Source organism: Macaca thibetana, chromosome 1 (assembly GCF_024542745.1).
Source record: "Macaca thibetana thibetana isolate TM-01 chromosome 1, ASM2454274v1, whole genome shotgun sequence".
Lineage (NCBI taxonomy): Eukaryota > Metazoa > Chordata > Mammalia > Primates > Cercopithecidae > Macaca > Macaca thibetana.
The window spans coordinates 192,626,001-192,695,610 of record NC_065578.1 but is presented as its reverse complement, the minus strand read 5'-3'; the positions used below and the strand labels follow the sequence as shown (position 1 = coordinate 192,695,610).

The window sequence follows — 69,610 nt, the reverse complement described above, 5'->3', positions numbered from 1 at the left end:
ACTATATCTTTTATAATTGTAGCCTATATCAACAGCTAGTATTAGAGGCTATCCTGATTTGCATATGTCAAATAAATGTGGTGTTTAAAAAAACAACAAAACAATTGGGTTTCTATCTGGGATATTCATATTTGTAAATCCAACTTTTTGTTCTGGTTTAAAATGTGAGCATAAGTCTTTTCAGTTGCAACAGTAACTACTGTAATGATGCTGTTTGATGATTCTTTACATCAAATTAACTTGAAAATATTGATACATGATGTAAGTACCCTTAGAAATTCAGTCTGATTTATTCAAAGAAGTTTGACTACAGAACATTTGATTTTGTTCTGGAAATTTTATAAAGGCATTTTGCCAAAAGCATTAAATATTTGATTTTACTTGTTAAGATTTGTAGGAACTCCTTTAAATTTATTATAAAAAATAACAGCTACAGCAACACATTTTCCCCTTTCATTAAGGTAGTGAAAAAAAGAACTTTAAGAGCTTTTCCATAAAAATGCTCTAAAATATTCCATTAAAATTAAAAGGCAACTGCCATATCACACGTGGTCAGATTTAACTATTCGAAGTTATTTTAGGTATATCAGCCCCCAAAGACCAAACTACCTGAGAGTCCAGCTGTGTTCAAAGTAGATAGGGACCTACAGAACTCAACCTCTACAGTGGGGTAGGGCTGGCACAAAGAGTTGTTAGATCAGAGAAGAAAAGAAGAATTCTGAGATCAATATTAGCATTCGACTCCCTGAAAAGCCTCACTTGATTACAGGATTATGTTAAGGAAACAGTCATCCTGTGATGTTCAGGGAGAAATCTATGATAGAGCAAGGAGCTTAGAACAAAAGCCCAATTCCAATAGTACTAGCCATGAGATCCCATGCCAGCAATGGTGAATTGAGAATCTTACTATCAAGTAATTTTCTAGGTTGTGGGAAATAATTGCATTTCAGTTGAAATCTTAAAGTCTCATAATTACAAAAAGTATCTTTAAAACACTACAACCATATGCATATTTGTTGTTAACTATTATACTCCTTCTGGTATGGTTCTTCTTGCCTAGTTTTGTTTTATAACAATATTTATGCATTTTAAATATGGTTTAAACATCAGTGGCCACAAAGATATGTAGCTCCATGCATAAGTAACTTATTAATATATCTCTTAGGGTGGTCCGTTATACATATATTTAATTAGCTTTGGAATCAGATTGTTAAATATTTGTTTTAATGTTCCAAATATCAACAAATAAAAGTCCCCTATATTTTTCAAGAATTTATTATTGATTTTGAACTTAAATCTTAATCTTTTACCAGTATCCTTGTTAGGGTCACCTAGAACCCCAACAAACTGACATAATGTACTTTCACCTGAGTGTCAGATGCTGATGTCTTTGGAATCTTATTTTTTTGGTAGAAAAGAGAGTTATCAAAAAAAAAAAAAAAAGTAAGCTAATGACCACAATTTTTTTAAAAATATGGACACAATAAGACAGTAACTAAGTTAACAAAAATGAATAAATAAATAAAAGATTTGCAGTAGTAACACTGGATTAGGCCATTGCCTTTCCTTGGAATATCCCTGTTAAGAACCTCTCAACCTTTGCTTTACAATGATTTCTTACTGTTAAGTACATCTATAATGTTAATCCTAAAAGTGAAGGATTTCTTCAAATTTACACACACCTTGTTTGCAGGCCAGTGGTCATTGGCTTTTCTTCCACCTAAACGAAAGAAGGAGCCATTTGCCATTTCCAGTCTACTCGCCTATTCATTTACTGTGAGCTCAACTCTGTTATTTGGAAAGCTGCCATACATTTATGAGAGCCTAAGGGATATTAGATGATTGTCATCTTTCTCTTGTTCCCTCCCACCCCACCAAATGCCCTGGAAGGTTGCCGCACCTGGACACTGAATTCCCTGCAGAGTCCCTTGTTACCAGAATTGTGGAAAAGTTGGACCGAGTTCAGAGAAAAGCTACTAAAATGGTTAAATGACTGAGGGGGCCAATTTATAAGGAACTCAGAAATGTTTGGTTAAGTGGTAATTATCCTAAAAAAGGTGTGGTGACTGGCATTAAGTTTAAATTCCAAGCCTTACTTGGCAAGAGGCCTCCTTTCAGGCAGCCTCTATGTTCAGAAATACTCTGAAGAAGGAGTAGAATCTTACTTTTGCTTGAGCCTCCAACTCCTGCAAAGACCACTTGGGTGGTATTCACACTCAAGTGTAGTAACCTCTATAAACAAGCACAGAAGGCAACACCACTAACGCAGAAAGCTCATGTAAGACCACTGAAGAATGCTTAAAGGAAAGTCTTCCCAGGAATCAGGAAGAACAAGCCTGGGCTGTGAAAAGCCAGTCCCCACATCCCAGTTAAGCACCTATCACACCCCACACAGTCAATATCTGTTTGATGGGTGGTGTCATTTAATAAGAACTGCCGGCTGAGTCCAAAGTAGACAGGTCTGTCTGAAATACACTGCTGGGAATATTGATTCCATTACCCGACAAGAGTTTCTACTTGACCAAAGAGGAAAACCTAAGAACAACAACTATAATAGTCAAGAAAGCAGAATGAGAAAATTTCTTATAACAGCATTTTCCCAAATGTCTTCTAGGTGATGTTAGTATGTGTTACACAGATTCAAAAAGAAAAGAACCCAACAACTGGAATAAATGAAGTTAAACCTTGTGTGTTTATGATGTGTTTGTTATTATTGACAGTAAAACCCCTCAGAGCCATTAATATGCTGAAGCCTATTGTGTCTCACTAAGGAGGGTAGAGTGTACACTATTTCCTAAATTCAGTGTGGGCATGGAGTGCTTTATTCCATAAGCATGGACCTTTGTATTCACAGCCACTTCCATAATACCTTTTACAATGCTGCATTCAGTAAATGAGCAATGAAAATGAATGAGTCAACTTAGGCTAGAACACAGGTCTGAAATCCCAATCTACTCCTCTTTCCACCACATTCATATTCGAGTTACTCTTTACTTACAATGAATCTTTTCACTCTATATAAATGAAATTAAATTTGTTAACCAGAAGCAGACTGACCTGAAGTTACTAAAGCTCAAGCTTGCGGGCCTCTCATTGGGCTTCCTAGTCCCAATAACTAAGTGTGTATTTATAGTGTTGCATTTACTTTTTACTTAAGGAGGCCTCACAAAACTGTAGAGCCTTCATGTCCTGTACAACCTGCTGCTACCATATAAAATGAAAATGAGTTTTCACCAAATGTCTAAGTTGTCACTGAGATGACTGAACTGAAATTATTGATATTATGGATGAAAATATACTCTGGATTACTCAGGCTCATCTTTAAGAGATTTCATACTCCTGTGTAGCTGAAATGTAGATTCAAATAAGAAATAAATCTGAGTTCATTCTTTCTATACTCTTCATGATTATATTAGCTTCAACCTTCTCTCTCTTTTTTTTTTTTTTTTTTTTTTTTTTTTTTTTGAGACCAAGTCTCGCTCTGCCGCCCAGGCTAGAATGCAGTGACACGATCTGGGCTCACTGCAACCTCAACCTCCCACATTCAAGCGATTCTCCTGCCTCAGCCTCCCAATTAGCTGGTACTACAGGCATGCGCTACCATGCCCAGCTAATTTTAGTAGAGATGGAGTTTTGCCATGTTGGCCAGGCTGGTATCGAACTCCTGACCTCAGGTTATTGCCTGCCTCAACTGCCCAAAGTGCTGGGATTACAGTCATGAGCCACCATGCCTGGCCCATCTCACTTCTTACATGCCTCTTAAGGTGTTTATCACTTCCACTATTCTGTTGTTTTCTTAAATGAGCACCTTACCCAAAATAGTCTTTCTTCCAATCTCCCCCTTCAATATTTTAAGACTATAAATCGTCACTATGAAACATCACATTGTAAATATTACTACAGTTGGAATTCCTTCTGAAGACCACCAGAAGCTTCTGAATCATTTTTTTCTATGTAGTAGGGACTGACACTTATAAACCTGAATCTATAGTGCTGCAATTTGGTGTTCTACTTCAATTCTTTAAAAACTTCACTTATTTTTGAAATTTCCTGTTGGCTGCCTGAGATAAAATAATTTCCAGCCTAATCTTCATCTTACCTCCTATCCATTTGACATTATGCCTTCAAAATGATATTTTATTATTTAATCTAAATGAAGAACACTTGATTCCAGAACATTAAATCAATAACATTAACAGACTAACCTTTGTAATTCATTTTTATCATGATTGATAAGCCAGTTTAAGCTTTCACCATAGATACTCACAGCTTTGCAGATTCCTTCTAGACTATTCATAATTTAACAAGATATTCTAACAACCACACACAAAAACATCACTTCCAACCTCTTCATGTCTTAGAGCAAATCAGGGTTTTACTCCCTCATTTTTCACATCAAACATTACAAAATTAGAAAACTGAGCACAAAGGCCAAAAGTTTTACCTGCCTCTTTTTCCTTCCCATCATCTTACTGAGTTGGTGACTATGAAAATATTCTGAGCCCAAATTAGCAGTTGTGTACTGCCAGGTCTGCCTTAGTCATTTCCAAGCCAAAGGGGACTTGACAGATACCCCCTTTACAAGTCTAGTGTTTGTAAATATCAAATGAAATGACTTCATTCAGTCAATTATTTCTGGAGAAAGCTGGCAGAATAATGTGGTAATTAAACTGAGGACTGATGGAAACTATTAAACAGGAGGGCTATTTTGCCTGGCAGTACTAGTTAATGCTTTTTATGTGTTTTTGTTTTTTAAAAATGCTTGAAATACTAGTTCATTTAAATGGAATTGCCTCTTCATTGAGATACATATTTAAATTGTTCCAGTGAAGACAGTATAAATAAAAGACAGGAGAAACTCAATTTTCTCGCATCTTCTGAGTTGTCAGTATGATTTCCTTATTTTAGATGAATTCTGAAATCAAAACTCAACCGTATTGAAATGTAAGTAGAACATACCCATATCCTAAAGCCAGAACATAATACAGTCAAGACTCAATTGCCTGGGTGCTGGGTATTCACTTCAATCTGAATAAGCTGTCTACAGCATGTTTGCCCAGTCTAGTCTAGTCTTCCTTGGGCTCCTCCAGCTGGCCACCAGCTTCATTAATCCATCCATCCACTCATTCATTCAACAATATTCAGCCACCATCTCAGGCACTGTTTCTAGTTACCTGTAATGCAGTAGTAAAAAAAAAAAAAAATCCTTTCCTACATATCTCTCCTGGTTACCTAATAGTTATGCACTCAGGGACAGACAAAAGCTCTAACAAAAAAGAACAAATTGGAATCTGAAAGCTAATGGAAAGACTTCTGAATGCTTCCCAAAGGAAAATGCAAGCTGCTAAATTACTTGTAGCTCTTCATTTTTAAGTGATTTACATACAAATAACCACCATTTTCCCAGTCTTTGATGAATGGATACAAAGGTTTAAAAAAGGGAAACTTTAATCCATTGGTAATAGTCTGAGAATGTTAGATTAAGAGAAGTTGGCAAAAATTAAGAATAACTTAGGAAAAACAAGCCAGAAAATTCCAAGGTAGAGGGAAACTGGGTGAGTTAATAACTACAAACAGCTTCCGCTATACTTCATAAATATTTCCCATTTTTCTTTGTTAGAATACATGATACTTCTATTACATATTTAATAGTATATGATAGATAAACAAACATACTGAATAAATAAGCATATTCTTTTGAAAATGCAAATATCATGGTGATGTGGAGTTAAGGACCATCAATCATCCACATTCTGAGCTACGTAAACATTTAATTAAATGTTTGCCACAGTTCTTAGCAAGCTTAGAAGTAATTGAAAGTAGATAGTAGTAGTTGAAATCGTAGATTCTGAAGTTATACTGTTCAAGTATTCAAGAGCTAGTATTTGAATTCTAGCTCTACGACTACCAAGCTGTGAAAGCTTGGACAACTAACTCAATCTCTTGGTGCCTCAGTTTTCTCGTCTATGAAATGGAATAATAGTTGAAACTTATGCTGGGACTTGCCCTTTTGACAAAAACAGAGTAACTAACAGGGACTTGATTTATGTTTTCTTCTAAACTCAAAATGAACAAACAAATAGAATAACAATAGTTTTCAAGACACAGGATATCAGGCAACCAAGGACAGTGATCTCTAAGAGATGAGAAAAAAAAAAAATGAGGCAAGACCTGTGATTTCCCCAGTTGACTGCCGTGAGAGTCCTCAGGCCACAGCATGTGGCAGGGGAGGGACTGGACAAATCCTAAAGGACTCCTACTTGAGGAGGTGAAGCTCAGACTGCAAGAAGAACAAGGAAATTAGAATTTGTATGACGAGGTATCAGAAAGGAGTGAGCTGCATAGAAGAATCATGAGGACTAGTAGAAAGTCTCCCTCAAAGTGATCAGCACATGTAAGTGAGGAAACTACACGAGCCAGATGCTATGATTGGAATGTTTGTCCCCTACAAAACACATGGTAAAATTTAATTGCCAACATAATGGTATTGGAAGGTACAGCCTTTAAGAGGTGATTACGTCACGAGGGCTCCATCTGCATGGGCAGGTTTAATGCCTTTATAAAAGGGCTTCCAGGAGTGGGTTCTCCCTTGCTTGGCCCTTGCACTTTTCTGTCATGTGAGGAACAGTGTTCTTCCCCTTCAAAGGATGTCATGTTTAACAGCCATCTTGGAAGTGAACACCAGACCATTACCAACACCAAACCTGTTGGCACCTTGACCTTATACTTCCCAGCCTCCAGAACTGTGAAATAAATTTCTATTATTTATAAATTACTCAGTCCGTAGTATTCTGATATGGCAGCCCAAAATGGGATAAAACACCAGGGAAAGAACTAAGCAAAAACACCAGACCAGGCATAGTGCCTGTTCCCATCAATCACACTGGAAACCTTCACAATTCCCAGAGCATTTGGTAGAATATTCAGAAGATTCTTGCATTAGTAGCAGGAAATAATTAGTCCTTGACTAATCATTGAATAGTTAGTCCTTGACTAACCATTGCTCTGGTTATGTCACAAATTCCAAAATCAAGACTCAAAAAGATAAGCCTATTTTCAAGTAACTTAAGTATATCTCAGAGCAAAGCTCAAAAATATTTATAGGAAAACAAAAATAGCTAGCACCCAACAAGGTAAAACTGACAATGTCTTGAACCAAACAAAAGATTACCAGTCATGCAAAGTAGTAGGAAAATATAAATAATGAGTAAAAAGATTAATCAATTGAAACTTACCTAGAACTAACAGAGTTATTAGAATCAGCAGACATGAATATTAATATTTGTCATTCCTGTATTCCATATGTTGAAAAGATATAAAAATACCTTAAATAATCAAAGATACAAAAACTATCTAAATTGGGTATCTTGAGATGAGATGAAAACTACAATGTCTGTAATAAAAAATATACTAGATGCAATTAATAAAAGATTAGATATCAGAGAAAAAAATCATTAAAAATATTAGTGAACTTAAAGATGTAACAATAGAAACTATACAAAATGAAGCAAAGAGAGAAAAAAAGATGTTAAAAGTGAAATGACCATCAGTGAGCTACAGAAAAATTTCAAGTAGCTAACATGTAATGGAATCCCCAAAAGAAGAGGAAAAAAGAAGGGAGAATAAATAATATATTTAAGGAAATAATGGTCAGAAAACTTTCAAATTTGATGAAAACTATAAACCCAGACATTCAGGTATCTCAAAGAAAAGAAAAGAAAAGAAAAGAAAAGAAAAGAAAGAAGAAAGAGGAGAGAAAAAAAGGAAGAGAGAAAGAGAAAGAAAAAGAAGAAAAGAAAGAAAAAAAAGAGAAAGTAAGCAAGCTACGCACTATACCATGGTACGTCATATTCAAATTGATCAAAAACAGTGATAAAGTAAAAATCTTAAAAGACAGAAAAAAACCACCCATTATGTAAGAAGGAGCAAAGATGAGGATGATACAAATTTCTCATCAGAAACAAGGCAAACTAGAAGAGTGGAAGAGTATAAAGTAATTTAAAAAAAAGTTAAACTAGAATTTTATATCTAGTGAAATATCTTTCGAAAACTAAGGCAAAATGAAGACTTTTCCTTCAGACAAAAGCTGAAATAATTAATAAGCAGCAGACCTACACTGTAAGAAATACTAAAAAAAAAAAAAAAAAAAACTCATAAGTAGAAGGAAAATGATGCCTGATGGAAATATGAATCTACACAAAGAAGTGAAGAACATAGGCAGTTTTATCTACATATGTAAATATATATTTTTATTTAAATCTGTTTAAAAGTTAGCTTAGTATTTTAGCAAAAATGATAACATTGCAGTGTGGATTTGAAGACATATGTATAAATGAGAGGTATGAAACAATAGCAAAAGGCCAGGAGAGAAAAAGTAGAAGTGTATATTTATAAGGTTCTTATAGTACATGTGGTATGATATTACCTGAAGATGGACTATGATGAGTTAAAAATACATACCAAAACCCTAGGGCAATCACTAAAATAACAAAACAAAGAATATAGCTAATAAGTTTATAAAGGAAATGGATACAGTCATTAGAAAAAGGAAAGAGGCAAAAGATATACCAAGGCTAATATTTAGCAAAAGAAAGTTATAGTTGCTATATTAATATCAGACAAAGCAGATTTCAGACCAAAATTAGAGGGAAGAAAAAGATCATTTCATTATGATAAATGAGTCAAAGAATCAAGAAGACATACAAACACAAATATTTATTCACCTGTTATTTTTATAACAGAGTTTCAAGATACATGAAACAAAACTGAGATAACTGCAAGGATTAATGAACAAATCTACAGTTATAATAGAGTATTTATGGTCTCTCAATAAATAAAAGTACAAGGAGTCAGAAAATGAGTAAGGATATAGAGGACTTAAAAACCTAATTTTGGGAGGCCGAGGCAGGCAGATCACCTAAGGTCGGGAGTTCGAGACAAGCCTGACCAACATGGAGAAACCCCGTCTCTACTAAAAATACAAAAATTAGCTGGGCGTGGTGGTGCATGCCTGTAATCCCAGCTACTCAGGAGACTGAGGCAAGAGAATCACTTGAAACTGGGAGGCGGAGGTTGTGGTGAGCTGAGATCACGCCATTGCACTCCAGCCTGGGCAACAAGAGCAAAACTCTAAATCAAAAAAAAAAATTTAAAGGGAAATTATATTATGAGACATTTAAGAAGTCTTTTTTTTTTTTTTTTTTTTTTTTTTTTTTGAGGCAAGAGTCTCTCTCTGTCACCCAGGTCGAAGTCCAGTGGCTTACTGCAAGCTCCGCCTCCAGGTTCATGACATTCTCCTGCCTCAGCCTCTCCAGTAGCTGGGACTATAGGTGCCCACCACCACCCCTGGCTAATTTTTTATATTTTTAGTAGAGACAGGGTTTCATCGTGTTAGCCAGGATGGTCTCGATCTCCTGACCTCGTGATCCGCCTGCCTCGGCCTCCCGAAGTGCTGGGATTACAGGCGTGAGCCACCGCGTCCAGCCAAGACATTTAAGAAGTCTTAATAAATTTAAAAGGATTTAAATTATACAAATTAAATTTTGATGACATGGAACTAAAAATAGGAATCAATAAGAGAAAGGTCTCCAGAAAATCTCCAAAACATTTGGAAACTAAATAACAAAATCTCAAATAATCCATGAATCAAAAAATCAAGAGGAAATAAAAATGAATTTTGTATTGAATGAAAATAAAAACACAGCATATCAAAATTCATGGGATACTGCTACAGTGATACTTAGGGAAAATTTTATTGCATTAAGCACTTATTTAGAAAGGAAGAAAAGTTTTAAATTAATGAACTCAGTTTCCACCCTAAGAAACTAGGAAAAGAAGAGCAAATGAAATCCAAAGAAAGAAGAAATACAACAGTAAAGATTAGAACAGAAATCAACAAAATAGAAAACCAATAAACAAAGAAAAGTTCAACAAAACCAAAAGTTTATTGAAGAAAAATTAAGAAAACTGATAAACCTCTAATGACAGTGACAAAAAAAATTTTAAAGAGAGAAGACACAAATTACCAATATCAGTAGAGAAGTGAAATCACTACAAAGTCTACAGATATTAAAGAGGTCTCCATGCCACCCTCAGGTTTGATGGTTTGCCAGAAAGACTCATAGAACTGAGAAAAGCAGTCATACTCACATTTACAGTTTATTGCAATGAAAGGATTCAGATTAAAATCAGCAAAGGCAAAAGACACATAGGGAAATCAAGTATGAGCTTATAGCTGTCTATGAGAAATCAAGTGTGAGCTTATAGCTGTCCTTTCCTAGTATGTTTGTGTGGACAGCACTTAATTCTCCCAGCAATTATGTGTGACAATGCATACGAAGTGTTGATTGCTAACCAGGAAGCTCACTTCGACGTGCAGTGTTCTTATTAGGGGTCAATCACATAGGCAGAGAGCACTCATATAACTGACTTTAGCTACCCAATCTCCAGCCCTTCCAGACATCAAACTGATACAGCATGGCTCAGGAAGACAAACAAACAAAAACAGTCATTTACCAAATCACGTTGTTAGCATAAACTATCTGGTAAGGCCAGAAGCCCCATGTATATAAAGATGATCTTATTAGGTGGGATATTCTAAACTCTTGGAGCTTATCTCCTAGGAGCCAGGCAAAGGCTAGTCTTTGGCAAGTGCAGGGTTTGAGCATCCCAAGCCCGCTAAGTTAACTCTTTACTGCCCAATAAAAGAGTATTATAAACAACTTTATGCCAATGCATTGAAAAGCTTAGATAAAATGGACAAGTATCTTGAGAGAAAAAACACCAAAGTCATGAAGATTATGTGAATAGCCCTGTATCTATTAAAGTTATTAAATTTGAAGTTAAAAACTTTCCCACAAAGGAAACTCCAAATGACTTCACTGGTAAATTCTATCAAGTATATAATGAATATTAGTGGCACACAGTTGGCCAAAAAATTTGAGAGACTATTTCTGAACTCATTGTGTCAGAATATTACCCTGATCCCAAATCAGACAAAGACTTTACAAAAAACAGAACTACAGACAGATGTCCCTCATGAACCTATGTAGAATTTCTAAGTAAAATATATTAACAATTAAATCCAACATATAAAAAGGATAATATATCACGTCTAAATGGAGTTTATCCCAGAAATACAAGATTAGTGTAACACTGGCCACTCAATGCAATTGACTATATTAACAATCTGAAAGAGAAAAATCATAGGATCATCTCAATAGACTCCAAAAAAGCATGCACCAAAATCCACTATCCATTCTGAGAAAGGTTCTCAGAAAACTAGAACCAGAAAGGAATTTTATAAGCTGTTAAAAGGCATTAATGAAGACCTAAAGTTGACATCATGCTTAATGGTGAAAGGCTTCATGTTTTTTCCCTTGTGATCAGAATCAAGTCAGGGTATACAATGTCGCTTTTTTTAATTCCACATTTTACTGGTGGGTCTAGCCAGTGCAATAAGGCAAAAAAGGAAATAAAAAGCAAAGCAACCACATTAGAAAACAAGATGTAAAACTGTTTATTTGCAGACATGACTGTCTATGCAGACAATCCAATGAAATCCACCCAAAAATGCTATTACAACTAATAAATGTGTTTATTGTGGTTAGAGGATACAAGATCAATGAGTCCATTTTATTTCTATATTGTCTTAGCTCATTTGACTACTATAACAAAATACCTTAGATTAGGTAATTTAAAAATAACAGAAATTTATTGTTCGGTTCTAGAGGCTGGGGAGTCCAAGACCGAGGTGTTGGCAGATTTGGTGTCTGGTAACGGTTTGCTCTCTGCTTCATAGATGGAATCTTGTTGCTGCATATTCACATAGAAGGGGCAAGCCGACTCCCTCAAACTTCTTTTATAAGGACACTAATCCCATACATGACAGCCCTGACCTCATGATCAAATTACTTTCTAAAGGCCCCACCTCTTAATACTGTTACATGGAGATTAAGTTCCAGAATACGAATCTTGTGAGGTATACCAAAATTAAGACTGTAGCAGGTATAAATAATTAAAAATTGAAAGTAAAAATAACACTATAATAGCATCATGTTATTAACTATGTAAAATAAATCTGACAGGTGTGCAAGACTTACTGAGAGCCCAGAGCTAAACTGGGGTTGTAGTACCATAGCAACCCTAATCTTACAGGAAATGAAGGGGAACTAGATATGGGTGTTTCCAGAGTGCCTTTCATGGGATACTTCTTTTACCTGGTGGTCATCCTAGTTGTCTGACCCACAACCAGGGGGTCCCTCACAGGGGGATCTTGTTTATACTGGCAGACACCCCTGTGGCTCTTGTCTGACCCACATCCACTCTATGCCTTTCTGACCACTGCTCTGGCACTGGGAGTCCAACCTGTGTTTCTCCAGGGCAAAACTTGGTCTGGGGTAGCCCCATGTTCTCCAGATGGAAGGCACAAATTCAATACACAACCACAATAGGAAGTTCAAAGATTTTTATTTACAGATCCTGGGTAAGGAGGGCATAAGGGTCAGAAAGGCAGTCCTATATCCCCAAGACGTAGGTAGAAATGAAGAGTCAGGCAAAGGAGCGGGGACAGGAAAGGAAGAGAGGCAACTGGCAGTATATAAAAGGGAATTGGATGGGTCACTTTACACTCGAGGATAAATGCTGGTAAAGCAGGGAGCTCAGTCTGTAGACGGAGGAGATGAGAAACTTTAATTAGTGCTGTAAAAGTTACAAAGAACATAGAAGTGGGCGGGTGCTACTTAGATAGGGTGGTCATAGAATGTCTATGTGAATATTTTAGGCCAAAACGTAAAGAAGCAGGAAGAATCGGCCAGACAAGGGAAAGATAATAATTAAAGGACAGCATTTGGGAAAGCCCTGGGTAGGTAGTAGAGGGTAGTAGAAAAGAAAGTCTGGTGTATTCCAAAACCCCAACGAATGCCAATTTGGCTGGATTATAGGGAGTGCAGAGTAAAGGGAAAGACAGCCTAATGATCACATAAGAGAGGTAGACAGGGGTGAGATCATGTAGGATCATGCAGAAACAGATTTTATTCAAAGTGTGCTGGGAAGACATTTTACCAGCTTTGACCAGGCTACAGACACAATCAGTCTTCATTTTTACTCTAGTCGCTCTGATGCAGAATCAGCTGGAGATTATTGTCTAAATTGTCATAGGTGGTCCCCTTCCATAAACACATAAAGATGCTAAATACTGTATAACATGTTCTTATTTATGTAAACAAAAAATATATATCACAGAGCCTAAAAGAAAGCAAAGAAGATGTAGAAAGGGGGAGTCTCTACCTAGATACAGGTCCTGGGGATTGGGATTCCTACACATAATTTGAAGACAAGATTGCTGAAATAAAGCTGAGAGTCTAGAAAAGATAGACCATGTGATCAGAGAGGATTAGAAAAACTCCAGGCACAGTGGGTCATGCCTGTGATCCCAGCAAGTGGGAGGCCCAGCTGGGCAGACCGCTTGAGCTCAGGAGTTGGAGACCAGCCTGAGCAACATGGCAAAACCTCATCTCTACAAAAAAATAAAAATATAAAAGTTATCCAGTTGATGGGTGCTGACAAGTTGATGGGTGCAGCACACCAACATGGCACAAGTATACATATGTAACAAACCTGCACGTTATGCACATGTACCCTAGAACTTAAAGTATAATAATAATAATAATAATTTAAAAAAGTTATCCATGCGTGGTAGTGCGCACCTATAGCCCCAGCTACTCCGGAGACAAAGAAATGGGAGGATCGCTTGAGTCCTGGAGACAGAGGTTGCAGTGAGCCAAGATCACACCACTGCACTCCAGCCTAGGTAACAGGGTGAGATCCTGTCTTTAAAACAAAAGAAACAAACAAAAAGAAACACAAAACCTTAAGACTGTTGCTTTGGAAAAGCAGTAAGGAAGCTTGCTATCTGTGAGTAATATTACTATTATTGTTTTTTGTTTACATAAAAACATATAACATGTTTTTATTTACATAATCAAAAAATACATCATAGATCTTAAAAGAAAGCTACAGAGATGTAGAAAGGGGGATTCTAACTAAATATAGATCCTAGGGATTGGGTCTCCTTCACTTATTTGAAGACAAGATTGTTGAAAATAAAGTTGTGTATAATTTGTATATAAATAAAGACAATTACAAAACACTGAGACCTGAGTCCTGTATCATATATGGGGGTGGAACCCAAGAACCAAATTTACAGTAGAAGCTGAAAAAATTACCTTAAATCTGGTTTAAAACAACTGAAACTTTAGGATCAATAAAACCAATCTGTAGAGACACTTCCTCAACCCAGGGAAGAGAAGACTTCTGCAGAACAAAGAATTTTGAAGATAAATTCCCACTTAAATATTACACATCATTTGAAGAAACTAGCCACCATGAGGGAGAGCCAACAGAAACAACAAACAGGAGATTTAGAACCTAGCAAACTGGAAATTATAACTTTATACAGACGGATTTTATTATCTTTTACTACATGTCACTTTTGCTTTGGTTCTCATTGACGGCCAATGCAAAACCTTTTAAAATATCCTAATTTACATCTCTATTAAGATTACGGATAATTTTTGAAATTCCCCCAGAGTGAACTAAAGAACATTTATGTGTAAAATTCAACATGGGGCACACAAGGTGGTTTATTGTTATTAGATGAACTAGATGGTGGTTGCCTGCAAATGGGAAACTGAATTAACTACCAGATTGCCACTGATCCCCGTCTACTACTTTGGAGCTAGATAATCTATAACTTGAATATACTTAGTCTTATGTTCAGAAACTGGAGGCAACTGTCTCCTCCAGTCCTCTTGGATGGCATTTTAATTGTTTAATGTTATGAAAACTGAGTACACATTTAAAATGACGCATCTGCAGCATCCCCAAATTTCAGAAACCACTTTAAGTTTAAAAGCTCAGATTTACATGGGAAATTCCAAACATCCTTCACTTTCTGATCCCTTACTAAATCTGAAGTACTCCTTTCAACTTTTCTTGACGTGTTTTATTTTGTACTTTACTCCTTTCTTTCATTTTGCTTAAAAATATCAACACACTAAAGCCAAAGTATTTGAAAATGTAAGCCAAGATGAAGTGTTTTGTTGTTCTCACTGCAAAAATAGTGAAAGAGAAGCATGAAAAATAGTATAACTAGGTATCTCTTAAATCATCCTTATCTATGTGTATTTTGACAACGCTTGCATCTTTTAATCTTTGCAACCCTACTTCAAATGAGGAAATGGGATCTCAGGTTAGTGTTCAAGGCAGAACCCGAACTACGGTATTAGGACTCCAGGCAGGATCCTAAGAAATGCCTTCTCATCCCCCAGTGCCGACATTTTATAATGTCTTCTCTGAAAAATAGATTTAAAGGGGAGACATTTAAGAAATCCTGGCTGGGCGCGGTGGCTCACGCCTGTAATCCCAACACTTTGGAAGGCCGAGGCGGGCGGATCGCCTAAGGTCAAGAGTTCGAGATCAGCCCGGCTAACATGGTGAAACCCCGTGTCTACTAAAAATACAAAAAATTAGCCGGGTGTGGTGGCGGGCGCCAGTAATCCCAGCTACTCGGGAGGCAGAGGTTGCAGTGAGTCGAGATCGTCCCATCGCATTCCAGCTTGTGCAACAAGAGCGAAACTCCGTCTCAAAAAAAAAAAAAAAAAAAAAAAAAAGGAAAAAAAGAAAAAGCAATCCTTTAGTAGGAAAGTTATATATTATAATTATTGACAAAGGAAACAACCCAAAGCAAAAGAAATCTGGGAGGCGCTCCGGCCTGCGAGAGACCTGGTTATGCCTGTTCCCTTTTCGTTAATTATACCCCACCCCTTTTAAATGTTTCTTCATCATCAAAATCCTAAATCTGATCATTTCCTGAGTCAATCTGAAGGATGCCTCCAGCGCTGTGCACACTCCCAGCAAAACACAACGATTTCAGGGCAAACTAAGAGCCACAGAGAGCACCGCTCCCGCCCTGCAGGTACAGGACCCAAAAGGCACTCTGATCTCCCGTTTCCGCCACCGACTCGTAGCTCCTTCCCAAATACCTGTTTATCTCCACTCTCATCCCCATCGCCATTTCCCCCCTTAGCTCCTGAAGCGATTAACCAGCAACAGTGAGAAACGAGAGAGAGAACGAGCGCAAAGGCAAGCCTGGGGGAAACGAATGTCTGCGTGGCAACGTTTCCTTAGGCAGTTTGTCAGGCACTGCTGAAGGCAGCCTGGAAGAAAGCCGGACCCTGAGGCCGCCGAGAGAGGGCCTTGTGTTTGGAGCCCGACGCACTGATTGGCCGCGGCCGAGGAAAAACCCGGATGCGCTGGACAGCAGTGTTGGCAGTCCCGGCTCCGAGATTTGGGCACTTTTGGGGGTGCCGGTGGCCCGGGCCAATGGCGCAAGGTTGGGCAGGCTTCTCTGAAGAGGAACTGAGGAGACTAAAGCAGACTAAAGGTAACAAGATGGGTTTACAGTGTTTTAATTCTTGGTCCTTAAAGGGAAGGGGCGGGGATGCAGCTTTGGCGGGGGAAGGGGGCGTGGAAGTGGCTACGTTTGTGTTAGCGGAAGGCGCTGTAAGTACGTGGACTGGTTTGAGGGGGTTTGAGAGGTGGACTTACTGGAAGTCACGACGGGAGGGGCAAGCCAGAGGACTGGGATCTTCTTTTAGGAAAAACGGTCCAGGAATCCACTGTAGGGATTTGACTCGCGTGAAAGGAATGGGACTTGGGAGAGGAAGTGAGCCTACAGCCTGTGTGTCTTCCTTAGGGAGGATTGCTGCAGGAATCGACAGTTGGAGGGTCAGGGTCAGGGTAAGGGAAGGAGGAGGGGCGCACATCATATTAGAATTGTGGTGAATTTGCAAAAGCAGAAGATTGGAAAAAATGAGCACAGGCGTCTGAATAAAGGCAAAAATTTGGTACTTTTCACAATTCATCTGGAGTGTTGCATTCGCTTCTGGTTGCCAGATGATTTTTGCAGTTCTTTCCAATTTTTGAGAATCAGCAAACCAAAAGGGTCTTTGAGAGGGTAGATGTGAAGACTTTATATGTTTATATACATACAGTCTTACTTTGGAGTAAGCTAATCTTGTTCTTCTCTCTCTGGCTTTTTTAGAGTAAGCATTGAATGGGCTTGTACTATATATATATATATATATATTTTTTTTTTTTAATGAAGGAATTAAGTTTGCTGATTGTTGGTGGAAAACTTAGTAATATTGATTGCACTGCACTTGTGGTTGAAATTTTGCAGTGATCTGTGTGGTTATCCTGGTAGTACACACAATTTCTGTAAGAAGTGTACACCGCTCTTGGTACCTTAATTCAAATACTTTATTTTGGTAGAAAATGAAGTAAACCTTTTATTAGCGTTTGTGGGGAAGTTAGTTGTTGCTCTGGTAGCTTGTGCATTTTTAGCATAAATGTGAGAATAATCTAGGGCGGACAAGTGGGAAAAGAAGTAAATTAGTAAGATAGGACCAATGTAGATTATATCGATTGGGGACATTTTGACTGGTCCAGGAGACTTTAAAAACTCTGTCAAAAAGGTTATGCTACGCTGTATGGTTAACTGACTCTGTGTTGCTTTATATGCTCGAATTCTTTTGCTCTGTGTTTCAACATCCATTCACATACTCTGATGTACAGAGTACAAGTGCCCTGGCCTCTGGTCTGACTCCAGTAGACTCATGAGGAGACAAATCACAAAGTTATGTGATAGTAGATATTGCAAAAGCTTGCTTCAGAGACAAGAGGAACCTCACTCTGCCGGAGATTGAATGGAGCTTGGGAAGATTTCACAAAGATTGTGTGTTAGCAGAGGCGCATTTTCCAGGGTAAAGACGACTTAATCTAAAAATCAAAATTACACATTATATTAATTATGTAGAAGTATATTTTGAAATATCTTTGCAACTGGGGGTAGATAGAGGATGGTAAGGGCCTGAACTTCAAGGCCCACTGTAGAGTGTGGAAACCAAATCACTAGTCCGTGACCACCTCGAGGATGGAAAATATCTTAACATCCTTGTATACCCCTAGCTAAACACAGTGCTAGGGGTATACAAATACAGAACTTTCAGCTCTTCCTCTAAATCTTTTCCCCTTGGATTCCTTATTTGTAAAATTAGAGGATTTGGCCCTTTAATTTTAAAGCCATTTCTAGCTGTTCTCTATCCTTAAACATTTATTGAATAATCTAAGAAGATGGAGTTGGTTGCCAGCAAAATAAGGACAGTAGTACTCTGGAGACCCCTGTATGTGCATTGAGGAACATGGTCAAGAACGTTGTTAATAGTCTTGTTTGTAATATTAAGAAGTTGGAAACAACCAAAGTGTTCATTAACAAGGGAATGGGTAAATAAATTGTAGTATACTCATCTAGTGGGCTACTACTGTACAGCTGGTGGGAATATATTAGTATTAACTGTAACCACATGCATTAACATGTTTGTTAATACAGTATATGTGATTACACTTGGCCCTTGAACAACACAGGTTTGAACTGTGGCGGTTCACTTACAAATGTGCATTTTAAAAATACAGTATTTGGGGGATGCGAAACCTGAGTATATGGAGGGCTAACTTTTGGTATATGTGGTTTTCACAGTGCCAACTGTGGGACTTGAGTATGCACAGATTTTGGTATACATGGGGATCCTGGAACCAGTTATCCTCATATATCAAGGATCAGCTAGCTGTATGTATAATATATACAGTCACACACTCAATAACAGTATTTCAGTTATCAGTGGACCACATGTACAGTGGTGGCCTGGTAATATTATTATAACACCCTGTTTTTACGGCACTTTTTCTGTGTTTTCTTAAGTATAGTGACATACTGTACAGGTTTGGAGCTTATGAGCAAAAGGCTGTACCATATAGCCTAAGTATATAGTAGGCTGTACCATCTAGGTTTGTGTAAATACACTCTCTGATGTTTGCACAAGGACAAAATTGCCTAACAACACATTTCTCAGAATGTAGCCCATTGTTAAGTGACGTATGATTGTATATAGTGGGGAGGCGTGGGAATGTGATCAGGGAGAGGAAAATTCAGAGGTATTGGTAATTTATGAAATCAGGTTAAGGCAAGTTAAGCTAAAGTAACAAATAGCCCTAATATGTCAATTGTTTAAAATAAAGATTTGGTTTTCACTCTAGTTTCATGTTTAATGTGGGTTTGGCAGGTGACTGTGTTTCACAGTCACTCCATCTTTTGGTGCTGTCTTGTAGGAGTTTACCATGGTAGGAAGAAAAGAAGATTGAAAATTGAACATTGGCAATTAAATCTTTTCACCAGTAAATGACATGTGACACTCCTACTTATATTTTATTTACCAAAAGCAAGTCATACAACTTGGGGGACAGGACATAAATTCTCTCTTACCTTCTAGAAGGAGGGTTATGTCTATCGTTAAACAGTAGTTACTTCTACTGCAGTCATATTTTAGTTCTTAAACTTTTTTTTAATCATATAGGTTGGAAGACTGTGTTTATGAGTGTAACACATGCATATATTTGATGTATGATCTATTTCATAATGAAAAATTGGAAGAAAACAGTACAGCCACATGCTGTCAATTTTTAGTTAAATAAATTGTTTATTCAGAAGAGTTATTCTTCATACTGATTCTTTGCCAGTTACATTATGAATATCTTCTCCCAGTTTTTAAGTTGTCTTTTCACTTTTATCTTTATGATGAACAAAATATTTTATTTTTTGAGACTGGCTCTCTGTTGCCCAGGCTGGAGTGCAGTAGCGCGATCATAGCTCACTATAACCTTGAACTCCTGGGATCAAGCGATCCTCCTGCCTCAGCCTCCCAAGTAGCTGGGATTACAGCTATGTGCCATCACACCACACTAGTTTTCTTTCTTTCTCTCTCTCTCTCTTTCTTCTTCCTTCCTTCCTTCTTCTTCTTCTTTTTTTTTTTTTTTTTTTTTTTTGTTTGTAGCGATAGAATCTTGCTATTTTGCCTAGGTTGGTCTGAAACTCCTGGGTTCAAGCAGTTCTCCTCCCTCAGCCTCCCAAAGTGCTGGGATTACAGGCATGAGCCACCATGCTGGGCCTTAATTTTAATATATTCAAACATGTGAACCTTTTTTAATAGTGAACATTTCCGTGTCTTAAGAAATTGGTTTCTTACTATAATTAGTATAGTAGTTACAGGTGTGAGCCACTGCACCTGGCCACTATTCCTGACCTTCTATCTTTTCATATAAAAATTTTAATAATTTTACCAAATTTAACGGAAAACCCATTAGGAATTTTGATTGTAATTGCATTGACTCTTTAGATCAATTTCATCTTCATATTAACATTACCACTAACATGGTATATGTCTCCGTTTATTTAGTACTTGTTTAAATTCTCAGTAAATTTTATAGTTTTCCCTATAGAGGTATTAAACATCTTTTTGTTAGATTTGTTCCTAGATAACTGATAATTTCTGGTATTGAAATATATTCTCTTTAATTGTATTTTCTAATTGTTTTCTGCTGATATATAAAAAAGTGCAAGCCAAAAGAAAAGTCAACAAAAGACATGAATAGATATTTCCTAGAAAAGGAACTATGAAGAGATGCTCATCACCACCAAGGAGCAGAGAATTACAAATCAAGAACACAGTGAGGTACTATTTTACACCCATTTGATTGACAAAAATTAAAACATCTGACAGTGTTGTATATTGAAGAGAAAGTACATCCACAGGATCTTACACATTACTAGAGGGAGTACACTTTGGAAAGCATTTTCACGTTTCTTCTAAAGTTATACTTTGTGACTCAATAGTTCTGAGATAATATCCAAAGCAAATTCTTGTACATGTAAAATAAGAGACACAGTATTGAAAATTTACAAAAGCAAAAACCTGTAACCAACCTAAATGTCTATCAGTGGAAGAAGATCAGTAGACTCTGGTTTACTCACACAATGAAATGTTATACAACAAAATTAATGACTGCTGCAACATAGACAATATGAATGACTATTGACAGTGTGATATTAAGTAAAACAGATGTACAGCACAAAACCCTTTTTATAAAGTTGGACAACTAAGTAAATACTTTTTAGAAATATTCATAGATGCAACATGTCTATTAGAGAAGGAAGAAAATAATCAACATACGATTCAAATGATAGTTTTCTGGGGTTGGGGGAGCAGGGCTTAAATAAGGGATATGGAGCATATATCACAAACTGGTAGTCCATTGGCTTAATTTAACCCAAAAATGTATGCAGCTTTTCGGCTTTGCCTGCATCCTTCCCCCTTCTTTCTTTTTTTCCTCCTTTCTTCCTGCCTGCCTGCCTTTCTTTCCCTTCTTCCCTCCCTCCCTCTTTCATTCCTTCCTTTCTTCCTTCTCTATCTCTTTCATTTATCCAATCTTTACATTTATTTTAAGTTAATAATGGTGATAATCATCGTGTTATTTGGTAAGCCAGCTATAACTGTTGCCTTTGTTTGGGGGTAGTCCATGTACTAGGTGAGCCATTGAATTGTGAGCAGAAGTGTTACGCCACTATGGGGTCAGAGCACTTAATTGCTGTAGCAAGACCTTTCTGACCTCTCTTTTCTCCCCGTGTTGTGGTGGCCAGCAACACTGAATACTGCCTGTCCAGTCAGCCTAGAGCCCTGAGAGACTAATCAGCAGAACCACTCTGTTAGCCTTTAGTTGGCACATGTCATTAATGAAAAATAAACCTTTGTGGTTTAAAACCACTAAGATTTGCCCCTACAGCATAATCTAGATTTTCCTGATTGAGACAGTTCCCTACATTTAAAAATCAAGATATTTTACATAAAAGTCTAAATTGTAATCATAAAAATCAAAATATCTGGCTATGCTGACCTAAATTTTTTAATGATAGCAATTGACTAAAGGTGACTATGAGTTGCCCCCTTACTACCAGACTTGTGCTTCTCAGTTCACCAGTCTCCTTGATATTTGCAGCCCCTAATACACAGTGTGGGAAACAGTATGTTGTGTGTTTAAGTGGCCTGATTTGCTTATTGTTTATTGTTTAAAATTAGCATTTTCAGTCTTATAGGTAGGTTCTGTAAAAATGCGAAATAAAATAGAAGTGACTGCCTGAATTTCAGAGGAACTATTAATAATTCAGCTAATGAGTTCAACAGGGAGGTAAGCAGGCTAAGTGACGTTTTTTGACGGTATGAATAAAGATCAGAGCCAAGAATGTGTTCCTGTTGCAAGGTACAGGAGGATACTTTGGGTTTCTGGCTAAAGTCAACAATAACATTTGCTTTTGATAGTACCTCAGTCTTTTAAAAAATGTTTTCTGTACGTATCTCATTTATTCTTAGACCAATTTCATGCATCAGAGCAGGTTAATTTTCAACCAGCTTGATAGATGAGGAAACTAAGATATTGAATAAATAATTGACTTACCTGAGGTCAGTGAACTGGGCAGAAGCAAAGCTGGAATTGTGACTCTAGAGCTTTTAACTATACTTTGGGAAATTCGAATAATCTTGTTTTGCTTCAAAAGTCAATATGCCAAATTTGAATGTCCCATTTGAGTTGTTCGTTTACAAAAACTCATAATTTCACTTCCCAGGCATTTAAGAGAGAATGCTATTTATAGATCTTATTAAATATAGTATGAATGTGAGTCAGATTCTCCAGTTGTCTGCCCTAAAATGTTTACACTGGCATGGACAGTCCAAAAAGTGTAATAGAAGTATTATTATTTATAACTTTAAAGATATTTCCCCCCAGTTGTTTTATCTTCTATCGCTTTGCCCAGGCTACTATTAAAAGTAGTTTGAATGCATTGATTAGAGCGTGACTAGGCTCTGGGGAGTACAACCTTGGATTGTTCTGTAGGATGAAAGAAAACAGTTTAAGGTTAACTAGCATTCCTAGAAATAAGAGACTTCACTCAACTACATTTCTGTTATAGCATCTGAATATGTATCACATATGTACCAAATTGCCCTAAAAGCTGTTAAAATTTAAGAGAGGGTAATCCCATTTGAAAATGCAACCACCATTTTGTTCAGGAGAGCAGACAGAACCATAAATCAAATTTAAAACCAGATAATTCAGTCATCTCCCTGATTTGGTCAAAATTAGTTGATTTCTTTTGACAATTAGGAAATCAAGTTGAAAAAGAAACCTCACTTTGTGACCTAAGGCCTAACTCACTGATGGACTTCTCTGAAGATAAATTAAGAGATGGGGCAGTTTCTGTTAAATATTAATATTATGATCTAAAAACTGTTGAAACTCTACAGGAAGATGCCTGTTTTTCCCCTAGACTTTCAAGATAGAGAATGGGGTAGGAGAACCACTAGAATTATCAAACTGTAATGTTAATTTTTTATTTTCTTAGAGGAATTATAATTATTTGCTGCTCACACAAAGGAATTTTCCTCTCTTTTCTTTTACATAGATCCATTTGAACCACAGCGACGTCTCCCCGCGAAGAAAAGTCGACAACAACTTCAGCGAGAAAAAGCCCTTATAGAGCAAAGCCAAAAACTTGGACTTCAAGTTGGATCAACCTCATTACTTCCAGAGCAGCTGCTTTCAGCACCAAAACAGAGAGTTAACGTTCAAAAACCACCTTTTTCTTCCCCTGCTCTTCCGAGTCATTTCCCTCTCACCTCTCCTGTTGGTGATGGACAACCACAGGGCCTTGAAAGTCAGCCAAAGGAACTGGGACTTGAGAATTCCCATGATGGTCATAACAATATTGAGATTCTACCTCCAAAGCCAGACTGCAAACTGGAGAAAAAGAAAGTGGAATTGTTAGTAAGTCTATATGAAAAGTCCATGAGACTTTTCATCTAAACCGTTTTTTCCCAGTGGGCTTTAAGGAAATGTAACTTGTTTATTTTAACATTTTCTCTCTTTTATATTCAATCCTAGAAATGTGATGTTTAAACTATTGAAAAACAGCTACCACCTAAATATAAGCTGGATGCTGTTAGTCATTCTGTATGTTTTATGTTATTGAGTCTTCATAACAGCCTTAAAATGCATGTTTATTATTTAAACTTTATAGATGAGGTATCTGGGACTCAGAAAAGATGATACCTTCCTAAAGCTAATACACTGCTAGTAAATAGTAGAGCTGAGATTTACATATGAGTCTGTCTGGATCCAAAGTTTATGCCTTTTACACTCAGCAGAAGCAGTTCTTTTTTTTTTTTTCTGTTCTTTTTTTTCTTTTGAGACAGAGTCTCACTCTGTTGCCCAGGCTGGAGTGCAATGGCGCGATCTTGGCTCAGAAGCAGTTATTATATGCATAGTGCCTCTCCCCAAATTGACCCCTTTCTTCATCTTCCAGACTATTTCCATTGGCCCAGAAATTGGAACTTGTGGAGAGACATAAAGGGATGGTCAAAGGAGAGAGTGTAGGAAATTTAGGGGACTAATGATAAAACTCAGTTCATCATTAGGTTTCTTTTTATTTATTCTTTACTGTCTTTGTATTAGAAACAACCTTCATAATTTAGCTACACTGCTCTTGTGGAAGATGCTATTTTTTGATTTGCAAATTCTTAGAATTTTTATTTGATAGCTTGTGTTTTAATATATACTCTATTTCTTTGTTTCCTATTGATTTATCACTCACAGAGGAGAAGGAATGACTTTTATCTCTGTTTTCTCTTTTCTGAGTTCTTTTCAAAGTATCTTTTTTTTTTTTTTTCTAATCTCTGACATCTTTTTAATCTCTGCTGATCCAGATTCTATCCTGTGAATTTAAAATGTTTCCTGTCCACTAGGGGTTTACAACTAAGAAATCATTTTGACAAGAGTTATAAAACCACATGAATTTATGAAATCTACATTGAACAAGTGCATACATTAAAGTGTCTCTAAGTGTAGTTTACCAACAAAGACCTGAGACAAATAGGAGGTAAGTTTACATTGAGCTGGACAATTCAGATTAGATGTCATAGGGAAACACTCTTTTTTTAGATACTTGGAAGAATTTTCATAAAAGACATGTAACCTAAACCATTCACGTAAAGGAGAAATTTTGAGGTTTTAAGGAGGAGAAAGGAAAGCTGTGTCCTAGAGAATGTTCAGAGATGCTACCTCATTTCTCTCGGAGAGATGGCAAAGGATGAGCCAGAGAACAGTAGAGAATTAAATAAATGAGGAAGGAGGACAGACGCGGTGGCCCACACCTATAATTCTAGCACTTTGGGAGGCTGAGGCGGGCGCATCTTGGCCAACATGGGGAAACCCCGTCTCTACCAAAAATACAAAAAAAATTAGCTGGGCGTGGTCGTGCGTGCCTGTAGTCCCAGCTACTTGGGAGACTGAGGCACAAGAATTGCTTGAACCTGGGAGGTGGAGGTTGCAGTGAGCCGAGATCGTGCCACTGCACTCCAGCCTGGGCAACAGAGCGAGACTGTCTCAAAAAAAAAAAAAAAAAAAAAAAAAAAAGGAAAACAGAAATGAGGAAGCAGAAGCAGGGGATGAATAAGTAGAGAATTAAAGAAATGAGAAAGGATCGGAGATGCCTGCCTAGCAAATTCACTAATGCAGCAAGATACCATGAAGCTCTCTGAGGGCTAAAGGCCTCAATCAAAATAATGGTTAGAGAAATTCCAGGTGTCAGTGTTATAGATCATATGGGAGAGAGTGCAGGGTGAGCTGTGGAACTAAGGTGCCTAGTGAAGAGATGCCTGTAATAGTAAAAGTGAGAAATGACCAGTCCCAACACTAAGGTGTAGGAATGGAGCGACAGGGACAATTTTGGAAGTGGTTACTAGATTTGGGAATAGATACATGTGGTATAGTGGCTGTAAGAAGTGACAGTAATAGGAATAAATAGTTTTGCCGAGTTGGCATCAAGCTCATGACTTTATGGGAAATTTTAATATATTTATTTTAGAATTGGACAGATTGTAAGACAATACATGTTTTCAGATCTTTGAATTTTTTTTCTTTAGCCCAGCATTCCAGTCTTAGCTCTTAGTGTTTTACTTCGTTTAAAAATGTCTGAGTTGGGCTGGGACAGTGGCTTACACCTATAATCCCAGCACTTAGGGAGGCAGAGGCAGGAGGATAGCTTGAGCCTAGAGTTCGAGACCTGCCTGGGTAATACAGCAAGACCCTGTTCTGCACAAAAAGGAAAAAAAAAGACAAAAATCAAGTCTAAGAGTTGGGAAAAAGTGAACAAATTGAAAGAAAATATTAACGTGTGAAATAAACATTGGTTATTGTCTGAAGCATGTTAACGTGGTGGAGACTTTATAGAAAACTCTAAAAGGTATAAGTAATATGACATCAGCTACAGACCAATTTTTATTAATCTCCATTCTGCATATAATACATAATTAACTTACACAAATTTCTTTGTACTCCTAAACACATGCACAGTATTCTGGCTTCTAGTTTGTGAGTTCCTAGATTATATACATATTACGGATTTCAGAGATCCAATTTATGTAAGCCTCTTTACTTTAGATCGTAGTCTTTGTTCCCATTAGAACAAAATAATGAACTGCAGGTGGGTTTCTTTTAAGAGGACTTTTGAAAGAACATATACATAAATCTTCTTGATTAAATTTTATACTTAGGGGACTGAGACTGGTAAGGTGTGGGATAGGGTAGCAGTTTCTTTTTCTTTCATAAACTCATTTTTATGCTTTTTTTGCCCCCTAGGCAAGAAAAATCTCGTTGGGAAGTCCTCCAACAAGAACAACGGCTAATGGAAGAGAAAAATAAACGTAAAAAAGCTCTTTTGGCTAAAGCTATTGCAGAAAGGTGAGGCACCTGAACCAGGAGAGGCTGTTTGTAACCTGTAACCTGTTCTGTCATGTGTTATATTTATTTTCCCACGTCTCTTTTAATAAACTGATATTTTTTCTTCGACCATTACTTTTAAGTAAACAAATTATGCTTTATAAGTGATACTGAAATTCCAATTATAATTTATTAAGGAGAACTTTTTAAGCATAGAGCATATTAAATTTGTAAATATAGTTGCAGTTAAAACTTAAAGACCTTCATTAGTGCTTCCAGTTTTAGCCATCTACACAATCATAAGGGAAGCAGTAAATAGCTATCAGTATATGTAAATTAGCAACAAATGCAAGTTTTAATTTTTATGTAGGGAGGCCTTAATCATTTGATGTGTAGAGGAATAAGGTTTTCTACATAAGTGACATACTCCCATGAATCTTAAGTGTATTTCCTATGGGCGTTTTCTTAAATAATGTGTCCCGCCTCCACAAGTAGAAGATACATGATATAGTTTAACTTTTTATTGATGACTCAGGGTCGTTATTCTGAGCACTGTGTGAGATTCAATTTTTCTTTCACCTTCCAGTGTCTATCAGCAGCCCCTTCACATTTACTGCATTGTACCAGCCCTATACAACATTCCCATTGGAATCATTCTTCCCATCCCTCACCACTCTTGCTGAGTTTGTAGTTTCTGTCTAATCTCCTGTGGCCTTAGGAAACTAAACTTAGTCAATAAATCAATGGTTGTGAATAGTGAAAAATAAATGCAAGGAAATATTTAGTGACATTTTCTTTTTAGACTTCCAGAAAAGTCTGTCAAACTGTTACTGCTTGAAGCTAGAGTATGTGTAGGGGCAGGAGAAGAGGGAAGAGGGTGATAGGTATAAGAGTAGTTTAGAATTTTGTCTACCAGAGGCGTGAGTGTATTTGAGAAATCATGATTTTTCTTTTTCTACTACTGGTACACCTTTATCTTTCTTGAAGCACAGGAAATATGCAACTCACTGAGTTACTATGTTTCAAGGGAAAAAACCAGCAGATAAAAGAGTAGTACCTTCTTTTTTTTTTTTTTTTTTTTTTGTAAGTGATTATTTAAAAATAAAGCATTTTAGTAGTCTTTGATTTCTAAGAGATGGGAAGGCTGTTTTCTGTGGTTTTACAAAAACATGTACAGGCTCGGCAGTTCTTCTTATAAGTGTTTTTGATTTTAGACAGAAAGCACCAGTATAAACAGAAGTGTAGGGAAATGCATCATGTTTGAACTATTAATAAAAGGACAGTGAAGTACTTGACATTAAGTGAACTTTTGTAGGCTGAAAGGAAGGGTAAATGCCTAAGAGTAGAAATCTAGAGAATGTGCTGTGTAACATAGTGGACTTATGTGGGGATTTTTCTTCTTCATTCACAGTGTGTGTGAAAATTTGAAATGAGTGAAATCATGATTAAAGGGTTGCTTTTTTATTTTCTTGTTCCATTTCTTAAGTATATATTGTACTTGGGAGAGGGGATTAAGAAATGATGAGGTTGGATGTGCTTTTAAATAAGGAAAATGAGTGTTTTGGTGTTCAACTCCATAAAGAATTTGGGGAACTAGTAGTTTTCCTAGAGAACAAGAATCAAAGCAATAAAAGTTTGGGGAAATGGGTCCCAAGAAAGTTAAAACTAAATGGATGTTCTCAGATGTATAAAGAGGTGTGGTTTAGTATAGGCATCTGTCTGTTCTTAATGGCAGGTAAGTATCAGACAAATGAAAATGGGCTTAGGAAGAGGAAGAATTAAAGACTAGAAATTTGGAAAGCTCTGTTGAATGTTTCAATGTAAAGGGAATACAGATATATTCTTTTAGTGTTTGTTCTCTTTACAGAATGAGTATCTACAAATGAACTATTTGCTGAGTTTTTTTTAGTCTTGTTACTTTGTTTATGCAACATGCAAATATAAAATTTCAAAAACTCAAATGTTAACCAGCATTTATTTTATTTCAATTTTCCTGAGTTTTTTCTAACTTTTAAAACATAAATTATAAACATATATACAGTATCTTGCTTTTTCGCTTACATTGTATATGAACCCATGGTTTTAAAATGTTCTTACTTTCCCACTCACATACCTGATTTTCTAGATCCAAAAGAACTCAGGCAGAAACCATGAAACTAAAGCGGATCCAGAAGGAGTTGCAGGCTTTAGATGACATGGTGTCAGCTGACATTGGAATTCTCAGGAACCGAATTGATCAGGCCAGCTTAGACTATTCATATGCTCGGTGAGTTGGGGAAATTGAACAAGGAGTATGATTTAATTAATGTTTATTGCCAGCTATTCCAGGGGCTTTTATGTATATATCATAATTTAAGCCTCAAAACAACCCCATTCAGTGCTGTATTTATTCCTCTTTTGTGCTAATTCAGGTGTCTGCTCTTCAGTGACGTCTTCCTTAACTCTGCCCTACTAGTTAACCTTGTTCGTGTGCCATTAGAGCAGATCTTGCATTATTTATTTACATTTTAGTCTTTGCTGCTAAACCCTCAGCTATTTAATGTTTGGAAGTTTTTTATTCATCTTTCAGGATCCAGCAAAGTAAATATCTGAATGATTTGCCCAAAACTGTTATTCTAACACCATGTCTATGTTCTTTCCATTAAAGTTTTTGATATCTGACACGGTCCTATAGGATTGAAATCTAGTTCTCACTTTAGCTTTTGTCAGAGTAAGAGGATCTAGTTTAGTTTTTAAAAGCTTATGAATAATTTAAGCAGATCCACTGTCTTGGAAATTTGAAATATTTTCTCTTTTCTTTTTTTTCAATTATATTCTTATGAGTTGGTTTAATATATGTTTCCTTGGTGTCAACCATTGGCATTTTTTAAAAGAGAAAAAAATACCATGGAGTATTTTTAAAATGAACTAACACATGTAATGAATTACATGGACTTTGCAGACAGATAAAAGGGCAAAAAATTATATCCAACTTCAGGGTTTTCAGCCCTTTCAACATTGCTTTAATCATACTGGTTTGTCTTTTTTTGCAAGGGAATGCTGTGTTAATGACTTGATTTTGTATCTTTCTCTGTTACACTAGAAATCAATCAAAATGCCTCATTAGGCCAGGGTAAACCACAACATCAGAATGTTTATGTAACAGTTTATTAAAGCGGAAATGCTTGATTGTGGTTTTTAATTAACTGTTGAGTGTTTAAGAAAGAGACTTGTGGTTGTTCTTGTGATTCTTGTAATTGTTGTTGGACCATATGCTGTTAGACTTAAAGAGTTGTCTTTATTAATTAACTACCTAAATGAATGCCATCAGTAGCTGATAACCAGAACTTCCAGGTTTCCATTAATAAGGTCATTAAGGGAGGTAACAGAGATTTTATTTAAGATTAAACTAAGCCTTGGTTTGTAGCATATTTTATTCTCTGTAACATAAGTTTGCCAGAGGAACATTTTTATGCCTTTGTAGCCTTTTATATGAATAATTCATATTATAAGGTACAAGTACTAGGTACCTCAATAGAAATTTGAGGCCGGGCACGGTGGCTCACGCCTGTAATCTCAGTGTTTTGGGAGGCCAAGGCAGGCGGATTACGAGGTCAGGAGATCACGACCATCCTGGCTAACACAGTGAAACCCTGTCTCTACTAAAAATACAAAAAATTAGCCAGGCGTAGTGGTGGGCGCCTGTAGTCCCAGCTACTCGGGAGACTGAGGCAGGAGAATGGCGTGAACCTGGGAGGGAGGCGGATCTTGCAGTGAGCCAAGATTGCGCCACTGCACTCCAGCCCTGGCGACAGAGCGAGACTCCGTCTCAAAAAAAAAAAAAAAAAAAAAGAAAAAGAAAAGTAATTTGATTTTGTTTTAATTCTGTTCTAGTGGAAACTGGAGAAAGATGCCTTTTCATATTCAGTATTATATAAGAAATGTCATAGTTTTAGCCTTCTAAGAACCACAAAGAAGGTGGGGTTACTAAAGGAAAAAACATCCTATAGTCTCTAAGTATCCTAAATGAAATTTTAGTAAATTTTTACATCTTTAATAAGTTACAGATGACAGTTTCTCATGTTACTAATATTGATTTAGTTGAATGTAAGTAGATGTTGTGTGCCGCTGTTTTTATTTTTATTTGTGAGATGGAGTATCACTCTTATTGCCCAGGCTGGAGTGCAGTGGCGTGATTTCTGCTCATTGCAACCTCCGCCTCCCAGATTCAAGCGATTCTCCTGCCTCAGTCTCCTAAGTAGCCCAACTACAGGCACCCACCACCACACCTGGCTAATTTTTTTTATTTTTAGTAGAGATGAGGTTTCACCATGTTGGCCAGGCTGGTCTTGAACTCTTGACCTCAGGTGATCCGCCTGCCTCGGCCTCCAAAGTTCTGGGATTACAGGTGTGAGCCACCACACCTGGCCGTGTGCTGCTATTTTCAAAAGCCGAAGCTCTTGGCGTTCAGTCAAAGGAAAATATAGGCAATGGTGATTAGAACCATATAGTGTGTCTTGTTCATGTGTAAGATTAAGGTATCATTTTCTAAATTTGCATTTGTGGTTACTGAGAAATTACAGATTGGTAAAATAATAATATGGTCCAGATTTCGAGTGAAAGATAATCCCTAGGACAGTCAGTTTTTATGGGAGATTTCCTTGTTTTTTCTTTTTTTAATAAAAATAATATCTTAGTTCTGTAGTATTTGGTACAATGCTATGTCCACAGAAGGTTCTTGGATAGTAAATAGGCCAGAACTTGCTTTAAAATTGGCTTCTGTAGAGCAGTGTTTGGAGAGACACCTCTGAGAAGACTGGCACTTTGAGTGAGCCAATTTGAGAGAGTTGCTGCTGCTACTGCTACTGTTCACCACTGGGATTACAGTGTTGCCATATGCTGTGCAGACCAGCTTACAAAATCAAGAGTGGCTGCATGTAGAACATTTTTTTGAATCACTGTTGACCATCTAGGTTTCATAGACACCTTCATACACACAAACATACACCCACAGACAAATATTTTTAAATCACTTTATGAATAATTTTTAAAAGTAAGATTAAAAGGGATTGTGTAAAACAAAGATTTTAATAAGAATATAAGCCTGGTAACCATCTTTGTATCAAGTAATGTTTGACTCACAGACATGAAAAGCTGAGAGAATATAATTACATTACATCCTTGTAGCAACAAGGGATAGTCTAGATACTTGTAAAATATTGGGGGTAAGTTCTCCCTGCTGAAATGATTAACTCTATGATAATATTTTTCCTTTCTATGCTTAGAAATATATTTTTCATTCACTGACTCTCAAGTTTGAGAAAATTCACCTAGGATATGTTTTGCTGAAGACTCATCTGAGATTTCACATATGATCGATTTTTATCATCTGGACTCTAGAATGTGTCTCTGCATTTCTATTAGTTTCCTAGGACTGCCATGACAAGTAATCAAAAACTGAGTGACCTAAAACAACATAAATTCCTTCTCTTGCATTTCTGGAGGCCACATACCCAAAATCAAGGTGTCAGGTTTGTAATGTCTTCAGAGACTCTAGCTATCCATTTCTTGCCTCTTCCAGCTTCTAGTGGCTGTGGGCATCCCTTGGCTTGTGGCCACGCCACTCCATTCTGTGCCTCCATAGTTATATTGCCTTTTCTTCTCTCTCAAAACTTCCTCTGCCTTTCTCTTAAAAAGATGCATGTGATTACACTTAGGGTCCAACAGTATAATCTGAAATAAACTCCTTTCAAATCCTTTACCTTAATCACATATTTTTCCATATAAGGTAATTTTCACTCATTTGTCATAGAAAGTAATATTCACAGGTCCCAGGAATTAGGAATTCTCTTTGGGAGGCCATTTTTTAGCCTACCACAGGATTCATCTTTTGATTTCTGTAACAGTGGCAAAATGTCTTCCTCTGTCAGTTGTCTCTACTTTGCTAATACTGGATAGGCAGAAATGAAAACTAAAAACAGTTTTCAAAAATGGTGTTTTCAGTCTTCTTTTATATCTTCTGGAGGTGACATAGTACTTTGTACATCACAGTAAAGAAGGTCAACAATGATAACTTATTGCATCATCCTTTTAGATCATTATTTTATTTTAATTTTTTATTGCAAAAGAGAATAATTGATAAGTAATGATGAAATAATTCCTAGGATGATGAAATGGCAGAATGTTTCAAGATACAGGAAATATAAAAATACTGCAATAATCCTCTATCTTAGATTTATGAAAGGGTTCATTGGACCTCTCTAGTAATTGCAGAATACAATTTATTTTGTTTTTTTAAATAAGTAAATTTTCTCATTGTTTGAAAGGCTTAAGAAAAGGTAAAAATTATGAAATGCTAATTTATACAAATAGTGAGAACTGCTCAGAAAAGGAACTGAAAAACTAAAAGTGGACCCGTGGAACCCAGTGCTATACAGAGGGTTAATGGTTGAGTTTTTAAACATTTAAGGGGATACCAAAACAAAGAGATACTTTCTAAAATCCTTTAAAAATAACTTTCATTGATCCATTCCATCCCCCTTTAAAATAACAAAACAATTGTATAATTACATTTCCAGTTCACTCTGTCTTACTATGTTATGTATAATGCTCTTATTATTTTGTTCCAGAATGTCATCATACACTACTTTGGTATTACCCACCTGACTGTAGGCTGGTAGTGCAGTTTGTGAAACTAATCAATATTTTAAATGTTAAATCACTCTGTAGGAGAGTATATATTCGTATTTCTGACCAGAAAGACTTTGAATAAATAAACAAAATACAAAATCTTCAGTGATTTATCCAGGGTGATAGATCAGTGGAAACCAAGGGACCTATTTGCAGATGTTAATTTCAATTCAGTATTCATGAGTCCATACTGTAAATCTCTACTGATTGATTTTGACTGGCTGAAGGAGACCACAGACTTGCAGAGAAGGGAGGTTTGAGTCACGGTCAGGTCAGGGCATTCATACACCTATTGAGAATGTCAGAACCCCTGTCTTGTTGCAAGAATATTACATGAACAGGGTATGTTATAAAGTATGGAAATAAGGGAACTAGGTATCCAGTAGAGTTCCTTTAGAACAATTCTTTTAACATAGGGGGTTATTGAAAGATAATGGGCACTCTCATTCTTACATTTACTATATTTAATTAAAAAAAAGGAAATATGATAGATTAACATTATGTAAATGAGTTTTCAAGTATAAATACCAGGTCCCTAAATTTTGTGTAATCTTAATTTTAGATTCATGCTTACTAATACATTAACAGTACTTTTTGATTCTGGTGTTCTAAAGGAGAAGTTCTGTTTCTTGAGCACCTACCATACACAAGACTGGAAGCTTGCCCCGTTTATACTGTTTAATACTCAAAACTCCTATGAGGTATTTTATCATCATTGTTTTACAGATAGACCAAGACTCAGCTTAAGTAACTGCCCAGAGTCTCTGTACTGGAATTTTCAATTATTGCATGCCTCTTCCCCAGCCCCTTCCAGAGGAACCTGACTGTGTTTTGGACTCAGGATGCTGACCCTGAGGCATACCTAATTAGAACAAAGATGGGCTACCGACTCCAGTACATTTAATTCATAGGCTAAGTAGTGGTTCATGGCATGGCCTGACACTAAGAGTTCTGTTTAAGCTGAGATGAGCTGGGCAAACCTGGGTTCTTCTCTGAGACTATGGAATTGGATCACTGAGAGATTGAGTGGAGTGAATTTGATACAGATTGCAGGTGGTGGCCATACTGGGCTGTGAGTGTGATAGGAGAGCTGAAATGAGAGAAAATGTGTTGCTTCTAAGCATTGAAGAGAATAGCCTTTGATTCTGATGACATGACTATGAAATTGCCTCTTGCAGCCTACAATAAAACTCAATTTTTACCTGAGCTAGTTTGACTGGATATCTGTTCTTTGCATCCACGAAAAGCCTTAACCAAAACGGGCACACACGGTAATTGTCAGGAAGGTTTTGACCCCTGAGTTGTCTAAAATGAAAGCCATTTATTATTTTCACTGTATTTTTTTCCAAGACAGAGAATCCTAAATTAGGAGATACACCTGTTTCTTTTTGCCATAACTCTTATACTAGAAGCTACGTATTACACTAAGTCGATGTAGGCACTCATAACAGGTAAAGCAGCGTGGCCTTCACAACTGCTAATGGTAATGAAATTGAAGAACTAGTTGGAAATCAACCTTTTTTCTGACAAAGAGGAAGGACCCTCTTGTTGCAAAAAGAAAAGCAACAAATTGTATAGAAAAGGTAAAAGACAATAAATTAAGATACGATAACTCTTCTTTTTGTACTGACCTAATGCAGAAGAAAAAAAGTGAGATTGCATGGTGACTTCTCCGGTAGAATTGCTCTGCTTCACATACGACTTTACATAAGATTACCTATCAACAGAGTTTATACATGTGTAAATATGTAAAATTTCCTACTAAGTGTAAATGGAGTAGTGGAGAGAGTGAGAACAACTTAACCCAAGGTTTCTCAAGTGGGAGCATTTTTGTCCAATAAAGGGACATTTGACAATGCCTGCAGACACTTTTGCTTATTACAACTTTTGAGAATTACTGGCTACTGATGGGTAGAAGCCAGTGATGCACTTTAGCATCCTGCAGTGTGCAGGACAGCTTCTCACAACAAATAATTATATGGCCCAAATTGTCAGTAGCACCAAGATTGAGAAATCCTACATATAGCTCTCCTGAGGTTTTCTACTTGATGTTTATGTCTTGCTGTCACCCAGTATCATTTTGCTGGGTGTGCTCTGTCCCATTTATATTCATCTCCCAACCACTGTCCATATCTTTCTCCATCAGAATTTGTCTCTTTTTTTCTAATTTATTAATCAAGAGATACGATTTTCCACTTTCTCCATCTCTTGTCTTACTTCTTATAAATTTAACCAGCTGTGTGCTAAAGCTAGCTTACCCTGGCTCATGTGGATTTTGTGTATCTCTTCCCAGTTCTGCATTCAGTAATATCACCTTGGTGGTAGTAGTTATCCCATGGAAATGTAAACGCTACAAATCAGGGCTCCCCATCCTCCCACTCCGGAAGTAGCATACCACTGAATTAACCTTTTAGACTGCCTTCACTCAAAAACAGCTTTGGAAAGAAAACATTCGTGCAGAATGATGTGTTTTATTAGGTGAATTCAAGTAAGGATATTGTGAAAGTTTCAGCAGCCATGGCCTAGTTTGTCTAACATGTAGACAAGTGTTTGTAAAGCAGTAATATCCATATCTTCATTATCTATTTTTTCCCAGTTTTGGAGTTTAATTATTGTTTCTAGATCCTCTTTTGAATATCTTCTTCAATGGAAAACTGATGGACTTATCTTTATACACATCCTTACAGGAAGCGGTTTGACAGGGCTGAAGCAGAGTATATTGCAGCAAAGCTAGATCTGCAGCGCAAGACTGAGATAAAAGAGCAACTCACTGAACACCTTTGTACAATCATACAGCAAAATGAGCTCCGGAAGGCCAAGAAGTTGGAGGAGTTGATGCAACAACTAGATGTACAAGCTGATGAAGAGGCTCTGGAGCTTGAGGTGGAGGTAGAGAGATTGCTACATGAACAAGAAGTAGAAGCAAGGAAACCAGTGGTTCATTTAGAGAGGCCATTTCAGGCTGCTGAGGAGAGTGTGACTTTCGAATTTGCAAAAGAGAACAAAAAGTGTCAAGAACAAGCTGTTTCCCCAAAGGTAGATGAACAGTGTGGAAATTCCAATAGCATCCCCTTTCATAGTCCAAACTGCCCAAATCAAGAAGGTAATGACATTTCAGCTGCTTTGGCCACATGAAGTTCTGGTATTCTTTTGAACTAATATGGTATTCAGTGAAGTATACTTTTTGCAGTAGATTATGCCCTCACCTCCAATAAAAACCTCTTTAAAACAATGCTGATTTTTGAATTCATGATTAGTTTTAGTAAATTAATATGTTTGGCCATTCTAAAATCCAAAATTATGATAAGTTTATTTCTGGGGGTATATTTCACCTTGATTTTGGCCCAGTTCTTTCAGTGTTCCATTACCCTTTTTACTGAATTAAAGTTAAGTGACTTAAAAGGATGGAAGAAAAACTACATGGTTGGAGTGTTTTTAGACCAGATAAATATAGAAAAGTAGAATGGAAAATGATACTCAATACCTAGTTGAACGCATTTCACTTCTCCTGGGAGATGTATTAAGACTGGAAGTCCTATTTTATGTAATCAGTAAAAAGACAAAAATTACAGTGTGAAAAAGAGAAAGACAGGAATCGAAGAAAAAAGTTGCAGGTTGAATTATCTATCTGGATATTACTAGAGTTGTAAAACTTGGAAATTGGAATTTATGTGAAGAACCAGACAACTGAAGCCAGGATCACTTTTGTCTTCAATTTACCTTCAAATGGTTTTAGTTTATAACTTGGGTTTTGTTATTTGACACACACACACGTATATATAAACATACATGTAATTTTACTATTATATTGTCATTCCTTTAATCGATGAATTGATTAAATTTAGACAATTAAAACATTTCTAAAGTGAGGCTGAAAATAATATAGAAAATCTCATTGCTACTTGTGATGATCAAAAAAGGATGTATTTTCTTTCTAAAGTTATCTATAAATATGTGTTTGATATGTTGGACATGAATTACCCTGTCATGAAGCATTTAAAAGCTGATTTTCTTGTTAGTTTGTTAATTACCTGTTACTAGTATTTGACCAATACATTGTGCTGTATGTAAATGTGTAAATAAATATTGTAATTTTCTCACAAAGTCTGTGAGTATCACATTAAATTATGATTTATTTACCAGAAATTCCAAAAAGTCAAAATATTACCTTTGAGGACTTAAAAAAAAAAACAATTATTATCAGAGAACATAAGCACAAATATAAGATTGTATCCATAAAAGTTTCTGAAAAACTTAGGGACGTCCTGTTTTTAAATGGGTTTGTTTGAGGGTATTATCTTCTGGTAATAATAATATAGATGAGCTTTATATTTTTATATTACGTAATTTGAGTTGAAAGTATAACATTTCATTACTGACTTCTCTAAAGCATTTCTATAGATAGTTGTGCTTTTATTTATGAATGACATACATAAAAGCCAAAAGTTTCATTGTCTAACACACTTCTTTTTCTAAGGAATAAACAAGTCTGATGTACTCACAGTGTCTTTCATTTACCTTAAAAAAATTTCTAACAGTTTAGTATGTGTTAAGCATTGTGTGACAATAATGCATCTTGGATCTCTTTGTGGTACATACAGTTATTTACTTTTGTTAAGCCTCTGTTAAGGAAAACTGATTATCAATGAGGTTTTATAATATTGGTTAAATGCAGATATGTGCAATCTTAATTCTCAGTCTGAACACTTCAAAGATATATGAAGAAATGAGAACCATGAAAAAGAAATGTTAGATGAGACCTCAGAGATAATCTAATTTAATCTTGTTTTTTTTGTTTTTGTTTTTTGTTTTGAGATGGACTCTCACTCTGCTGCCCAGGTTGGAGTGCAGTGGCACGATCTCAGCTCACTGCAACCTCCGCTTCCCGGGTTCAAGCAGTTCTTCCTCAGCCCCCTGAGTAGCTGGGATTACAGGCGCCTGCCACCACGCCTGGCTAATTTTTGTATTTTTAGTAGGGACAAAGCTTCACCGTGTTGGCCAGGCTGGTCTCAAACTCCTGACCTTAGGTGATCCACCTCAGCCTCCCAAAGTGCTGGGATTATAGGCGTGAGCCCCTGCTCCCAGCCTCATTTTATTTTATAGTGAGGAATTTGAGAGCCCAAGATTTCAGTAGCAGCTTATTGGCCAGCTGGCTCATTTGAAATTTAAAGTGCTAGTAAAGTTGCTGTTCCGTATTCCAGATGTGTCACTTACATATTTCAGGCTGTGAAGTTCACTGCACTGCATCCTTCTACTTGCAAATTTTGCTTTATAACCTGTTGAGGAGGAGTGTGTGTGTGTGCATGTGTGTGTGAGAGAGAGAAGTGCTTTCAAATGTGGCTATAAAAGGTCGACTGAACCCATTATTTTGAAAAAATGTTATCTTGCTTGGCTTTCCTAGGGTGGTATGAGAGTACTCAGGTGATGATATAAGTGACAAAGTCATATTGCATCAGTTTTATACAAAGGCAGCTGTATCCCATCTGTGGGAGGAACAAGAGCAAATGAATGAGAAGTGAGGGTTCATTGGTATGAAGACCATCTGCACTGGCTTTTCTGGGATCACCCTGACATAGACATGTTTCAAATAAAATACAGTACGTTTGAAAGGGTTTGATATATAAATTCACAAATACACAATAATTGTTAATTTCTGTGAAGGAAATTACTGGTTCAAAATTACTGCCATGAGTTTATTGCAGCACTTTATAGAGCTGTCCCTCCCGGGGTTAAACTTCTCTCCTTGCTTCCACTTCTCAAATTCTTAGAGCTGAGGTGTGGATTCTTAATGATGTGAAAAGTAATCTAGGGGCCACCTCTTTGTGTTATCTCACTTGTTCTATTTAAAAGATAATCTTTACCAAATTGTAGTAATTCTCAAAGTATACATTTACTTGGGTAAACTTAAATTCCTGAATTGAAGGGTTTTTATACTTTGATTTTCTATTCCTTTCTTTAGGGCCATTTTGGGGGGGTTTCAGAGAAGCAAAATTTGTTAAAGCACAGTCTTCATTGCACTTAAATAAAAACTTGAGTTTTTCACCTCTGCATAGTTCTGCTGAATTACAGCACTTGCAGGTGGTAAATCTTTGTATTCACTGAGGACAGCTGGTTTCCAAGTCAGATGATAATCTCTTACTGGAATTCCTACAGCGTATTTCATTGCTGGATTGGCATTTGAATTACAGAGTAAAAATTCAGCTATAAACTTCTCATTCTGGGTTTGCATTTAGCAACATAGTACTCTCAAGGAACTTATCTAAGTATTCAGCAACTTCCTCTTCTTGGCATTGGCACAAAATGGACTGAAGTTATTCTGACCCCGGCCATTCTCAGTGACCTTTATAAATGATGTTTTGAGTTTATTTATATTTCTAAGGAGCCAAGTAAGCCTTTTAAAAGGCCCTGATAGATGTAACTCAGTCTGCCAGGCAAGACCTGGGGCCACTCTGGATCAGGGTAATTATACCCTTTCTCAACATAGATCTATCCTAGGCCTGATCTGAACTATTCTCTGGCGGGATGAAGCAGGACACTGTTCTCCAATCTGGCTTTATCTTAATGTCAGGCTATTTTTGCAAGCTCCTAATCCCAAACAGCTGTCTTGAAAATACAATATCATTTATTTATGCAATTGATCAAACAACTGAGTAGAGCTATCTATAGGGACAGAGCTATGTAAGAGGCATATGATCTCTGCCTTTTGTTCTTGAGAAGCTTATACTCTAATTGAAGCAATAGGATTCACATTCATAAAAGGCTGATATGAAACAATGTCTTAATGGAAAGCAAAATAAGTGATTGGAACACTGAACATGGATGTATCCTCCAGAAGTCCCAAATTTGTAGAACACTCTTAACTTTATTCTATCCAGTTTTGCAGTCTATGCATGTGCCTAGGACCTGCCATATCTTTCAGTTCGCCTTTAGTACTACGAAGCAACACATATACAACCAAGTGCTTTGGGAGGCCGAAGTGGGCAAATGACTTGAGCTCAGGAGTTCAAGACCAGCCTGGACAATGTGGCAAAACCCCATCTCTACCAAAAATACAAAAAATTAGCTAAATATGATGGTGTGCGCTTGTGGTCCCAGCTACTTGGGAGGCTGGGGTGGGAGGATCAATTGAGCCTGGGAGGCAGAGGTTGCAGTAAGCCAAAATCATGCCGCTGCACTCCAGCCTGGGCAACACAGTGAGACCATGTCAAAAAAAGAAAAGAAAAAAAAGAGACAATATGTGCAGATTTTGAGTTTTTAAAGCACAGTCCCCAGGACAAGAGTGAATCGGAAAGACGGAAGCTTTTTCCCTGTCACTGGTTTAAAATAGGGGACCCATTGGAATTCATCAGTGCAAAACTCCATCAGGCGTTGGGAAAAACTACTTTAAGAACAGACCTTTCTGACTGAGGGTTGATGGTATCTCTTTAGATGAAAAATAGCTTAAATGTTAGAGCTCATTACAATTACTCAAGGTGTTGTGGAACCAAGGGGCAGTCAAGTATTGCCTAAGTCAGAACAAGATATAAATGGAACAGACAATGTGAGCTCAAGGATAACTCAACATGGAGGCTTGTTCAAAGATCACACATAAGGGAGGTCTTTCCAAGCCAAATAATTCCAGGAGCCTAAAATAGAACCATAATTAAGCAATAAGAAGTGACAGGGATAACATTTCTTAGTGATTATAGCATGCCTCAAGGGATAAGTCACTAGGCCAAAGGTTCAGATGAGGAGTGAAGTAAACCTGCAATGTCTAGTGTCTCTGCTGTTAGAGGGAGAATGAGAAGGAAATGAATAATTGGAGTTAGAAGAGTCATTTCATGAGCCATTATTTCAGTTGTTGGGTAATATTACCATGTGTATAGTACATGTGGCCATTAGTTGTATCCAGCATTCTGAAGCTGTGTATTTATGCCAGAGCTTTCACTAAATTTAAAACTGTAGAATTAACTATTTCATATCTGTAACCAAGCAAAAACCAGGCAGTTCAGACACAAACCTGAAAATCAGTAGCCTTAAATATGGAAGTACAGTCTGGTAGAATTATGATTACAGTCGCTTAGCCCTGAAGCATGTTGGGTCATTTCCCATACTGTGGTTCATTCACCTCATGTGCATTTCCCTCAGAAATTACCAGTAGGCTTGGCTCCAGTGTCAGAGCCAGAAGCATCTTGAACTTTCTAGTCTGAGCTTTTCCTCCCCTACCACTATGCTGTTGGTGGAAGAGAGGGAGCACCCTAGAACTAGTGATCAACTAAACCGCACACTATGGTGGTGACAAGTCCTTCACCAGGATGAGAGATGAGATGCCCAGTAGCCATAAGATGGGGCGAGAAGTACCCAGCTCTGACAGAGACCCTGGAAAGCCCTGCAGATAGAAGCAGGTGTCTTATTGCTGTATTCCTCTCCGTGTTTCTGTCTGATCACTTCAGAAGATATGAAACAAAGAGGGCAAGGTCTCCTGTGGTCCTACTAGTCTCCCATGGCACAAGACAGGTCTGTATTCTTAACAAAAGTCTAGGCAAACAATGGGTTCTCTTAGCCTAAGCCCTCTTTCAGGGGACCAGTGCTCTTTCTTTCAAAATACGCTCTTTGGAGAAGATCTGAAGACAGTTACTTGAATCTTGGGGAAATGTTAAGTTAGTAGATTACTTCTCAAGAGTGTTTGCATTTTAATACAATGGAATATTTTAAAGTAATGTATTTTAATTTGTGTAGTATAACTCTTAGCCCCCAACTAAAGAAATGCCAAGCATCAGAGAGCAGGTGAGAGAACTGGGGAATGGTAGTGTACCTGGAGAGGACTTGAGGACATCCTATAATCATATCCTACTGCATGGGCTGAGAAATGAGTTCCTGAAGCCTTTGCCTGTGCTATGATAATCTCCATTTGAGGAAAATGACCCCAACCTGTCCTTTTCCTATTGCTGGTGCAACATGCTAGTAGAGAAGGGAAACTAACTCTGCCATTCTAGGCACATATATCTGTTGTTTATGGCTGCATAACAAACCACTGCATAACTTAGTGTCTTGAAACAATAACCACTTTTATTTGCTCAGAGTTCTATGGGTCAGCAATTTGGTCTAGGTTCAGCTGGAAAATTCTGCTGATCTTGCTGGGGATCACTCATGTGATTGCAGTAGGCAGGTGACTTTCCTAGGGCTGGATGATCCAAGACAGCCTCATTCACATTCTGGCAGTTGGTGATGCCTTTCACCCAGACGTTTTTTTCCATTTAGTCTCTCAGTCTCAGGAGCTTGCTCAGGCTTCTATTCATGGAGGTCCCAGGGTTCCAAGATGGCAGCAGTAGAAGGTGCAGGGCTTCTTGAAGTCATATCACATTACTTGCTGCAGTCCACTGATGAAAGCAAGTCACGAGACTGGCTAAGATTCAAGTGGTGAACAAACAGTCTTGATAACTTGATGGGAGGGGTAGGAAAGTCACATTCATATAGGAATGAGAGGGATTGTTGTGATCTTTGTAAATAATTTACCACAGTCAGCTGCCTTGTTACAATAATTACATCCTTTACAGGTACAAAAATGTATTCACCACCTCCCCAAAAAGTCTCATCCATCCCATTCTGGTTTCAGATGTGGAGTCCAAGGTTTCATCATCTAATCAAGTCCAGATGGGAATGAGGCACCTCAGGTTTTGAACTTCCAACATGACTCCTCTTAATCTAAAAACTTGTGAACTAAAATGAAAATTTACCTGTCCTCACCACACTTCAATACACAGTGGTGAGGGGAATAGGATAGCTTTAGGAGACATTCCCTTTTTAAAAGAAAAGGTGGTTGGGCATGGTGGCTCACACTTGTATTACTTGCACTTTGGGAGGCTGAGGCAGAAGAATTACTTGAGGCCATAAGTTTGCCTGGGCAACATAGTGAGAGCTCATCTCTACAGAAAGTTTTTAAAATAATAAAACTACCCAGGCATAGTGGCACACACATGTAGTCCTAGATATTCAAGAGGCTGAAGCAAGAGTATTGCTTGAGCCCATAATTTAAAGTTGCAGTGAGCTATGATTGCACCACTGCACTCCAGCCTGGGCAACAGAGTAAGATCCAGTCTGGAAAAATAAAATAGCAAAACCAAAAGAAGAAGAGGAACAGGAAGCAAATGGGAAGCATCCTGAAATCTAGCCTGGGACATATTGTCAGGAATCTCTTTTCTGGAGACACTGAGTATAATTTGGGTTTAATTGTGCTTTCTGGGAGTGGTTACCTAGTTCTACGTTTTCCACAATTCTTGGCTCTGCACTCTGAGATATCTGTATTTTGTTTTTGTTTTTCCTCAAGGAATGATCCATGTTTGCAACTTAGTAGCTTTCTCTGCCAGCTTCCTGACCATAAAAACTTTTGATGGTCCTGAGGCTTCTTTACATTTTGTAAAGTCTCCTCTTTTAGTTCAAGCAGGTGATGCTTTTGTCAATACAACTCTTTTAAAATTTTTTAGGTTTTCTTTGAATCTGATATGGTTAAGCATTATGTCTCCATCCAAATCTTATCTTGAATTATAATCCTTATTTTCCCCATGTGTCAAAGGAGAGAGCAGGTGGAGATAATTGGACCATGGGGGCAGTTCCTCCCATGCTGTTCTTGTGACAGTGAGTTCTCATGAGATCTGATGATTTTATAAGGGGCTCTTCCCCTTTCACTTGGCACTTCTCCTTCCTGCTGCCTTGTGAAGAAGTTGCCTTGCTTCCCCTTTACCTTCTGCCATGATTGTCAGTTTCCTGAGACTTCCCCAACCATGCTGAATTGTGAGTCAATTAAACCTCTTTCCTTTATAAATTACCCAGTCTTGGTCAGTTCTTTATAGTAGTATGAGAACAGACTATGGCTGGGCACAGTGGCTCACACCTGTAATCCCAGCACTTTGGGAGGCTGAGGCAGGCGGATCACGAGGTCAGGAGTTTGAGACTAGCCTGACCAACATGATGAAACCCCATCTCTACTAAAAATACAAAAATTAGCTGGGCATGGTGGCACATTCCTGTAATCCCAGCTACTCAGGAGGCTGAGGCAAGGGAATCACTTGAACCCAGGAGACAGAGGTTGCTGTGAGCCAAGATCGCACCACTGCACTCCAGCCTGGGCGACAAAGTAAGACTTTGTCTTTAAAAAAAAAAAAAATGACTAATACAGAGTCTTAGCGGGGTTCATTCATAACCCCAAAGACATATTTATTTTAGGCAGCTATGAAACAATACCTCTGCTGTGGACTGAGCTGTGTTCCACCAAAATTCACATGTTGAATCCCTAATCCCCAGTGTGACTATATTTGAAGATAGGGCCTGTAAGGAGGTAATTAAGTTTAAATGCGGTCATAAGGGCTGGGCCTTGATCTATAGGATTAGTGTCCTTATAAAAAGAGACACCAGAGAGCTAACACACACCTCCCCACACGAGGACACAGTGAAAGGGTGGCCATCTGCAAGCCAGGAAGAGGGCCCTCAACAGAAAACAAATTGGCCAGAACCTTGATCTTAGATTTTTCTAGCCTCCAGCACTGTGAGAAATAAATTTTTGTTGTTTAAGCCACCCATCCTGTGGTATTTTATTATGGTAGCCTAAGCTGACTAATATAGGCACTAAGCTTCTTAGAAGCCCTTTTGTCTTGCTGAGAAGTTCAAGGCATCACCACCTTAAATATTTCTGAGGTTTTAACAAAAGATCTTATAGTCACACCCTTGGTATAATTTACCCTGAACCTGTTTCTTACTTTCACAATCTTCTAGCAGCTGGCAATGCTAAGGATGAGAAACAGTTTTATTTTCCAACCCAATGTCTTAGCCCTCTCTATTTTCTTTAAATTCTACTTGCAAACTGAAACATTTTTGTCTGTTTTTGTAGTATCTCTCTCATAGTACCTTATGATACGCATCTAGAAACACTCAAATGATCAATATTCTGTCCAGAAATCTCCTTTGCCAGAAATTCATTAGGCACATTTTCTGTTTTCTGAGTTATCGTGGGTGTTATTTTTTGCCAGTTGTTTCCGCCATTGGATAATATGGGCTGCCCTCTTTCCATCTTTCCATATGCAGTTTCTCCCCGCTTTTGCAGCCTCTATCTGCTACCTGGTCCCAAAGCCAAAGACATATGTTTTAGATTTTTGTTACAACAGCATCTCAGTTCTAGGTACCAATTCTTCCCCAAAACTCAATGGCTTACATAAAACGATACACCTAAAAGGCATGACTTCACTGTGTAAAAACCATGTCTCAGCACGACTTTGAGGAAAAAGAGTTGCTTAAAACAACAACCATCTTATTTTCTCACCATTCTGTGTGTCAGCGAATTGGGCTAGGATCAAATGGGCAGTTCTTCTGTTCTATCCCCAGAATCAGAAGCAAATAAAATGGTTGTTGTTTAAAGACATTAAGTGTTGGGTGTTTTTTAATGCAGCAATAAATAACTGACATGCTGGGCGGTCATGGTGGTTCATGCATATAATCCCAGCACTTTGGGGGGCCGAGGCGGGCAGATCACCTGAGGTCAGGAGTTCAAGACCAGCCTGGCCAACATGGTGAAACCCTGTCTCTACTAAAAACACAAAAAATTTAGCCGAGTGTGGTGGTGTGCCTCTGTAATCCCAGCTACTTGGAAGGCTGAAGCACAAGAGTCACTTGAACCCTAGAGGCGGAGGTTGCAGTAAACACAGATTGTGCCACTGCACTCCAGCCTGGGTGACAGAGCAAGACTGTCTCAAAAAAAAAAAAAAAAACCTAATATGCCATAGTGGGTTGAATCAGGAACTCCAGCAAGTTCTTTGAGGCAGTGAAATATAGGCTGACCCAAAAGGGAGGCCAGCCATCCTTAGTGTGATTAGCAGGAACTCTGCCCCATAGAAGTATGTGCCACATCTATATGATGTCTAAACTATCTAATCAGAGTCTTTGTTTGGGGAAGTATTCAGTGCAGAGTAGAGAATTGTGGGTCTAACGTGCTCAGATTGCTACTGGAGGGTATAAGAGCTACTTTCCCGGAATGACTCAAGGTCCTTGGTGTGTCTCAGGTTTGGTTGTTGGTTGTTATCTTTCCAGGCTAGCATCCTCTAAGCTGTAGATGGGACCAATGGTGCCCAGTACTCAGTCCATGTGGACTACATCTTCATTATCCCTTAGACAAGACTGCAGGATTCCACTAGGTCTGGTTCTCTCTCAGCCACTTCTACACCCATCTCAAGGTCCCAGAAAATAATAGGTTCACCTCCCTTACCACTCTGAGATTATAGAAAACTCTCTGAGGAAACCCTAGACTCTTCTGCTCTAGATGTGCCATGCAGCTCCTCTGATCCAATGCTGAGTATAGAGGATCTCTCTGAGGTTTGCCATCTCCTAGATTCCAACAAGGAAATAAGCCACAGGTCTCCAGATTCTCAGAACCTGAAAAACCCACACACAGGCCAGCGCTCAGCAAGAGGAGGATAGGAGAAGAGTGCAGGGGCCCCTTCCCAGGAACTCAGCGGCATTGAACCGTCTTGCTTTGCCTTAGAATCCCCTCTTGTATCCCAGCCAGGGGAATTTTTATCATACGAGGGCAGGGAAAAAAATTTGGCTCAAATTAATCAAATCTTCTTCTTCCAAATCTTTCTTGTCTGAAGCCTGAAGCTCAGCTTTTAAAACTTGAAAGCCAAGAATTTGTCTCTTTTGTTCTCTGGTTCTGCTGTGACAACCCTCCCTTGAGGCAAGGAATGACTCATGGTCTAGCTGGCGGGATGGGGGAGGGTCAAGGGTAACAGGAAATCATGGGAAAAACACATTGGTTAATACATCAAAATATCCTGCTATAATAGAATTTCTATTCTCTTTTTTATTCTCTGTTAAATTGAGATGAACTCGTCTTCCTTCTTTCTTACAAAGCCTTCCACATTAGATAGGGTTCTTTGGGATGTAAGTAATAGAAATCAACTCATTTTTGCCTACCACTTCCCTCAGAGAAAATATAATGCAGGTGCTAGGAGAAGGAGCAGGAAGGACTGGAGTCTAAGACAGAAATGTGATCACGCTTCATGAAAGCACCAAAGCTGTGGATTTCTATCAGAACCATGCTTCCTCTGGTTTCTGTTCTTTGCATGTTGGCTTTGTTCATTCTTTTCATGGCTTTTCTCTTCCGCTCTGTAGACAGGGCCTAAATTTGTGCTCCTCCTCCTGCCATGCTGAGACTGAAATCTCTTGCTTTAATATTTGGATTCTAATGGATCTTCTGACTGGGCCAACTGGGTCAATAATAAATTAACTGTAGCTGAGAGACCCCTTGTAGGGAAGGATAGGATCCCATTTTATAAAATGGCTAAGAAGCACCCACCACTGATGGAGGAAAGAAAAAGTGGAGGCTGGGCAGACAATCCCTTCAATATTCAGCTTACCATTGCCTGGGTAGAAGTGATTTCATATTTATTGAACTACCCTGGCAGCTTATCTATATATACCACATTTTATACTGCTTTTTATACTGCTTATTTTGTGGCCATTTATGGATATATCTCTACCTTATAGCAGACCACCAGTAAACAGTATGCAAGGGTTTAGTTCCCTTTCTCCATAAAGGCAAACACAGTGCCCTGCACACAGTAGGCATTCAAAAGTGTGCATTTAATGATCAAATGAATCAATGAATGGGAAGGAAGAGTTAACAAACCCAAAACAACTGATGGGCACTATAAAAGGAGAAATACAAGGCATTTTCATGACAGGTGTAATTTTGAAAAAAAATATCCAAATAACTTCAATTATGCAGCGTACTAAGGCTTTTCTCTTGGCAAGGAAACAGTTAAGAGGTTTTGCACAGTGTTCATGGACTTCTGACATGATATAAAACACTACAATTTTGGCTTTCCCATTTTAGCTGACATAGTTTAAGTTGATGAATATTTTGATTTGTGCCAGTCTCAGGCAGTTTTAAATGCTATCCCTGCAGGAGTCAAGAAGTCCAGTCATAATCATAACAATATGCTTGTCAGTCAAAAGCACCGGAAGACTGTTTAGGTGCAAAGAGAGCATTTTCCCCTGAAAGGAAACAGGGCAATTGAAATCACCTACTTTTCAAGGTATTGAAGTCAAAACTGTTACCAGCTTCATGGTGTGAAAATCCAGGTCTGGGCACCTCCTTGGTCAGATTCCAGTATGTCCTTAGGCTATCCAGTCAAAAAAAGTTACAGTCTAAAGTTCAGAAGAAATTAGACTAAAGGAAAAGCACACAAGGTTGATTTCCCCATCATTATTTGCAGGTCACTATTTCAGCAAGGAATGTATAATGAATTCTCTTCCATCTTTGCAGTCAAAGCACCTTGGGATAAATTTGCAGAGCCAACTAAATCAGAGCATTCATGCAATTACACAGGATCTGGGCAGAAGAAAGTGATTTTATTTTTCCTGAACAGACCAAGCAAATAATACCTGAAGAATTGACCTAAAGGTTATACCACAGGAACTGTTTGCACTATAGCAGGCAAAATTTAAAAATCCACACAGTATTGGATTCATTAGAAAAAGGAGAAAAACCAGAAACCAAACCAGTGTGGGAGAAGGAAAGAAGAAAGAAAGAGAGAGAGAAGAAAGAAAGAAAGAAAGAGAGAGAGAGAGAGAGAGAGAAAGAGAAAAAGAAAAAGAAAGAAAGAAAGAAAGAAAGAAAGAAAGAAAGAAAGAAAGAAAGAAAGAAAGAAAGAAAGAAAGAAAGAAAGAAAGAAAGAAAGAAAGAAAGAGAAAGAAAGAAAGAAAAGAAAGAAAGAAAGAAAGAAAGAAAGAAAGAAAGAAAGAAAGAAAGAAAGGAAGGAAGGAAGGAAGGAAAAGAAAAAAGAAAGAGAAAGAAAGAAGAAAGAAAAGAAAGAAAGAGCATAGGAGTCTGATCAAAATTATTCAGATATTCAAGTATGTTGATGTCAGGACCTTCTTTTTTCAATGTTAATGTGACTTTAACAATTCCAACTGCTCAACAAATTTACTCAGCAACTGTACGCCACCATAAGAAAATTAAAACACAGATCCGGTGTGTCCCTTCAAATTGTATTGCATTGATAGCAGTTTTTTTTTTGTTTTTTGTTTTTTTTTTTTTTGCGCATGGAAATGAACTAGTTAAATTGAAAGTTACTATAATAGAAAGTACACCTTTCACCCCCAAAGAATTCCATACACCCCATGCTGATATCAAAAGAATCTCCTCATGGGAAAGTACAATGTGGAAAGCAGAGAGTAACAAAAATCTGGTGTTCAGAGTCCACTGGGAGCCTCAGAAACATATGAAACAATGACTTCATGTAGTAGATAAATTTCTCACATTCTTCAACCCGTTTTATTGGCTTAATACTCATGTATCCAGTTGTATGAACAGTAAGCCTGCCCAAAAAAGAATCTGATGGGTATTAAAAAATATATCCAGGGTGAAAATTTAATAATATGCTAGTCCTTTGTCCATCAATTTACAAACATTTTTATTAGTTATTCTTGAAGTCGTCTAAAAATATGTCCAAGATTATGCTCTCTTTTACAAATAAGTAAGTGATTACTTTGAAAGAAGAACATCTTTTAGTAGTAATAGAGCAGTAGTACCGTCATAATGTCTAAGTCCCATCTTCCACATTCTCTACTGCCCCAGGATGCAGTACAAACCCTAGTGTTTAAAACACACCACAATTTGTCCCAGACCCTTCTCTTTGGCTCTGTCTCCCAGTTCTCCCTTGTGAGACCATGTCTTTTCATTTAAGCTATTTCTACTTATTGTTCCTAAATAAGCCATGGATATATCTGTGTGTGCACCTTTGTATGCCCTGTTTTATCTCTTCTCTTGCCAAAGCTCCATCTATCCTTCAGACTCAGGGCCTCCAAGAAATTCTCCTGGGCCGCCTCAGCCCTTTGCCAGGCATCACTCGTCTGGATTCTTCTCAACTGGCAATTACCCTAGTCTGTCTTGCCCTATAGGTATCTCTTAGGATTTCATTAATCTCTAACGACCATGTGGTATAACAGAAAGTATACAGGCTTTAAAGTCAGGCAGATTTAGTTTGAAATCCAGGCTCTTCCCCTAACAAACTGGTAATTTAACCTGTTTGCAGTTTTGTTTTCTCATGTGTAAACTGGAATAATAATATCTGGTTTAGAGAGTTCTTGGGAGTATCAAATAAAGTTACATGCACAAATGCCTAGGGTTTATACTACAAAGTCAGTCAGTCGGGTTTTGTCTGTTGTGTTCACTGCTGTATCTTTGGCACCTAGAAGAGTTCCTAGCACATAGTAGATATTTAGTGTATGCTTACTGAAAGGATTAATGACTATTTGATACTCAATAAACAATTGTTCTCCTCTCTTTTTCCCCCCTCCACTAGCTTGTAATTATTTGCAGGACAGGCCTTATGCATACATCTCTTGGCATTTCACTGTGAGAAGATTTGATAAATGGGTTTTTCATGAGTCCTTGGTCTTCCTACTTACTAGATAACTCTCAATGGCATAGAAAGATCCATTTATCATACATAGCCGTTGACCCATTTGTCTATGAACCTCAATTGCTACTCCCCACTGATATAAGCAGTAGCAGAGTAAAAATAATAATAATCTTAGGAAAAACAAGGAGTGAAATAAGGTATTTTAAAAATATGAAATATTTATTAACCTTTCCACCTGCCTAGTGTGCTGAATATACCGTAAAACTCAAAAAGAGAAGTCAAACTATCAATAATAAAGGTCCTGAAGAAGAAAAAAAAGAAGATAAGGAGGGAAGAATAGAAGAAGGAATGAAGGAAGAGGGAGGCAGAGAGGGAAGGACAGGAAAAGGGAAAGAGAGAAAAAAATAAGAAAAAAAGAGAAGGAAACAAAGTCATAAACATATTGCTGTTGCCTCAGGTTGCGTGTCATGTTTGTTCCCAGGCCTCTTGTGACCATTCTGGCTCAGGCTGTGAACAGCCTCAGAGAAGTCTGAAATCCCAAAAGGATAGTGATATTTAAAGTCAGTAATCTCCTAACAGAATCTCTCTCAGAGACTATGCCAAGCCCCCATACCATCAGCATTTTCTCTCTGTGTATATACAAACAAGAAACTAGATATGAGAGCCTAAAAGATCCCTTTTTGATTTGAATCCAAGAACTTCTCCAGATTTTTAAAAATCGAGTTCTCTAGAGAAGAGGCTGCGATGTCGTACACCAGAGAGACAGTCGAGAGCAGCTAGGACAGGCTTTACGTTGGCATAATGGAAACCATGTGTCCTGTACACCATTATGGATTTCTAATGCTTCGTTGAGGTGGGTACCTGTTGCTTTGAAGAAAAAAAAAGCCATTTCCACCCCCATTTCTCCTGATTTATGCTCTAGCCACAGAAGGCCCAGACAAGTTGGAAAAGATTTGGTAACTGGAGAAGTGACAGGGGGTGAGAAAGTATATTTTGTCAAAGACTGCACACTTGACTCTCACTTTAAATCCTTGCCTTGGGCAATGTGTGAGTTACAGAGTTTAAATCAGGTTATTAGTTTAAGTCAGATTGAGGGTGAAAGACTACACAGCTCTATGAATTAGGACTGGATTGTTTTGGTAAAAACATTTTCTAGGTTGGTCAAACATAAATCAGTCCTAATGAGGCACCTGTGATTATAGGCAGGTCTAATGCTCCTCCCTGCTTTCCGCCCATTCTCATTCCTCTCCTATTTGTGTTGTTTTTTGTTTTTGTTTTTGTTTTTCTAACCAGAAAATCAGAAAGCAATGAGAATTTAAAAAAAAAAAAAAAAAAAAAAAAGCATGTTATACTCAGCCCAAAAGAGATTAGAAGAGTTCAGAATGACGTAAGTACAGAGCACAGGACACAGGTGACTGAATGAGTCTTAACAAAGAAGCCAGGTCTGGGAAGAATCAGATGGTGGACACAGGAGAGCTTTTCATCAAACAACAGGGAATGGAATTTCTAGATTTCAGTGTAATGTCCAAGAATTTGCGTCATCTGTCACCTGGCAGCTGGCATTTCACCCCTCCCTCCAGGGGGCCTCCATGACTACACACACAGGCTGCTTACCTGAAGACTCTCATCTTTCTTACTCTTTGGCCTACAAATCTTTGTTCAAGAGGTTCTAGTCTCTTATTTTTCAGGTGACTCTTGTCTGTCTCTGGAAAAACTTCATAGCTGTTTTCTTATTAAACCTCGGGTTTTAATGTTATTTCTTCAGCGTTGTATTATTCTTTATTACCATATCATGAAAAATGGTTTTAACTTTGAATCACTGCTCTATTTCCGTTAGCAAATGCCTTTCTTCTTCAAGTCCTATTAGAAACAGAACAACAACACTGAAAAAGACACCAGGGTTATTTTGCCCCTTTGCATACCTTGTTAACTGCTCACATAGACTTGAAACCTTTTGTCCACCAAATCCAGTGGTCTTGGGAAAAAGCAGTATGTGTGGCTCTTTCTAGTCTTTTATCTACATTTTAAAACTAGATTGGTAGGGACAAGATGGCTGAATAGGAACAGCTCTGGTCTGCAGCTCCCAGCGAGACCAATGCAGAAGGTGGGTGATTTCTGCATTTCCAACTGAGGTACCCGGTTCATCTCACGGGGACTGGTTAGACAGAGGGTGCAGCCCACGGAGGGCGAGCTGAAGCAGGGTGGGGCATCACCTCACCTAGGAAGTGCAATGGGTTGGGGAACTCCCTCCCCTGGCCAAGGGAAGCCACGAGGGACTGTGCCTTGAGGGACTGTGCTATCCCGCCCAGATACTATGCTTTTCCCAAGGTCTTTGCAACCCAAGGACCAGGAGATTCCCTCAGGTGCCTACACCACAAGGGCCCTGGGTTTCAAGCACAAAACTGGGCAGCTGTTTGGGCACACACCGAGTTAGCTGCAGGAGTTTGTTTTTCATACCTCAGTAGTGCCTAGAACACCAGTGACATAGAAACATTCACTCCCCTGGAAAGGGGGCTGAAACCAGGGAGCCAAGTGGTCTTGCCCAGCAGATACCAACCCCATGGAGCCCAGCAAGCTAAGATCCACTGGCTTGAAATTGTCACTGCCAACACAGCAGTCTAAAGTTGACCTGGGATGCTTGAGCTTGGTGGGGGGAGGGGCATCCACCATTACTGAGGCTTGAGTATGAGGGTTTTCCACTCACAGTGCAAACAAAGCTGCCAGGAAGTTAGGACCGGGTAGAGTCCACCACAGCGCCACAAAGCTGCTGTAGCCAGACTGCCTCTCTAGATTCCTCCTCTCTGGGCAGGGTATCTCTGAAAGGCAGCAGCCCCAGTCAGAGGCATATAGATAAAACTCCCATTTCCTTGGGACAGAGCACCTGGGGGAAGGGGCGGCTATGGGCGAAGCTTCAGCAGACTTAAATGTTCCCGACTGCTGGCTCTGAAGAGAGCATCGCAGATCTCCCAGCACAGTGCTCAAGCTCTGATAAGGTACAGACTGCCTCCTCAAGTGGGTCCCTGACCTCCATGCCTCCTGACAGGGAGACATCTCCCAGAAGGGGTTCACAGACACTTCATACAGGAGAGCTCCAGCTGGCATTTGGCAGGTGCCCCTCTGGGATGAAGCTTCTAGAGGAAGGAGCAGGCAGCAGTATTTGCTGCTCTGCAGCCTCCAATGGTGATACTCAGGCAAACAGAGTCAGGAGTGGACCCCCAGCAAACTCCAGCAGACCTGCAGAAGAGGGGCCTCACTGTTAGAAAGAAAACTAACAAACAGAAAGCAATAGTATCAACATCAACAAAAAGGATGACCAAGCAAAAACTCTTATCCGAAGGTAACCAATAGCAAAGACCAAAGGTAGATAAATCTGCAAAGAGAACAAAACAGCACAAAAAGGCTGAAAATCCCCAAAACCAGTGCCTCTTCTCCAAAGGATCAAAACTCCTCACCAGCAAGGGAACAGAACTGGATGGAAAATGAATTTGACAAATCGACAGAAGTAGTCTTGAGAAGGTGGGTAATAACAAATTCCACCGAGCTAAAGGAGCATGTTCTAATCCAATGCAAGGAAGCTAAGAACCTTGATAAAAGGGTAAAGGAATTATTAACTAGAATAACCAGTTTAAAGAAGAACGTAAATGACCTGAAGGACTTGGAAAACACAGCATGAGAACTTCACGAAGCATACACAAGTATCAATAGCTGAACTGATCAGGTGGAAGAAAGAATATCAGAGATTGAAGATCAATTTAATAAATAAAGCATGAAGACAAGGTTAGAGAAAAAAGAAATAAAGGAACAAGCAAAACCTGAAAGAAATATGGAACTATTTGAAAAGACCAAACCTACATTTGATTGGTATAACTGAAAGAAAAAGGGAGAATGGAACCAAGTTGGAAAACTCTCTCCAGGATATTATCCAGGAGAACTTCCCCGGTATAACAAGACAGACCAACATTCAAATTTAGGAAATACAGAGAATACCACAAGATACTCCTTGAGAAGAGCAACACCAAGACACATAATCGTCAGATTCACCAAGGTGGAAATGGGAAAAAAAAAAAAAAAATGTTAAGGACAGCCAGATACAAAGGTTGGGTTGCCCACAAAGGGAAGCCCATCAGACTAACAGCAGATCTCTCTGCAGAAACCCTGCAAGCCAGATGACATTGGAGGCCAATATTCAACATTCTTAAAGAAAAATATTTTCAACCAAGAATTTCATATTCTGCCAAACTAAGCTTCATAAGGGAAGGAGAAATAAAATCCTTTACAGACAAGCAAATGCAAATGCTGAGGGATTTTCTCATCACCAGGCCTACCTTACAAGAGCTCCTGAAGGAACCACTAAATATGGAAAGGAAAAACTGGTACCAGCCACTGCAAAAACAAACCAAAATGTGAAGACCATCGACACTATGAAGAAACTGGATCAACTAATGGGCAAAATAACCAGCTAGCGTCATAATGACAGGATCAAATTCACACATAACAATATTAACCTTAAATGTAAATGAGCTAAAAGCCCCAATTAAAAGACACAGACTGGCAAATTGGATAAACACTCAAGACCCATTGGTGTGCTGTATTCAGAAGACCAATCTCACATGCAAAGACACACATAGGCTCAAAATAAAGAGATGGAAGAATATTTACCAAACAAATGGAAAGAAAAAAAAAAAAAAAAGCAGAGGTTGCAATCCTAGTCTCTGATAAACAGACTTTAAACCAACAAAGATAGCAAAAACATAAAGAAAGGCATTACGTAACGGTAAAGGGTTCAGTGCAATAAGAAGAGCTAACTATCCTAAATATATATGCACTCAATACAGGAGCATTCATAAAGCAAGTTCTTAAAGACCTAAAAAGAGACTTAGACTCCCACAAAATAATAGTGGGAGACTTTAACACCTCACTGTCAATATTAGACAGATCAATAAGACAAAAAATTAACAAGGATATTCAGGAGTTGAACTCAGCTCTTGAACAAGTGGACCTAATAGACATCTACAGAACTCTCTACCCCAAATCAACAAAATATACATTCTTCTCAGCATAACATACCACTTAGTCCAACATTGACCACATAATTGGAAGTAAAACACTCCTCAGCAAAAGCAAAAAATACACAAACAAACACACACACACACAAAACCAACAGAAAACAGAAATCATAACAAACAGTCTCTCAGACCACAATGCCGTCAAATTAGAACTCAGGATTAAGAAATTCACTCAAAACCGCACAACTACATGGAAACTGAACAACTTTATCCTGAATGACTACTGGGTGAATAACAAAATTAAGGCAGAAAGAAATAAGTTATTTGAAACCAATGAAAACAAAGACACAACATACCAGAATCTCTGAAACACAGCTAAAGCAGTGTTTAGAGGGAAATTTATAGCATTAAATGCCCACAGGAGAAAGTGAGAAAGATATAAAATGGACACCCTAATATTACAATTACAAGAACTAGAGAAGCAAGAGCAAACAAATTGAAAAGCTAACAGAAGACAAGAACTAACTAAGATCAGAGCAGAATTGAAGGAGATAGAGACAGGAAAAACTCTTCCAAAAATCAATGAATCCAGAAGCTGGTTTTTTGAAAAGATTAACAAAATAGATAGACCACTTGCCAGACTAATAGAGAGAAAAGAAAAGAAAGAAGAATCACCACTGATCCCACAGAAATACAAACTACCCTCAGAGAATACCATAAACACCTCTATGCAAATAAACTAGAAAATCTAGAAGAAATGGATAAATTCCTGGACACATACACCATCCCAAGGCTAAACCAGGAAGAAGTCGAATCCCTGAATAGACCAAAAACAAGTTCTGAAATTGAGGCAGTAATTATTTTTGGTTGGTTGGCCTACCAACCAAAAAAGCCCAGGACCAGATGGATTCACAACCAAATTCTACCAGAGGTACAAAGAGGAGCTAATACCATTCCTTCTGAAACTATTGCAAACAACAGAAAAAGAGGGAATCCTCCCTAACTCATTTTATGAGGCCAGCATCATAAACCTGGCTGAGATACAACAAAAAAAGAAAACTTCAGGCCAATATCCCTGATAAAAATCGATGTGAAAATCCTCAATAAAATACTGGCAAAACAAATCCAGCAACACATTATAAAGCTTATCCACCATGAGCAAGTCGGCTTCATCCCTGGGACCCAAGGCTGGTTCAACATATGCAAATCAATAAATGTAATCCATCACATAAATAGAACCAATGACAAAAACCACATGATTATCTCAATAAGTGCAGAAAAGGCCTTCGATAAAATTCAACACTCCTTCGTGCTAAAAACATGCCATAAACTAGGTATTGATGGAACATATCTCAAAATAATAAGAGCTATTTATGACAAACCCACAACCAATATTATACTGAATGGGCAAAAGCTGGAAGCATTCCCTTTGACAACTGGCACAAGACAAGGATGCCCTCTCTCATCACTCCTATTCAACATAGTATTGGAAGTTCTGGCCAGGGCAATCAGGCAAGAGAAAGAAATAAAGAGTATTCAGATAGGAAGAGAGGAAGTCAAATTATCTCCGTTTGCAGATGATATGATTATATATTTAGAAAACCCCATCTTCTCAGCCCAAAAACTCCTTAAGCTGATAAGCAACTTCAGCAAAGCCTCAGGATACAAAACCAATGTGCAAAAATCACAAACATTCCTATACACTAGCAATAGACAAACAGACAGCCAAATAATGAGCAAACTCCTATTCACAATTGCTACAAAGAGAATAACATACCTAGAAATACAACTTACAAGGGATGTGAAGGACTTCTTTGAGGAGAACTCCAAACCACTGCTGAAATAAATAAGAGAGGACACAAACAAATGGAAAAACATTCCATGCTCATGGATAGGAAGAATCAATATCGTGAAAATGGCCATACTGCCCAAAGTAATTTATGGATTCAATGCTATCCACATCAAGCTACCATTGACTTTCTTCACAGAATTAGAAAAAAACTACTTTAAACTTTATATGGAACAAAAAACCAGCTCATATAGCCAAGGCAATCCTAAGCAAAAAGAACAAAACTGGGGGCATCATGCTATCTGACTTCAAACTATGCTACAAGGCTACAGCAACAAAAACAGCATGTTACTGGCACCAAAACAGATATACAGACCAATGGAACAGAACAGAAGCCTCAGAAATAACACCACACATCTACAGCCATCTGATCTTTGACAAACCTGACAAAAAACAAGCAATGGGGAAAGGATTCGCTATTTAATAAATGGTGTTGGGAAAACTGGCTAGCCCTAAATATGCAGAAAACTGAAACTGCTTACACCTTATACAAAAATTAACTCAAGAAGGATTAAAGATTTAAGCATAAGACCTAAAAGCATAAAGACCCTAGAAGAAAATCTAGGCAATACCATTCAGGACATAGGCATGGGCAAAGACTTCATGACTAAAACACCAAAAGCAATGGCAACAAAAGCCAAAATTGACAAATGGGATTAAATTAAACTAAACAGCTTCTGCACAGCAAAAGAAACTATCATCAGAGTGAACAGGCAACCTACAGAATGGGAGAAAATTTTTGCAATCTATCCATCTGACAAAGGGCTAGTATCCAGATCTGCAAGGAACTTCAACAAATTTACAGGAAAAAAACAAACAACCTCATCAAAAAGTGGGTGAAGGATATGAACAGACAATTTTCAAAAGAAGACATTTATGCAACCAACAAACATATGAAAAAACACTCATCACTTTTCATTAAAGAAATGTAAATCAAAACTGCAATGAGATACCATCTCATGCCAGTTAGAATGGTGATCATTAAAAAGTCAGGAAACTACAGATGCTGGAGAGGATGTGGAGTAACAGGAACGCTTTTACACTGTTGGTAGGATTGTAAATTAGTTCAACCATTGTGGAAGACAGTGTGGCAATTCCTCAAGGATCTAGAACCAGAAATACCATTTGAACCAGCAATCCCATTACTGGGTGTATACCAAAAGGATGATAAATCATTCTACCATAAAGACACATGCACACATATGTTTATTGCAGTGCTATTCCCAATAGCAAAGACTTGGAACCAACCCAAATGCACATCAGTGTTAGACTGAATAAAGAAAATGTGGCACATATACACCATGGAATACTATGCAGCCATAAATAAGAATGTGTTCATGTTCTTTGCAGGGACATGGATGAAGCTGGAAACAATGATTCTCAGCAAATTAACACAGGAACAGAAAACCAAACACTGCATATTCTCACTGATAAGTGGGAGTTGAACAATGAGAACATATGGGCACAGGGAGGGGAGCATCATACACTGGGGCCTGTTGGGGGTGGGGGGCAAGGGGAGGGATAGCATTAGGAGAAATACCTAATGTAGATGATGGGTTGATGGGTGCAGCAAACCACCATGGCAATGTATATCTGTGTAACAAACCTGCATGTTCTCCACATATATCCCATAACTTAAAGTACAATAATAATAAAAAAACTAGATTTAAATTGTCTGCTCTTATTATGTTCTCTGCCATTTGTAAACATGCTTTTTCTTTTTTTTTTTTTTTTTTAACCAGTATAACCTTCTTACTTTTATTGTTTATCACTCACCACAGGTAATTCCCTTCTTCAGTTGACTTACACTATTTTGATATCCCATATCAAATACTGCTCGGGTTAGTTACTGAATTCCACGGTCTGATGGAAAACAATGATCTTGTTTGGGAGCATCATGTGATCAAGGTACTGCTAATTGTTTGAAAATGTTTGGGTTCTCCTGGGTCTCATCACCAGTTGGAAAACACATTACGTCCTTATCTTTAGGGAGTTGATTTAGTTTGCATTGTGCATTTTATATAATGCATCAAAGTTTCCATTTTTTTAGTAAATAAATGACAACATTTGAGCTGAAATCTTTCACAAATATCTATTTAAAATAACATTTAAAAACCAAATTTGTATAAGCTATTCAAATGCTATATCTGGCAACACTGTGACATCAACCCTAACAGACAGAATTGGCTATATTTTAAAATGAAGAACAGAGGTTCAGAAAGATGAAGTAACCTGTCCAAGCTCATATAAGTCTTATGTTGGGTACTCAGGAATTGGGCTATTGTTTGTCTGGTTCTAATGTCTAGTTACCTCCTAAATAGATTGTTAAGTGAATAATAATAAAAACACAGGCCCAGTGCAGTGGCTCAGGCCTCTAAATCTCAATGCTTTGAGAGCCCAAGTCAGAAGGATTGCTTGAGCCCAGGAGTTCAAGGCTGCAGTGACCTATGATCACACCACTGCACCCCAGCCTCAGCAACAGAGCAAGACCCCATCTCTAAAATGACAACAACAACAATAACAACAACAACAGATTACCATATCAAACTGCCAAGTTCTCAAGTTCTGATTTCACTGGATATTCCTGACCACCAGTCAAGTCTGGCAAAGAATCATTATTATTTCCATTTTATAGTTGAAGAGATGGAAGATCAAAAGGTTCAGAAATTTGTCAAAGACTCTAGTCTTCTGATTCCTACTTCAGCGCTTTTCTTCTAGTACATCCTACCATCTCCTGAAGCTTTCTTCTCAGCACTACCTTTGCATCTTTCCCTACTTCTGACTGTGGTGTTTGTTAGCCACCCAGAATGGAAGATGAAGATGGTTCTGGAATAATCACATTGATGATGACAGAAATAATGCCCCGTTATACACTCAAAAAGGCTGTGCATATTTGTAAAATTCAAACTAAATTTTAGTTTTTCAATGACAAAAATTATATACATCTATTGTGTACACCATTTGTTTGAAATAGCCATACATTGTGGAATGGCTAAATAGAGCTAATGAACATGTGTAATACTTCACATACTTTTTGTGTGATAAAAACACTTAAAATCTACTCTGTTAGTAATTTTCAAGAATATACTTGTTATTTAGTCATCATGTAGTACAATAGATCTCTCGAACTTATTTCTCCTATTTAACAAAAATTTTGTATCCTCTAATCAACAGCAAAAACTCCATCATACCAACTCAACCCCAGCCCCTAGTAATCGCTATCTATTCTCTGCTTCTATGAGTTCAACTTTTTAAAATTCCACAAATAAATGAGCTCATATGGCATTTGTCTTTCTGTGCCTAGCTTGTCACTTAACATAATGTCCTCTAGGTTAATCCATGTTGTTGCAAATCACAGGATTTCCTTCTGTTTTTAAAAGTTTTCTATTATGTATAAATACCACATATTTACATCCATCCATCCACTGATAGACACTTAGGTTGATTCCCCATCTTGGCTATTTTGAATAATGCTGAGTACAGATATTTCATCAACATACTGATTTCATTTTCTTTGGCTAAATACCTAGTAGTGGGATTGGTGGAGCATACAGTAGTTCTATTTTTAATTTTTGAGAAACCTCTGTACTGTTTTCCATAATAGCTATACTAATTTACATTCCCATCAACAATGATCAAGGGTTCCCTTTTCTCCACATCCTCACTAGCACTTGTTATCTTTCATCTTTTTTATAATAGCTATTCTAACAGGAGTGAGATATCTTATTGTGGTTTTAATTTGCATTCCCCTGATGAATAGTGATGTTGAGCATTTTAAAAAATATATCTGTTGGCCATTTTATGTCTTCTTTTGAGAAATGTCTATTCAGTTCATTTACCCATTTTTTTAAATCAGGTTATTTGTTTTCTTGCTTTTAGGTTGTTGAGTTCCTTATGTATACTGGATGTTCACCCCTTATGAATGTATGATTTTCAAATATTTTCTTCCATTCCTCATTACTTTCGTGATGATGAATTGTGTTCACATGATGATACATTGTTTCTACTGTATGATAATACACATGGCCTCTATTTTGTCTGATTAACTGAGACATACTCTTTGAGGTAAACAACAATAAATAAACATTAGGCCTCAAAATTATGTGCTTCATATAGCTTAGTGTGTAACCCTAGAATAAAGCCTATTTAGGATTTTTCATAATAGGAGATTGTTTCAAGAGATTTAATCCTCTAGAGTGAACTCTTTTGACAAATTTCATTCTTCAAACAATCATTTCTTGAATATCTACCATGTGTCAAGTACTATGATATTGGAGATACATCAATGAAAATCAACAAATTGTGATCCTTTGGTTGAATTAAAAGAAGGTATATTGACAGGTGGGAAGAGTGTTGGTGAAGGGAGAGGCAGTAAATGAACAGCAATGCACAATATCCATGTGCCACTTTTATGTATGCATAATATATATATGAACATGCATCACAGTTGAATACAAACTAGCATAAAACAGTGGTGATACATTTACTGACAATGGGATTGATGATGAACTTTAAGTCATGTGTCATGCAAGGGCATGCAGCAAATAGTTACTAGCTCATATATAATGTTGTTAGTCATTCTAACAACAACTGCATGATAAAAGTCGCCTTTTTGTTTAAATTGTATTTCAGAATGTCTAACCTTTCTCAATCCTCTCCTTTCCCAAATTTCCAATTAGTTCTAAAACTCCTAAGAGATGCCTCACTAATTCTTCTGAATAAGTTCTCAAACTACCATGTACCATCTGTCATACTCCCTTCTCTGTCTGTTTCCCTTTAGTGATTTTCCTGTGAATACAAGTGAAGGTTCTTTATTGCAGCCACTAAGGCTGGACTACTTCCTGCTGCTGGTGTTGCCACCCAGTGGTCCCTCTGGGCCACCCTGTGTTCCTATTGTCCTGCAGAGGAGCTGTACCGCTCTAAGAAAGTAGAGACACCCCTTCCCCCTTTTCCCTGAAAGAAGCGTATTTGTGCCACTCTCTGCTACCAGGATCTTAAAGGAGGGCTGTCTTGCATTCCTAACTCCTCAGGGTGATTTCTTTTTTTTTTTTTTTTTTTTTTTTTTTTTTTTTTTTTTTTGAGACAGAGTCTTGCTCTGTCACCCAGGCTGGAGTGCAGTGGCCGGATCTCAGCTCACTGCAAGCTCCTCCTCTTGGGTTCACGCCATTCTCCTGCCTCAGCCTCCCGAGTAGCTGGGACTACAGGCACCCGCCACTTCGCCCGGCTAGTTTTTTGTATTTTTTTAGTAGAGACGGGGTTTCACCGTGATTTCTTAACCTGTACGCCACTTTTGTAAGATTCAGATAGTAGTTTATGCAGGTTGTTGAAAATACCAGTTTTTCAGAAGACTTCATGCTGTCCTCCTGTCTTACTTGTCCCGAGTTACACATTACATATGAGCTAGCCACAATGTGATAACTATTTGATGTATAGTTATCAGCAGGGAAGGATTAACTACTGATGCTTTACTTGGGGAATAGGTTGGGGTGAGGAAGAAGGAAGGGAAGAAGGGAAGAAATAGGAAGCAAAGTTGTGCTGGCTACGGCTTTGCAGTGGTGGTAAAGAGACATGGCTGGGTATGCAGTAGTTATACCCAGTGGGGAGTTCTACAGATAGGCAGAAGTTTCATATTAAAAATTTCATATTAATAAATGATGCTTCAGAGCAGCCTGTGGGTGTGAGGAAGAAGAAGGAATTTATCTGGACAGCTCTCACCCATTTCCTCTTCTCCACTGCCTTGTAGGGTGTTAACTCCTCTCCCTTCTGGATTACATTAACAGGATAGCTGCTGGGGTGTCAGATATTTGTATGTATCCTATGCCTGTGATGTACTGTTTATCCAAGTCTAAAAGTGGTGGGAAGAGATGGAAACTCTGGGCACATGAAAATCAGCTGACAGGGAGAACTTGGCATTTGCAAATAAAGAGGCTGCTTATCCCAGCAGGCGAGCCACAGGCCAAGTGGAGTTGGTGGGCTGTGGCAAAGCAAGGCAAAACAAAGAGTGAGGGCCTGGAAAGTGAGGACTCCAGGGTAATCTTGGGAGATGCTTAGGATTTGTCAATTCACATTCAAGTCCCACCCCTCACCTTTCCATCCCACTCTTTCCCCACAGTCTTGTGATCATTCAGAGTCCCCCAATACTCTATAACTCAGCACAAGACTTGGTTTACTTTGAGATTTGTGCTACATAAATATGTCCCATTTAATTTTGATGAAGTGTCAGGTCTGAATCAGTTATGAAGCCATTGATCATAACTTTTTTGTAAAACTGGAGTGCTAAAGTGAACAGAATAATATTTTTCAGGGACTTGTTATATATTTTCTTTAAAGATTGAAAAATGAACTATTTGACATCTCATATAATAATCAAGATGGTATAATGAAAACTGGTGATATAAATAACCTGGAAAAACTCATTTTCATTCCTAAACACCTCAGACTCCTTTAAAGAGAGGCAAAATGGATGGCTAAATGTAAATAAACTAAAATAAAAACCACACATTTAGGGGGATGGGATTGTTTAGCTCACACAGTGGAATGGAAAGTGGTTTTTGTTTGTTTGGGTCATTTTAGTCTGTTTTATTGTTATGGTTTTAAGTTCTCCATGGTTAGAGCTCAAGTAATTTTCTTCTTTTCTATTATAAGTTGTTGGCAGGCTGGTAAAGATTTGGTTTCATTCTAACATTTGGAGAAAAAGATCTTCTTGTTCCATATTCAAAGATAAAAATATCTTCCCATTAAAGAGATTGTCAATGCCAGGGCCAGGTTCCTTTTCAAGAATTTCCTTCCTGGACTTGGCCCTTCAACTTCCAAAATAACAATTGTTTTCAAAAATCAAAATATTTACCAAGAGTATTTGGTTTTATGATATTGCACCCCCTTCTTTGGCCTGTTGTAGTAGTTAACATCAGACTGGCTGACACTGAGCTTGGGAAAAGCCAGAAGAAAACCTCAGTGGGCAAAGGAGAGAAGGAGAGAATAAGCAAGAATGAGGAATAAGTCTTGACCATTTGCACATCAGAATTTCAAAAGAGGCTGCACACCCTGAGTATCCAAACAGAGAGGAAATGTTATCAGTTGAAACACCCACACTTAGGTCTTTCTTAGAATCTACTTCCTTTTAGCAAAAACTTTGTCATTGCCTATTATGAAAAGTAACTTCTTGTTGCCATTTGATAAGGAGAAAACAACAATAAACACCTTCCAGTGGGAAAGCAGCTGATTGGGAACAGTGCATACTATTTGCTTTTGGCTAGGGTTCACTTTAAAAAAAACCCAACAGGGTTTGATTTTTGAAACCCATTATTGTTGGCTGCTAATGGTTGACTGGTGATTCTCTCTCCAGGAGACTCTCTCTCTAGGCTAAAGAGAGTGGCCTTGCCAAAGGCTGTTCCCCTTGGGAGGGTGGAAGGCAGCATGCAGTAAAAGATGAATAATTGTGTGGGTAGAAAGGACTGACCCCCTTGCCTCAGTTGGGATGAGCTGGGGGGCCAGAACTCCCTATGGGATCTGCTGAGGTCTTTGTTATGACTGCATCACATCTGAACCTCTTGCTGTGCCCAGTCCTGCTTTCTTGGTTCTCTTACAGTTGTTTGTTCTCAAACATATTCCCCAATAAACTATTATATACATCTCCATTTTAGAGTTTTTTTCCTGGTAAACCTGACCTATGAAAGCCTTCTGGGTCTGGAATGCACATTAAAACAAACACAATCCAACCAACCAACCAAAAACAAGAAAACAACAAACAAACAAACAACATGAGCAACAACAACAACAACCACAACAAAAACCCAACAATCTAAAAGCCAGGACACAGAAAAAAATTAAAAACTAAAAAACCCCCATTAATCTGCCCCATCATTTTAACACAGTAGCCCTAGTATTCTACAGAGAGATATCCAAAAGTGATACTCATTACAAAGTGGAACCCCATACATTATAGGATTTTACTTTTAGAACCAAAATGAATGTTAAAGAATCTTTTCACCGGCCGGGCACAGTGGTTCACGCCTGTAATTCCAACACTTTGGGAGACCAAGGCAGGCAGATCACAAGGTCGAGAGATTGAAACCATCCTGGCCAAAATGGTGAAACCCCATTTCTACTAAAAATACAAAAATTAGCTGGGCCTGTAGTCCCAGCTGCTTGGGAGACTGACAGGAGAATCACTTGAACCCGGGAGGCAGAGGTTGCAGTGAGCCGAGATCGTACCATTGCACTCCAGTCTGGTGACAGAGTGAGACTCCGTCTCAAAAAAAAAAAATCTTTTCACCAATCCCACCTTCATCCACCTCCATGTTACAGTTTAAAAGATAAATGAAGCTTAGAAAAAGCAACTAACTTGGCCATAGTCACCCAGCTGTTTGAAAGATTAGGACTGAGTGCTGAATCCAAGACATCACTATAAAACATAGCACAGGTCATATCAAACTTCTAATTTTGTTAAATTAAAAATGCTTTTATGATGCATACTATGTGCAATACAGTACTTAAGCCAGAAATGCTAGGTTCTCCCATCCCAATTTTAGAGTTAGTAATATATAACTACTACCTTTAAAAGTATAATAAAAGAAATCTTGGCTGGGTGCCGCCAGCACTTTTGGAGGCCGAGGCAGTGGATCATCTGAAGTCAGGAGTTCGAGACCAGACTGGCCAACATTGCGAAACCCCATCTCTACTAAAAAATACAAAAATTAGCCAGGCATGGTGGCACTCACCTGTAGTCCCAGCTGCTCGGGAGGCTGAAGCAGGAGAATCACTTGAACCCGGAAGGTGGAGGTGCAGTGAGCCAAGAACACGCCACTGCACTCCAGCCTGGGTGACAGAGCAAGACTCTGTCTCACAAGAAAAAAACAAAAAGAACCCTTAAATATCGCACATAGAAACAAATATTATCCTCTGCTTGAACTGAATCATGCTTGACTTCACTTATTTTAACCAAGCAGTGGTTTATATACATTCACTTGAAACTGTTCACACAGTTTTAAGCAACATATCTTCTCTCTCTCTGCCATCCTGTCCTAATTTTAATTTTAATTTCACCACATTACATAATAAATTGTTTATTTTCCTTAAAAGAAACCATTTCAAGTATGCCTTACAGAGCCCTGAGAGCTCCTTTTCCCTCCAATCCAATTAGCTTGGTTTAGAAATGGGGATCTCGAAAACTGAAAGACGATTCAGTCACAAAAGGGAAAACCTTCCCCTCTATGATTCTGATCCACTACTCCCTGCCCCCCAACCCCCCACCAAAACTTCTGTCCTCCATCAAGAGGTTAAAGGACCATGGCCTTCTGTTTCATGAGATGGATTAACATTGCTGGGCTGCTCGGAAGGAGAAAGGACTTTCCAAGCTGTAACACGCTGGACGTGTTGAGAGTGCATAGTAATGTAACACCATATTTTTTAATACAACTGACAGTCTGTCTTGAGATTTAAGTGTTTTTTGACAGTTTTTATGCACCTGTTAATTCAAAGCTCTTAACATATGCCAGTTAAAAAGAGCCAGGCACTAAAACATCTAGCTTTAGAGGCTAAATATGGCTCAGCTGCAATCCCAGTCAGGCAGGCAGGTGGAGGCAGGCAGGCAGAGGCAGGCAGGCTGACGGAAACAATTCCTTCCTCCAAGATGGAAATCAGTTGTAGCTGCCTCTCTGCAACCTGAACAAACCATTTCTAGGTGGGGTGGTTGGAAACACCATTGTATTTCTCAAGGAAGAGTTATCAGGATCAACTCAGGTCTTCAATGTGTTTGGTTACTCTGGATAGTGTTCTGTTGTGTTCAGATGGAGAATCTGGATTTGGAAAGATATTTATGTTCGTCATGGATGCTCAAGGTGGTACTTGAGCCTCCTTGGGCCTTAAGTCTGTTTAGTATAGCTCTCTATCTGTCCTCTGCTCCACATCACTCCTCCACACCCACCCACACCCAGAAAAAGGGAGGGCAAATGCCTAAATTTTTCCAATTCTGACTCCATGGTTTTTAAGGAATAAGTCCATGCATTTGCCTATAACACAGAGCAATATTTCTGGTATAAAAGAAATAATTCTTATGAACCTTAAATTAGGATGATTAAGGGATATTCATTTTAGCACTAGCCTCTGGCCAAAAGATAAATATCTCTCCATGCGTTCTAAGGACCTTGTAGTCAAAGCTTTATTTATTTATTTATTTATTTATGTTTGAGACGGAGTCTCGCTGTGTCGCCCAGGCTGGAGTGCAGTGGCACGATCTCGGCTCACTGCAAGCTCCGCCTCCCGGGTTCACGCCATTCTCCCGCCTCAGCCTCTGAGTAGCTGGGACTACAGGCGCCCGCCACCACGCCCGGCTAGTTTTTTGTATTTTTAGTAGAGACGGGCTTTCACCGTGTTAGCCAGGATGGTCTCGATCTCCTGACCTCGTGATCCACCCGCCTCGGCCTCCCAAAGTGCTGGGATTACAGGCTTGAGCCACCGCGCCTGGCCTGTAGTCAAAGCTTTAAAGCAGGATAGGATGGAAGCTGAATAAGCATTTGCTTTTATTGTTCTCTGAGACTATCTGGAGCAAGGTGTGGATTTGATAGATTTCAAACATCTGGTGCATTCCACTTTTGAGGTTCCAGAACAATGCTGTTCAACAGAAATACAATGCAAGTTGCAAATGTAAACCATATATATAATTTAAAAATTTCTAGTAGCCACATTTTAAAAAGTAAAAAGAAACAGGTGAAGATAATTTTAACATGTATTTGTTTAACTCATATCCAAATATTATCATTTCAATGTGTAATCAACTAATGAGGTATCTTACATTTTGAGTGTGTGTGTGTGCTAAGTCTTTGAAATCCAAGGTCTATTTTGCACTTACAGCACATCTCAGTGTGAACTAGCGACATTTCAAGTTCTTGATAGCCACATATGGCAAGGGCAGTTCTAAAATGTCAGCCATGAAAACATTCAAACAAATGAAAAATAATACTTAATGACCCTGAGGAGTATTACTAGAAACCAGATAATTGCTAGGAGACTTGCAGAGAATTCAGCAGCTTTTTCTTTTCTTTTACCCCATATGACAGCACATTTTTGCCCCTTGTTTAAATGTTCTTCCTGGCTTTACAGTGATGATCATCAGATTCAAAGTAAAGAACTACAGAAAAACAGAGTTATCAAAAAGTGACATGAGTCACCTCACAGATGGAAAAATGAGTATTTGAGCAGAGTCCAAATGATGATCTGTAGAGATGTTATGATGGATTCTGTACTATGTGATTCAGTAGCATAAGGTAGTATACACATAGCAGTTAAGAGCTTGGGATTTAGCCAAGAGGACCCGAGTTTGAGTCTCATCTCCATTATTTGTGTAGTGGAAATTATTTTTTACCATTTTGAAACTTCATTCCCTCATTTGTAGAACAGAAGTAACTACTTCATAACATTGTAATAAGAAATAAATAAGTTTTCTATGGCTCACACCGCAGTGCTAAAAAAAATCATGGTATGATGATGATTATTACAGCACAAAAACCTGTCTATGAATATTTGGTACTAAAGGTAAATTTCAGAGTAAGACATTGTTCATCATGTCTCCTATAACTTCTACAGTTACACGACTCTCTCGTGATCTAATAAAACTAGTTACACATAACGAAACCATCAATTATCAAAGACAGCTGAGAACTAGACATAAGAATGATTTGCAACAAAATTGTTCACAGCAAAAATTGTTGTTTTGTTTTTAGAGTGGAAGAAACAACTAGCTTTTATTGAGTGTCAAGTTTTGTTTTAATATTACCAAGCACTTTCCCTATCTTATCTTAAAACTTCCTTGATATGGTGCTCCTTTTAAAGGTAAGAAAATTGAAGTTCAGGGAAGTCAAGGAACACACAGCTAATATATCATGTAGTTAATTTGTGAATCCAGATCCGTCTGACTTTAATGCCCCTGCTATTTCCAATACATAGGAGGGACCAGATTTGACTTTCCCTTA

At 38.1% G+C, this 69,610-nt stretch overlaps 1 protein-coding gene across 3 annotated transcripts; it reads left to right on the top strand.

The window, feature by feature from the left end:
• Nucleotides 1-16,268: 16,268 nt before the first annotated feature.
• On the top strand, nt 16,269-37,497 carry GORAB (golgin, RAB6 interacting). 3 transcript variants are annotated; one of them, XM_050784003.1, is made up of 5 exons: nt 16,269-16,444; nt 23,411-23,768; nt 26,644-26,745; nt 28,850-28,990; nt 36,081-37,497. In XM_050784003.1, exons 1-5 carry the CDS (start codon nt 16,309-16,311, stop codon nt 36,526-36,528), a joined length of 1,185 nt encoding a protein of 394 aa, XP_050639960.1. In that variant the 5' UTR covers nt 16,269-16,308; the 3' UTR covers nt 36,529-37,497. The 3 variants fall into 3 exon arrangements, with proteins under 3 accessions (XP_050639960.1, XP_050639970.1, XP_050639979.1); XM_050784022.1 differs by lacking the exon at nt 16,269-16,444 and adding an exon at nt 24,750-24,883 and having other exon boundaries at nt 23,700-23,772; XM_050784013.1 differs by lacking the exon at nt 16,269-16,444 and having other exon boundaries at nt 23,675-23,772.
• Nucleotides 37,498-69,610: the final 32,113 nt, after the last annotated feature.

What these genes read in the sequence shown, in the direction of transcription:
- GORAB (XM_050784003.1), top strand. Translation starts at nt 16,309, where the DNA reads ATGCGCTGGACAGCAGTGTTGGCAGTCCCGGCTCCGAGATTTGGGCAC. An exon ending in GAGACTAAAGCAGACTAAAG is followed by an intron (nt 16,445 to 23,410) that starts GTAACAAGATGG and finishes TCTTTTACATAG; the next exon opens with ATCCATTTGAACCACAGCGA. An exon ending in TTAGACTATTCATATGCTCG is followed by an intron (nt 28,991 to 36,080) that starts GTGAGTTGGGGA and finishes ACATCCTTACAG; the next exon opens with GAAGCGGTTTGACAGGGCTG.